This window comes from Castor canadensis, chromosome 11, assembly GCF_047511655.1.
Source record: "Castor canadensis chromosome 11, mCasCan1.hap1v2, whole genome shotgun sequence".
Taxonomy (NCBI): domain Eukaryota; kingdom Metazoa; phylum Chordata; class Mammalia; order Rodentia; family Castoridae; genus Castor; species Castor canadensis.
The window spans coordinates 95,046,588-95,118,676 of record NC_133396.1 but is presented as its reverse complement, the minus strand read 5'-3'; the positions used below and the strand labels follow the sequence as shown (position 1 = coordinate 95,118,676).

The window sequence follows — 72,089 nt, the reverse complement described above, 5'->3', positions numbered from 1 at the left end:
ACATATCCTCTCTACGAAGGTTTGTTTCATTGTGCTGGAATAATAAGCTGCTACAGACCACATATGCTGAGAGCAAATGAGAGTGACATGGCCACTCCTCCACTTCCCTGAGGATCCCCACAAATGTCCTGTGCCTCAGATCTTTTAACCCAAGGCCAATGTCAGTATAGACCCATGTATTAAATATTTTTTTAAAAGCTTAATGCAATTCTTACACTTAGAACAGAAAAATATTAGAAGTGTACTATTTTATTCTTTCCCTCAGAGGACAGTCATCATCACTGACCCCTGTTTGATGATTACCATTTGGCATATAATTAGCTTGATTAGCTAACAAAGACCACAAGACAACACACCCTGCAGAAAACCAGAGACAATACTCTATTTTGAAATACCCTAATTAATTAAAATATGCTAAAGGCACTTTTTTGGCTTTGCCTTCTTCCTCTCCCTTCCCTGGCCAACAGCAGTCACTGAAAGATGTCACTGCAGGTGCAACCCATCCCAGGTTCTTAGTATAATCTGATGGGAATGACATGCACCAAGCTGCACCCTCTTCCCATCCTATTTATACAAATACCCTACCCAATATCAATTAAATCATGTAAATTTAATTCACAACCTGGTCTTCTGCAGCATTGCTTAGCAAAATCTCTACCTATGACTCACTCCAATCTCCATCTTCCCTCTTAAGTTCTGCTAGAGTAAAACCACACCTTGGATATTGATGCATTTGTAAAGCTCTGGTCTCCATTGACAATGCTGTTTGGCAATTTATGCGTTCACTCAACAAACAGGTACCAGTGTGTACTCTGTGGCACTTTGCCTACTGGGATACATCAGAAGTTGTACAGATTCAGCTTCACATGATTTCAGCCATCTTAAGTTATAACCACCTGCTCCTGAATGATCTTGCTCTGTTTTCCCCCACTTAGTTTCTCAGCATTCTATAAATAGACAAAACCATTAGAGTTATATGTGGATCTTTACAGCCAGACCCTTATGTCAATGCCAGGATGTGCCTGAAGTCTCTGATATTAGCTTGAGATAAATCAGGTCCATTCTGACTTGGATGAAGTCACTTTGGTCCTGACCACTATACATGCCTCCTACTTCTGACCCAAGTCACTGGGATTCACTGGTCTTGCTGCCACACAGGACCAAACTTCTGTCAGTATATCCTACAGCCAGATTGTTGGGCATGATATTAATCCTAAATAAATTGCACTCTATGCAGTCTTTGATCTTTTTCCCTCTTTCTTTTATCTCACATCACCTCATACACTGTGACCAAGTCATCCCAGAACATTTGGCAAGTCAATCACAAAACTAAGGAAATAGAAAAGGGAATGGAAACTTCAGGGAGAAATCCTGGGCTGACCACCTCACTCTGTATGGGGAGGAGAAGTACGTAAATTAAATACTCACCACCAATCACATAAGTACATCCTCTGAGTTTGGAGCAGCTCTTTACTGAATGCCATTTATCCCACTGAGATAATAAGGCTAACATCTTGCCACTGCAATGGGGTGGCCATTGCCGTGGACAGTCCAGTTAACCATCAGTATCCAACTGGCTTTGAGTGAAAGAGTAAAGAAATTAGAATGAGAGATACATCCTGAAAAAGATATCCATCTCTCTACCTCTCTGGTAGCCTCTAACCTGGCTGAAAAGTGTAAGACCAGGATGCCAAGCCAGGAACCCTAACTTTCTACTTTGTGTGGATGGGGGTGTATGGGGAACTAGAACAGGAAACAGATGAAAGTTATCATCTCATAATCAGGATTGCATGCAAAGAACTGGAATCCCTTGGTAGAGGGGAGTGAGGAAGAACGTGACATTGAAGTGACAGAAGACAGACAGACAAGCACGCATGCACGCATACATCTATGAGCCTTGCTTTTTCACTTGACCGTTAATGCAACATAAGACAAAAGCAAAGAATATTCAGGGCCCTCCTATTCAAAAGACTATGACTGATCCAGAATATGTTTAGGTGCAGAATTGTTAGATACTGAAAAAACGTTTAAACTGTTGCCCGGTGAGAGACCAACTGCCTATACAGGGAGACTCTGAAACACTGTAAGGCATGGCACTTCTCTAGAAGGAAATGAAACTGAGAAAATTAGTTTTATTAGCACTTATATTCAAAAGAATGACTTTTGAATATAGCCCTTGGGGAGTGCCTCATGATGCCACCAAATCCAAATTATCTCCTTATAAATAGGACCTTTTGGAGCATGAAAGAGTGTGGCCCAATGAAGGGGATCTCCCAGGACATGCATCCCCATGGAAAAGATTTGGGGAACTCCAGGGTATTCTGCGAGAATTGAGCAAGTGACAAGCCCTTTATGCTGAGGCGTTTGAAGTACCTGATAAAATTGTTTTTACAGTTGATATGAAAACAAACTGTTACAAAATTCCCCTGGAAAACAGAATGGCCCCATTCCATTCCTCCACAGCAGGGTTATTGGACAGGATATCTATGAAGTGGGTGAAACTATTGCAAACCTAGAAAGACTGAACGTGATTGGGACAGGGTGTGCCTTCCCACAAAACCTGACAATATAAAAGAACAAATAAAACTGGGAGAAAAAAGAAAGGAGATGCTGGTTAAGATAACAAGAAGCTGATGTGGCATAATTTGCTTTATGCTGACTCCCCTAGAGAAAAGATGCACTAAAAACCTTGTGCAATCTTGGTAGCCTGTGGAATAGTTCCATCCCATCCCATCTTCCCCTCTCATAGAGGGAGAAGTAGAAGCTCAGTTCTCTGGCATTGCCCATTTTTAAAGGTGGGTTTCCCCATTCCCCATGATTTATAAGTGGGGCCAAGGCCATACCAGAATGAGAGATGCATGAGATGAACAAAAGCCTCATGCGGAAATCACTATTTACTGACCTCCAAAATCATCAGAGCAAAAGAGTTATTGTTGCATCTAAGAATTGGGACAGCACCTCCCCCTCCACATTTAATATTAATTTTCCTGGTGCCCAGAAATACTCTAGGGATGATTTTTCTATTAGGAATGGCACTGAAGACCTTTGTGTGGAAATTTAGACTCAAATTTCTGTGGTAAATTTGGCATTGAGGAGGGAAGCAAAATGGGATCTTGTTAGCCTTCCTGGCCCTAGGTGTTAGTAAATATCAAGCAGTATGAGCTGCCAAGTGTACATGCTGAGACTAGAGACACCATATAAAAATTAGACTGTGTTGTAATTTTACAACCTGCCCATGATGCCTTTAATAGCCCTGTCTGGCTGGTTAAAAATCTACATGGGACTATGAGAATGACTTTTTATTATAGGGAACTAAGTAAGGTGATACCTCCTATCCCTGCTGTAGTACTAACATCACACAGGTACTAGAAAAAAAAACAACATCTTCACATGGCTCTGTCCATGCTGCTCTAGATTCAGCTAATATCTCTTTTAGCACACCTGTACAACCAACTCAAAAAGCCAGGTCCCCTTTACACAGAAGGGAAGGAAATAGACATTCCATGTATTCCCTCAAAGATATATAAGTGGTCCTAATGTGGTGTGTCATGGCATGGTGGCTAAGACTTCATCTGTTCTCATTCCCTGCTTTTATTATCTGGTTCCAGTATATCAGTGATATTATGCAAATTGATGAGGATTATACTCTGTTACAGGACACAGAAAAATGACTATTAACTTGCCCATGCATGAGAAGTTAGGATGTCAACAGGATCCAGGAATTGGATTGTCTATGAAGTTCCTGGGAGTGTTTTGGTTGGGTTAGACCTGATTGGATACAGGTAAAATAGAAATAAAGCACAAACATTCCTCATCCTCCATATGGTAAAGAATGTCCAGACATTTGTAGAGCTTCTGGATTATTGGTAAGCTTCCATTCCTCATCTAACTCATAGTTATGCACCCTCTACCAGCTGATCAAGAAGGGAACCACTTGAAATGGGATGTTCCCCAGCAGGAAGCATTTGAAAGGCAAGAATTTTGAGAGCACAGTCATAGGCTCTTTGTACTCCTGTACCAGAAATGCCCATGCAGTTAAATGCCACCAATACATTCCATGGCATTAATCTGGCTCTCTGGTAAGAACTAAGACAAAGGACACCTTTAGGCTTTTGGTCACAGCACTGGAAGGTGACTTAAAGCTAGATATATCCCTTTAGAACAGCAGTTTTAACAGTTTAAACTGCAGTTTAAAACAGCAGTTTTAACCTATCCCCTAGCACAAGTTGGGCCACTGACTAAAACTACCAGTCACGATGCAAACAGGTCTACCTATAAGGAAGTGTGTGGATGGTCTATTTCACCAGTCTCAATTTGCTATGTGCAGACCCCAACTCTAAATAAGTGGCATACATATTTGCAAAAAATCCTAAACTTTCCATGTGTAAAACAGAATCGTCACTCTCCTTCTCCAGTCACAAAAGCTGTTATCCTCTCACACTGCAGGTCATATTGCTTTAACTTGATTATAACATATTATTTGTTGATATGTCTGTCTTTGCCATGAAAAATAAGTTCCCTGAGAATTAGAACTGTACTTTATTTGTGCTTCTACCCTAGTTCTACCAATTGCCCATGGCTGCCATATTGTGGGGTCCCAAAATAATGACCTTTGGGCTAATTGGAAAACATACCAGTAAGCATAGGTTCTGGCATATTTAGAAGTTTAAAATACTACATTCATTTTTGCAAGATGTATGTTTGACACCAAGGGGATAAAAATGACTGGAAACACCAAGCACATCTCAATACTAACACTGAATGTTGATGGCCTCAATGTCCCAATCAAAAGACATAGAATGGCAAATTGAATTAAAAAAATAAGACCCAACCACATGTTGTTTACCAGAGACACATCTCACTGGAAAAATAAGCACTGTCTTAGAGTTAAAGAGTAGAAAAAAGTTTTCCAAGCAAATGGACCCCAAAAAAGGGCAGGAGTAGGTATACTTATATCTGACAAAGTAGACTTCAGAATAAAATTAGCCAGAAGAGACAAAGCTATTTCATATTAATTAAAGGAACAATTCATCAAAAGGAAATATCAATTCTTAACATACATCCACCAAACATAGGGGCACCTAACTATATTAAAAAACACTAATGGACTTAAAAGCACTGATATACCCAACACAGTGAAAGAGGACGATGTGGATACCACAGTCACCAACAGATAAGTCTTCTAGGCAAAAGATCAACAAAGAAAGTGCAGAACTACTACACACATTACACTAAATGGACATAATAGACATCTACAGAGTATTTCACCCAACAACCATGCAATACACATTCTTTTAGGCAGCTCATGGAACTTGGATCATATTTTAGGGCCCAAAGCAAGTCTCAACAATTTCGGAAAATTAAAATAACCACCTTGTATCATATCAGACCACAACAAAATAAAATTAGAACTCAACAACAAAAGAAACCACAGAAAATATTCAAACTCATGGAAACTGAACAACAATTGCTGAATGACCAAATATGAAATCAAAAAATTCCAGAATCTAATGAAAATTGAAACACAACCAACCAGAACCTGCGGGACACAGCAAAGGCTGTGCTAAAGGAAAAGTTTATAGCAATAAGTGCCTACATTTAAAAAAAAAAAAAAGACATCTCAAATAAGCAATCTAATGACTCACCTTAAGATTCTAGAAAAGCAAGAACATACCAAACTCAAAACTAGTAGACAGAAATAATAAAGATCAGGGCCAAGATCAATGAGATTGTGACAAAAAAAAAAACTCTACAAAGAATCAATGAAACAAAAAGTTTGTTCTTTAAAATGATTGATAAGATTGACAAACCCTTAGCCAATAAATATGACAAGAAGGGAGAAAGAAAAGACCCAAATTAATAAACAAATATGAAATATGAGACATAACCACAAGTTTATATTCAAGAAAACTGGAAAATCTAGAAGAAATGGATAAATTTCTAGATGCATCTAACAAAACAAAATTGAATCAATAAGATATTAACCACTTAAATAGATCTATAATAAGCAATGACATTAAAGCAGTAATAAAGAGTCTCCCTTTAAAGAAGAGCCCAGCACCTGACAGATTCTTGGCTGAATTCCACCAGACCTTTAAAGAAGAACTAACACCAATACTCCTCAAACTTTTCCAGGAGATAGAAAAGGAAAGAACACTACCAAAATCATCCTATGAAGCCAGTATTATACTCATTCTAAAACCCAATAAAGATGTAACAAAAAAAAGAGAATTACAGACTAATATCTTTAATAAACATAGACATAAAAATTCTCAACAAAATTCTAGCAAACAGAATTCAACGACACATCAAAAAGATCATACACCAAGACTAAGATGGTTTCATTACAGGAATGCAAGGATGGTTCAACATATTCAAACCTATAAATGTAATGTAGTATATAAACAGAAACAAGGACAAAAATCACAAGATCATGTCTATAGCTGCAGAAAAGTCTTTGACAAATTTCAGCACCTTTCAAAATAAAAGCCCTGAAGAAACTAGAAATACAAGGAATGTTCCTCAAAATAATAAAAGCTATATACAACAAATCTGTAGCCAACATTATACTAAGTGGAGATCAACTGAAACTATTCCCACTAAAGTCAGGAACAAGACAGGGATGCCCATTTTCTCTACTCCTATTCAATATAGTTTTGGAATTCCTAGCCAGAGCAATAAGACAAGAGCAAGAAATAACAGGGATTCAAATAGGGAAGGAAGAAGTTAAACTGTCTCTATTTTCAGATGATATGATCCTACACCTAAAGGACCCCATAAACTCCACCACAAAACTCAGAGAAATCATAAACTGTTATGGTACAGCAGCAAGCATACAAAATTAATATGCACAAATGAGTAGCCTTTCTATATACCTACAATGAACAGACTGAAAAAGAAATCAGGGAAACAATATCATTTCCAATAGCCTCAAAAAAATTAAGTACCTAGGAATAAATTTAATGAAGGAAACCAAAGACTATAAATCAGTGAATAGAGAAATCTAAGAAAACATCAGAAGATGGAAAGATCTCTCATGCTCCTAGATTAGAAGAATCAACATCATGAAAATGGCCATACTACCAAAAGCAATCTACATGTTTAGTGCACTTCCTATCAAAATCCCAATGACAATCTTCACAGAGATAGAAAAATCAATCCTAAAATTCAAATGGAATCACAAGAGACCTTGAAAAGCCAAAGCAATTCTGAGCAAAAAGTCCAGTGCTGGAGACATCACAATTTCTGACTTCAAACTATACTTCAGGGCCATATCAATAAAAACAGCATGGTATTAGCATAAAAGCAGACACAAAGACCAATGGATTATAATAGAAGACTTAGACATAAACCCAACTTATCTTTGACCACAGAGCCCAAAACACATGATGGAGAAAAGACAGTCTCTTCAACAAATGTTTTTGGGAAAACTGGCATATCTGCATCCAGAAAACTGAAACTATATCCCTCTCTCTCACCCTGCATTAATGTCAACTCAAAGTGGATCAAAGACCTTAATCCAAGGCCTGAAACTTTGAAACAACTACAGGAAGAAGTAGGAAATACAAAGGAACATATAGGCATAGGGGACAAGTTCCTAAATAGAACTCAAATGGTTCAACATCTAAGAGAAAGAATGAATACATGGGAATGCACCACACTAGAAAGCTTCTGCATAGCAAAGGAACAGTTACTAGACTCAAGAGACTGCCCATAGAATAGGAGAAAATCTTTGCCAGCTATTCATCCAATAAGATATCCAGAATCTACAGGGAACTCAAAAAACTCAACTCCCAAAGAATCAACATCCCATTGAAGAAATGTGCACATGAACTAAGTAGGGAATTCTCAAAGGAAGAGGTACAAATGGCCAGTAAACATATGAAGTGTTCAACTGCCCTGGTGATAAAAGAAATGCAAATCAAAATTACACAAAGATTTCATCTCACCCCAGTTAGAGTGACCATTTAAACAACAAATGCTGGCGAGGATGCAGCGAAACAGGAACCCTTATACGCTGTTGGTGGGAATGCAAATTCGTACAACCATTATGGAAAACAGTATGGGGATTCCTCAAAAAACTAAAGATAAAACTACCATATGATCCAGTGATACCACTCCTGGGCATCTATCCAAAGGATCGTTAGTCAGGATACAATAGAGACACCTGCATTCTGATATTTATCACAGCATTATTCACAATACCCAAGCTATGGAAACAACCCAGATGCCCTACAACTGATGACTGGATCAAGAAAATGTTATACATACACACACACACACACACACACACACACACACAATGGAGTTTTACTCAGTCATCAGGAAGAATGACACCAGGTGTTTTGAAGGTAAATGGATACAATTGGAGGACATCACATTAAGTGAAGTAAGCCAGGTTCAGAAAGACAAAGGCCTCATGTTTTCTCTCATATGTGGAGATAGATCCAAAAGATAAACATACACAAAATCAAACATGGCCATATACAAACTTATATGTAAAACATGTTTGTAATAGTGGAACTACTCTATGGAACTAGGGGAAAGAGGAAAAGGAAAAGGAAAAGATAGAGCACCAATGATATCATAATACATAACATCAGTGAAAATAGAGAATATAATGATATGTATTGAAAGCTGTTTAAAAATGAGGGATGGGAGGGAAAGGGCAAGGGAGAGTAATGAAAGGGACTGAAGGGACCAAAATAAAGTATACTCTCAGTTCATCAAGAAACCCCTTTAAACATTGACTTAGAAATTAATAAAGAAAGATGGGACAATAAAACTGGTACAGTGTGGGGTGGGGAGGTGCTTGTTGGGGAGAGGGTGAATGAAGGAGATTAAGGTGAGAGGATATGGTTGATACCAATGACATGGGGAAATTTGAGTAGAAAGCCTAATGACTACTTTTTCTTTGGAAGCACTAAATACTCGACCACTCTTTTTAGACATCAAAGCTATCCCATGATGTCATTGTTTGCAATCCTTCCCTTCTATCCTCAATTTGTCTCCCTGTCCTTTTAACACAGAGAATGATAAGGATTCTGAACGTGTCTTTTGTCTAAAACACACAGGCAACTTAAAGTACAGGGAAATAAAATGTATCCCAGGCACAACAATAACAGAGGAGAGAGCAGAATGAGTATCTGAGACTTTCCTAAGAGGAGGGGGGATGAGGAGCACAAGTGATAATGGCAGTGACCTGACACCAGAGAGCAGAAGTCAGAATGGCACCTCAGGTGTAGTGATGATCCTCAAACAAATCTGTACTATCACATTTCATATTTCTTTGAAAACTCTCAGTGGGATTAAATTCTTAATTTCTAGCAGACTTTTTTCCCTAATAACAATCTTTCATTCCTTCTTGCTATGTGAAAATGACAATAATGACTGAGTTTTGAAAATTTTGACAGTATGCGAATTTCTAGAACCATGGGCAATTGTTGAAAATCAAGCCTACACAAAAAGAAGACAAGGAGGAGTTTTTGTATAGGAACCATCACCAAAAGGTAAGCAACACACTCACTTGCTCAGTTTCACCAATGCAGAAGTGTATTTCTCTGCTACACTAAGAACTTCAGGGTCAAATTTGACTTTTTTCTTCCTTAAGGTTAATTTTATTGTAGTTCATATATTCAAAATCAAGATCTTTGTGAATGTTTTGGGAAGAATAAATCAATTACAACTACATGACTGTCTCCTTCTATTCCATAACTGCCTGCAGAAAAGAAATGCAGATATGAAAATGATCTAAGATTTAAATAGTATCAATCTCCCCTCATAAATTGTAATGGAGATCATATACCTGTATATGAACTTAGAAAATAAGCTTAAATATGGCCTGTTAATGACAAAAAAGAAAAAAGGCAGTTTCACAGGAGCAAGAAAAACACAATTTAAAAATGTCAGCAAATTGAATAAATCTATCCCCTGCCACCTCCAGTTTTCAAAGTACAAAACAGAAATATACTAAAAGAAAACACAAAATTGGAAGTCTATAGCAACTGAGTTTTACAATACTCTGTAAATCCAGAAAGTGATATGTCAAAGAATTTCTTGTACTTCTGAATCTTTCCCTGTTTATTTTTACATTTCTAAATTTATCAATTGACTATTGCTGAAATTTTGTCATTAAAAAAGTGTCATCTGGCTGGCTATGATGGTCTGTGCCCATAATCCCATCTATTCAAGAGACAAAGGGAGGAGGATCGTAGTCTGAGGCCAGACTGGACAAAAGCAAGAGACTATGTGAAAAATAACTAAAGCAAAAAGTGTTGGGGCCTCAAATGGCACAGTGCTTACATGAGACCCTGGGTTCAAACCTCAGTATCACAAGAGTGTCATTCTGTTGCCGGTGTCACGAAGTTTGGCTAATGAAGAATTTTTTATTGCATGATGCTATTTACAAATGCTTTTATTCTACAGAGCCAGTCAGATAGGGAGGAGCTATGATATAATATTCAGGTAATTGTAAATGCCTCTTAGAGTCTGTAAATATTCTCAAGCAGAATAACCAACGTAGAACTACACTAGCAATATTTCAGCCCTTACATACTTTTTTGCTTGCTTATTTATGTATCATGGAATTTGAACGCTAGATGAGGCTAGAGGAGGTCATTTAATTCTCCCTTTATGTTACAGATGAGAACACAGAACCAAGAGACCTAAGTGGCTTGCATCTGGCCACTTGGAGGCAGCATCAGGACCAAAACCTAGGTTTCCTGGCTCTCTGGCCAATCACCACAGGATGATTTCTTTCCTTATATGTTTACACTTGACTTAGCTATAACATAAAGTTATTTTTCCCTTACCACAGACCATAGCAGGAGGAAGAATCAATGAGTTGCAAGATCCCTGAGGATGCATGTTCTTCTATAGTTTATAGAGGGCCAAGATAGAAATTTGAAGATGGAGAAGGGGGAAAATGATAATCAAATTTCTACCCATAAATTTTAAATATGTGGCATTTCAACCCTTAACATTGAGAAGTTTCAAAATCTATAGTTATATTTTTCTGCACTCCCCACAATAGAACTGGATACTTGACATTATTTACTGAAGGAGGATAAACAACCATCTAAGAAAATTACTCATTAAAGAATCCCACTTACCTCAACATGAAGCTACAAACTTTTTAATTGTAGAACAATTTGTGTGTTACATGGAAAGCACAACTGGGCAGCATTAGAGCCCATCTGTGGGCCTATGTGAGATTCAAAAGTTGATGATTTATATGTAAAATCTTGTGCATATAATACAAGTGCAGTTGTCTACTGACTTCTATAGCTTCTGTCAGCATTTTAAAGTTATCCAAGAGCAAAGAGTAAAAAGTATAAGTACTTCTGCTTTTAAGAAGGGATATTTTATCAACTCTAAAATTTTATAATCCTATCACATGCCAGGATTTTTACCTTTTTAACAAGTGTCAAAGACTCTCAACCAAGTTTCTTGATAGCTATAAATGCCTTGGGGGTATAATAATAATTTATTTTCATAACTGTCCCAAAGTTAAGTATGAACCTGTTATTTTAAAAGAATGTAATATCTATTAGATCATTCTTTTAAATTCATTAATAAGACATTATAGCAACTACATTTTATTTAATGCTTGATATATTCATCAAGTATTTACCTCCCTTAGGCTAGTGAACATTTGTGTTTTCCCTTCTCTATGAGACCCTGGACTATCAGGAATTTGTCAGAAGCCTAATACAGAGGCCCTAGTTTTTAGTTCTTAGAAACTTGTATGTCCATAAGGTAAGACAAACATACAATTTATTTAACATTATCAGCAATTCAAAACCAAATGCCAAATTAATATTTCTATAAAACATGCAAGAATTCTAAATAAATATCTTATTTAAAATTTCAAGCAAAGAAAGGCCCTTACATGCCTTTTTACCTACTTAAGCCTGATAAAGATATAAAACCTTTTTAAATTCCCTTACCTAAAATGAAAAATAGAATATTATGGGAATAACTAAGTAACCTAAGATTAAAAATTAATTTGAACAAAGTATTTGGAAATGAGTTTGTCACTTTGGAACCCCTTGAAGGGGACTGGTACCCTTCGGAGATCCTAATGTTTAGATGTGAATTTACCAAAGTTGCTTATAATACATATGAGTAACCATACTCCTATTATGACCACAAAGACACCCTTGTATGGAACCCAAGGGCACTGACAAGAAAGAAGGAAGCAGGAAACAGGGCCAGTTGGTCCTCAAGAGCTATAGCTCTTAGGAGAAGAACCAATGAGTAGTAGTGACCAGCTCTCTCTAAAAGCATTATCTAATAAAAGCTTAGTAAGTAGCACAGGACTTGATGATGCCCAACTATGGGGTATGACAAAGGTGTGGAAACACTTCATCCATCCCTGCCAAGGTGCTATAAAACAGCTATTCCAAGGAGCTTGAGGGCAGCAGGCAGAAGGAAAGAACCAAATCTAACAGATTATACCAAATAGAATAGGATATAATAGATTAAGGAAAGGGTGAGATGAGTCTTTTGATCATAGATGAGAGTAAGATAGTTCACTGTGGCATTACCACAGCCCAGAGTTAAAATAACCCACTTTCTGACAGCTCAGGCCAAACTTAGAGTATCAACAGGTGAGATTCATTCATGCCACTCTTATTCTCTAAACAATCAACTCTCAATAAGAATTTCTAAGTCTAGCGTTGGGCATGAGGGAAGGCTGAGGCAAGAGAATAACCGGTTTGAGCCAGCCTAGGCTACATAACAAGACACTGTCTTAAAAAAAAAAAAATCCTAAGAATTTCTAACTTACAAGTTTTGCTTTTGGAAAGGTAAAGTTAAAGTGTCTTCCTAAGATTGCAATCAAACTGAGCAAAACCTTTGATTCTCCTCATCGACTGAGAAATTAGGAGAAAAGTTGAAGGTAATTAAACAAAATATCCCCTAAGAAATTCTGATGCCTCCATGAAGCCACAGGACAATGGAATCTGATTGTATCCCCAAAGGAGCAATCAAGAGGGACTTTGGATCTTCTAAAATGAGAGACCATGGAACAAAGAGAACCTCAGTGAAGCTAGAACCAATGGAAGTTGTGTTATTAAGAACTGTCTGGAGTATGTAGTGGAGTCCATGGAAAATTCTGCAGAGATGTTAATTTGGACAACTTCCAAATTTCTCATCTGGAGCTGCCATGCCTGTGGTCCACCCACTCAACTCCAACAGCACCTAGCTCTCCAAAAACATTTCTGGCTCTGAAACAAAATACTGTTACTCTTCCAACAAATGTTTACTGAGCTTCTATTGTGTGCCTGATGCTAGTATATATAACAGTATATTTTCCATAACATATATATATAAAACAGTTTACCATAAACAAAATATGTAACATATATTACATGTTATAACAGTAGACAAAACAGATTAAAAACACCTGTCCTCATAAAGGAGATAGGCAATGAACAAGATAAATAATACATAAAATGTATTGCATATTAAATAATGATAGTTATTATAAAGAAACAGAGTACAGAAAAGGGCATATGAAATATGGTTCAGAGTATGGTTGAAATACTAGACAGAGTAGCCAGGAAGGGGCCAATTAGAAGATGATTTTTCCAGTAAAGAGCATTAGAGATGAAGGAATCCACAGGGAGTAAACTGAAGTAGTTTGAGCAATGTGCCTCAAGGATGCTGAGGATGTTTGAGAGACAGAAAAGAGGCTGGTGGGGCTGAAGAGGAGGAAATGGTGGAGTAGGTAATTGGTGATATCAAAGAAAGAGCAAAAAAGCCAGATGAAGGGCCAGCAGAGTGACTCAAATGGTAGAGTGCCTGCCTAGAAGCGTGAGGCCCTGAGTTCAAACTCTAGTACCACCAAAAACTAAAAATAAAAAGCTAGATGGAAAGCCAGTGGGTGATTGTGAGATGAGAGGTGATATAATTTTAGAATATCACTGTGACTGCTGTGTAGAAGACACATGGCTGTGGGGAAAGGCAAAATTTAGGGGAACAGTTAGGAAGCCATTGCAACAACTCAAGGGAAATATGATGTTGGTTACACCAAGGTAGGGAAGTAAACCCATAAGGAAGGGACAAACTCTGAATACATCTGAAGGATAGCGCCAACACAATAAAGAAGGAGAAGTTAGTTTGGTTAGGAGAAGTAGAGAAAGGAGTAAATTGAGATATTAATAGTGATTCTGTTTGTACCCCACCCATATCCTTTAACATGAACAATTACTGATATGATGTTGCTATTATGGATAGTGCAGTGATAAACATAGCTGTCCTATCCTGGCATTGATTCCTTTGTGTCTAAACCTAGAAGCATATGGTTGTTCTATTTTCAGTTTATTTAGGAACTTCCATCTGATTTCCATAGTAGCTGTACTAGTTTACATCTCCACCAGCAGTGGATAAGGGCTCTATTTTCCCCACATCCTCACCCGCATTTGTTGCTTGGATTTTTTTGGTGATAGCCATTCTTGACTAGAGTGAGATGGAATCCCAATATCATTTTGATTTGCATTTCACTGTGGGCTAAAGATGTTGAGCTTTTTTTCTTGTACTTATGGGCCTTTTGTACTTCTTTTTTTGAGCAATGTCTGGTTTGTTTCCCATTTATTAAGTTGCTTGCTCTTTTGAGGTTTAATTTTTTGAGTTCTTTCTTTATTCTGGATATTAATTGCCTCTTGAATTCATAGATAACAAAAAATTCTGTATGCTATCTGTTCCTTCTAGTAATTGTTTTCTTTCCTGTGCAGAAGATTTTCAATTTACCAAAACTGACCAAAGCCTTCCTAAGAATATCATTTTATTCTTAGTAACATTTCCAAAATGGTCTGCAACTGCAGTAACTTCATGGTATCATGGTAATTGCTTATATTTTCTGATGATTTTATCAGACTTTTGACTACATAGGAAACTGAACCTTAACAAAGTACAGGTTCATTTAAGTATCTATTTATGTCGAAGTCTTTTAAATGACCATTTCATAGCTCTAGTTAAACAAAATGATTTTAATTGTGGAATCAGCCAAGTGCCCAAAAATCAATGAATGGAGATAGATAGATAGATAGATAGATGATAGATAGACAGACCATGGAATGCTATTCAGCCATAAAGAAAAATAAGATTATGTCACTTGCTAGGAAATGGATAAAACTGAAGATCATGATGTTGAGGGAGATAAACCAAGCTCAAAAAGCCAAAGATTGCATATTATCGCTCATTTGTGGAACCTAGACCCTAAAATGCTATTGGTGGTAGTGGTAGTGGCACATGAATGTAAAAGGGGGATGATCAGAGGGGGAATCAATGGGAGGGGGAGGAGGAAAGGAAAGGATACTGAGGGAGAAAGAAGACCAGAATACACTACATGTGTATGTTTGAAGACTGCATAATGAAACCCACCAAACACTGTATTTAAAAGTGGGTAGGGAATGGGAATAGAATGGAAAGCGTAAACTTGGTCAAAGTACACTATACCCATGTATGCAATTACCATAATGAAACCCCCACATATTATTAATGTATATTAATTCAAAATATAATGAAAAGAAAATAAACATCTTAAAATTATATAATTGTTTACTTTAAAAAGATGATAAAAGATAAAATAATCCAAGATATTAGTCAATTAAACATTTTTGAGCAAACAAAATATAGATCTACAAAAGGAAATGATTGTTTCATATTCTTTTCTCTTTTCCAGGTGTTCCTCAACACAGGACAGATACATGGATCTGGAGCTGAGTTTGGGATGAAGGTTCACCAATCTTCAATTGCTTTAAAATTATACTCCATGGCTTCCTCTCCAAGTCTTTAATCAACTGTGGGTCAGAAAATAAGTTAAACAGAAATTTAACTATATTATTTATGATCTGGAACCACAGCAGAGTGGTCTAGGGCTTATTTTGTAAATTCACAATTGAAGTGAGTATGACAACAAAAACCTGGAATGTAGATTTTGAAGCACAACAGAAATCTTCCAGAGTTCTGGATTTAAGATTATTACATGAATTTACATGTGATAATCTTAAATCTTAAATTACATGGAATTGGTACTGTATGGAGAGGCATACCACTTCTTCTTCATTTATACGCCTCTAGGACATGGTACTTTGTGAGCATGTAAGAAAGAGATTATGTATATTGAGTGCATGAGGGACAGTATCTCTTTCTCATCTATAACCCCAACAACTAGCATGCATTTAGCACTTGCTAAACCTTCACTTAACTGACTCATTAAGAAAAATGTATACTGGGCACCAGGGGCTCACACCTGTAATCCTAGCTGCTCAAGAAGCAAAGATCAGGAGGATCTAGGTTCAAAGCCAGTCCAGGCAAATAGTTCTGTGAGACCCTGTCTCAAAACACCCATCACACACACACAAAAAAAAAATGCTGGTGGAGTGGCTCAAGATACAGGTCCTGAGTTCAAACTCTAGTACCACAGAAAAAGGATCCAAAAAAAGCTCATAATTTAGTGTGAATTTTTCATCTCCAGTTTACATCAAGGAAGATAATTATATACCATCATAGACACTGTTGCAACCATAAGAGCCTAAATAGCCCTATATAATAATTTTTATTTCTCATTATTATTATTCTCACTTTCACAATGCTGTAGGTCTTTATATCTGACTCTATTATAGTAACCCTTACCTTTCAATAAATTCACTTTTAATTGGTTAGACATCAAGTTTCTCAGAGAATGCAAGTGAATCCTTTAGATTTTCCCATGTCTACCACAACTTACCAAAATCATTAGAAAGGTTGGACTGATGAAAATCTGTATATTCTACTTAATTGAAATATTTTAAATTTCCTGTAGGACACAAGAACTGAGGAGTATAATTTGTTATTCTTCCCAAAGGCATTTACCTAGCTCTTCTTTCCAAATAAAATCTGCATTCATTCCCTTGAATCTCACTCTGTCTTACAGATATCTCAGTCATCAGGTTACTGTCAGCAATAATCTGCCCATCACATAATTGCTGGAAGAGTGTTGGTGAAATTGAATGTGAAGGAGTTCACCGAGACATCAGTAACCTTTGAAAATGGCAGAGAAGAGGACATTGGTGTTAACTTGCCACTTGATATACTCCTTCTTTCCTTTTCGAAAAATGACTCAACAGGTATGGATAACCATTGCTCTATTGTTAAACTTGTCTCCCCTCGTCAGCTGGGGAAGTCAAAGATGATTTTATTAGCGTGCTCAAGTCACCAGGAGTCACCATTTCTACAGCAAACTCCAAATCTGACGTACAAGTCTTCAAGAGTATGAATGGACTTGTAACCACGTGGTATAATTTGAGAGACATCTGAACAAACCATAATGCAATACATATCCTGTCTATCCATATTCACCATCTGAAATGCAAAAATTGAAGTCATATTTTCTTGCATCTTAAATACTTGTCAGTCTTCACTAGCACCTCATTAAAGTGCAATCCCCCTAGAAGAGTTCATATGATGAGTCATTTTTAAATTGTTTGAGCTTATCAGATTATTTTCTTATTGTGGCAACTAGTGAAAGTTAAAAACAATGGAAATAGATATAAAATTAGTCTCTAATAAAGAAGAAAGACTTGCACCACAAAGAAAGTTGATAGAATAATTAAAAATATGAATACTAATCATTTTTCTACTGACTGATTTCTCATTCCTCAATCTTATTCCAAGCCCACATTCAAGTACAATCTCAACTGAAGTTAAAATCTGACCATATAAAAGAATTTGGCTCTTCAATGTTCTCTTTGCCTCTATTGACTGAGCTCTTATAGCTACCTGTTGTGAAATGAGAACCACACACTGTGCGTTGACAGGGTGTCATCATAGAGAGAAAAGGAATTAACATGCACTATGGACCCCTTATGCGCAGTGCACTGTGTTAGGCCTTGGTACCAGCAGCTCTTCCTTGCCCTCAAGTCCAGAAGAAGAGATAAGTAACCAATTGCAATTTACCATGATAGCAATAGGCATAAAATAGCTGTGCGCAGTCACTATGGAAGGACCAAAGAGGCCAATTCCACTTCCCTCTGCCTTGTGGGAGAAGGAGGATGCAGGGCAAAGAGTCCTAGAAAGTTGTCTAGTGACAAGGTTGCTTGAAGGACAAGTGTACATGATTGAACAGTAAAGTTAGAGGTTGGTAGAGTCAATCAGACACTGTGGTAGGGGCTCAGTTTATGTAAGTTATCTAACTAAATTCTTACAACCTGTGAAATAAATATATCTATCAAAAGATAGAGAAGACATATTTGCAATGACCCTGCTGGTGGAACATTGCTCAGGCTACAGCTCCACCAGCTGTGTGAAATCTTCTGACTGCAGGACCAAAGGGAGGTCACCTGGACTCATCGGAAGTGGGAAATGGCACTTCATACATAGGTCTTGAGCTGGATATGTATCCGTGGCTCACCTTGAATTTATGCTAGTCCAGTGGATTTAGGCAATGTGAAAAAGGTTTCACTCAAACACATAGAAGTCCTCACATGCAAGTGAAACCCCATAGATGTAAGCAATGTGGGAAAGCTTTCACTCATTTCAGTCACCTTTGAAGACAAGAAAGAACTGACACTGGAGAGAAACCGTATGGATGCAAACAATGTGGGAAAGCATTCATATGGACCAGTACCCTTAAAAAGCATGACAGAACTCAACCTAGAAAGAAAGCCTATGGATATAAACAACTTCCAGAGACCTGAAGAAACAAGAATGAACCCACTTCAGAGAAAGTAAAGAATGAGGGACAATTTTTCACTCTATCCAGTACCCTTCATACTCATCAAATAATTCACACAGGAGAGAAACCAAATTGATACAAGGAATGTGAAAGCCTTCATTAGTTCTAGTGACCTTCAAGAATCTGAAAGAACCCATGGTGTAAATAAACACGAGGGATGTGGCAAATGTGGTGAAGCATTCACATACCCCAGTGTGCTTGAAAAATATGAATGAACTCAGGAAACCTATCAATGTAAGCAATCTGGGAATGCCTTCACCTTTCTAGTGAAGTAATCTTCTTGGACATAATAGCGCTCTCATTGGTGCAAAACCCTATGCAAGTATACAATGGGGCAAAGCCTTCACACGAACCAGTGCTCTTCAAAAACATTCAAAATTCACAATGGAAAATAATTGTATTAGGAAAGCAATGTGGAAAGTCTTCACTCATTTCCATGACCTCAAATGTGGAAGTCCTCACACTGAAGAGAAAATCTGTAGTTGTAAGCATAATGAAGCTGTCTGTATTCATTCTATTCATCTTCAAACAAATGAAAGAATATAACCTGTGATAAACCTTACAGATGTAAGATATATGGAAATGTCTTCCTCACTCCCATTGCCACAAAATACATGCAAGATATCCCACTGGACAGGAGCGCTATACATTGAAGTAATGAGGGAAAGCCTTCACTTATCCTGCTTCCTTTTAAAAAAACGAAAGAATTCCATTCTCATACTGATGAGAGTGCACAGTGTGTTGAACTCTTATTAGTGCAAGCATACCATGTCACCTGTACATAGCCTGGTTTCCTCCACAGATGATATGGAGAGAAAACGTGACTCATGGATCTGTGCTCATACAGAATACGTCTTGACCCACAGAACAAGTCCAGTTTGTTTTGTACTAGTTATTTTGGAGCCAGGGCCTGTGAACTATTTGCCAGTGCTGGCCTCTAACCATGATCCTCCTGATCTCACCCTCTCAAGTACTAAGATTACAGAAATGAGCCACTGGCACCTGGTATGTTCTTTCTTACAGATCTGTGGGATATGTTTTTCTAAATTTTAATCTGAAAATAAGCTTTATGCTTCTTATTCTGGTACCTGCCTGTAAAGACAGCTGCATGGGATCCTGCTGAATAGGCTTGCTTAAGAGCTGGGTGGAGTCGCATAAGTATGTCTTTTTGTTGTTGGTGTTTGACTGGGATTTGAACTCAGGGCCTTGTACTTCCTGCCCAGGTATTCTACCAATTTAGCTACTCTGCCAGTCCTTTGTGTATCTTTTTTATTGTGACTTTCAACATGCTCTACACTTTATATTTCCTTGAGACAACAACTTTGTACATAGCTCTTTCACTGGATACGTATCCCAGGCTGACATTGAACATAGGATGTACCAACCTCAATCTTCCAAATGCTGGGATGAAAGACATGTGACATGATATCTGTGACAGTGTTCAGATTTTGTCTTTCTTGTTTCCCAACACAATTTTAACATTGTCCAACACATAGGGGAGTATAGATAGAATGCATGTTTTCAAGTAGAGTCTGGATTTGTCATGTGTTAAAGAGATTGTGCTTTTGGCCATCTGTATATGATGCCTGTTTTGTCAAGAATTTATCTTGTTTTTACATTAAACCTGGTGGATACTTTAAAAAAAAAAGAGAAGAATATTCATTAAAATACCAAAAATTCACACAAATGCCTATCACTAATAACTTTAACAATTAATAGAGAAGACATATCTGTAAGCAAACACCTGAGACTAAACAGTTATTTTATTGCATCCAATTCATATGCATAAAGATCATCCTTAATTCAGCTAAGTTTCTCCATCTACCAAGTTCTAACTGTTGTAAGTAAGGGAAACAGAGATGAGCATGGTGGTTATACCTATAATCCAAGCTACTCAGAATGCAGAGGGAGGAGAGTTGGGACTTCCCCGCCAGCCCAGAGAAAGTTACCAAGATCCTATCACAAGAACAAGATACAAACAAAAGGGATGGGGGCATGGCTCAAGTGGAAGAGCACTTGCTTAGCATACATGAAGCCCTGAGTTCAATCCCCAATACCACAAAGAAAAAGGAGGAAGCTTCCCCACCATATTGAGTAGGAAAAAAGCACAGAGGAGGCTGAAGCCAGGCCATGAAGAGAGTTTGTAAGTAGGCAAACAGTGCATCACTAAAGGTTTTAAGTAGGGTAATGTCATAATCATAGGTTTTCTGATAAAATGATTTTCAGCAGAAAGGAAAATGGATGGTGTGACACAGAGACCACCTAGAAGGCTTTGTAGGATCCTACACTGGGAACTGGAGACTTGCGACTTCTTAGCCACTTTTTTGGAGGGGTGGTGTGGTGGGGGGGATTGAACTCATAGCCTCATGCTTGCTAGGCAGGTGCTCTACCACTTGAGCCAAGCCCCCAGCTAGTTTCCTGGATTCTAGACATAACCTTTGTCTATTGTCTATTGTCAATTTTCCAGAGGTGTCTGGAAGCATTCACACCAGTCAATACAGTAATGGCCCTCTCTGCCTGTTGGTTCAGTTGCATGAGGAGCCCAAATTGCTTGGTGTTGAATGTTCAACTATTATGGCACCATTATTGTATCTAGCTATTGCTGTGTAAGAAATCACTGCAAAACTTGGCTGCTTAAAACAGCAATGATTTCTCTTTTTTATGATAGGAATTCAGGTAGGGCTCAGCTGAGCCATTCATCCTTCAAGTATCATCAGCTAAGATCATTTGGCTGCATTCACTTAGTAGCTAGCTGGGCCAGAAAAGCCTAGACGGGTGTTCCTCCACATTCTCTCTCTCTCTCTGTCTCTCTCTCTCTCTCTCTCTCTCTCTCTCTGTCTCCCTCTCCCCGCTCCCCGTCCCGGGTGGTTTCTCATTATTTAGTAGTCTAGTTCAAATTTATGTATAATATGAGAACTGACTTCTTCCAAAGACAGAAAATGAAGCTTCTAGTAGTCTTAAACTCCAGCCTTGGAAATTCCAAAACATCATTTCTGAAATATTCTATTAGTCAAAACAAGCCATACAGCCAGCCCATATTCCAGGGTAGAGTACACAGCCACCACTTCTTGCTGTGAAGGGCAGCATGCATGCAAAGGGGAGGAAGGAAGAAATTGATGTCAGCCATATTAGAAGGCAATCTACTACAGCCCTGAGGGAAGCATTCATTCCTAAAGAATTAAGACCTCTAAACAAAGACAGCCCACTCTACACCTGTATTTTTTCAATATTCTTCAAGCAACATTACATTTGCTGACCTGAGAAGTAAGGCTTCTGTTGCTGACCCTTCTTTTGCTTCAGGCCTAACTCAAAACTCAATCACCCTTATCAACTGCATGGAAAAGAGATCACAAAAGCATATTGAATATGGTATATGTTGCCTTCTAAATCCAAAAAATAGCCCTCTCTCCTCTTTGTTAGTTGTAGGCAATATAAGATACAGCTATTAATCTTTCATTTTAGAAGGGCTATCTTGAACCCTGGACCTGGAACCCTGGTCCTCAAAATCTTCACTAATATTTCATGGGTTTAATCCCTCACTGTCTGGTACACACTAGTCTTGCTTCTTGCTTAAGCATGTAAACTACTTACTACTTCTTGTTCACCAGATCCAATCACTGGAGTGGGTCAGCATTATATTATATAGAATGTCCAGACTAAAAATTCTTTGCTGACTGTATCATGACAAGATACAGAAAGAGCAGAAGAGTGAAAAACACTCCCTTATCTCTGCAAGGCAAAAGCAAATGATTTGAATTGTCAATTGCTAAGAGGAAAAAAATGTTTCCTAGATCAATAGCAGTATAAAAGATGCCAGGAGCTGTTCTGATTTATTCGAGGAATAGACTTCTGGTGTTTGGCTACAGGATTCACATCTAACAGAGCAGCTGCAACTGGAGTCACTATTGGATAAAGGCAACAACAATTCAGTCATTCTCCAGAATTCATCCAGCTTTGTACTAACCAAAAAGGCAATTTCATTCAATCAAGTTATAGTAAGGTAACCACCTTATGATAAGGTAGTCACTGTAATAATTATAAGATCTATTATACCTTCTATTTCCAAATTATAATTTTCTCAATTTGCATATAGAACAACATTTAATTTATTCAACCATAATAAACCTCAGTTTCCTTATTTATAAAAATGGAAAAGTGATAGCTCACAAACTTGATATAATTCATTTCAAATTGCCTAATTAACCCTTCTTAACTAGTGTAATGGGGAGAGAAAAATCCCTTTTAAATTTTATCGGCTATTTTCTTTGTCAGCTCAGCTCATACTATCATTACTATAATGGTAATTTTTCAATATTATTTAAAAGTAGATCTTAATATGTGTTATCATCCAATAAAGTACTTATTTATCTCAATCCTTTGTTTCTGATCCACACTGATTGTGTCAACACAACACAACTTTCTTGGTCCAGTTTAAATTCTAGGATGCCTACATTTTTAAATGAGTTTTAGGTGAAAAATATTGTGCAAATTTGGATGAATCATGTATTCCAATTCATCTAAAGTCTGTTTTGGTATATTCAAAATATCAAAAAATGGAGAACAATATCTTATCTCTTTAAATGTGGAACTGATTATTTGCATCATAAACATGTTAATATTTTATAGCATCAAATAGCTAAAGAAAGAACAAACATTTCCCTGTTACCTAGAGTTATTACTAATCAACAGATGCAAAGACATTGACAAAGGTGGCTAGACCCTTGGAAAGGGGCCTGTGAGCTCCAATTTAGTAACACTATGCCTTGAATCCAGAGTTTCACGTTGTAGATGAAAAGTTGGCAAATTCAAGTTATGTGAAATTCTCTACAAGATGAATTTTTACAATGAAAAAAATGCTAAACTCCTCAATTTCTACCACTGCAATAATTATAACCAGTAAAAGCATTTTTGTTGATCGAGATTTCTATTAGATGAGAATAGAGGTTCATTTTTACATAAGACATCCCATCTTAGAATTTCCTTCTTCATAATCATCTAAATCCAACTTCCTGCCTTTGGGGATTTGGTAATGGATGTTCTGAGTCTATTTGGATTTTTTTTTAATTTAGAAGATTATTTCCTTTCTAGTCTTCATTTGTTTTGGTGTGTAGTGATTTGCTATTAATAATTAAACATGCTCTTAAGAGGTTATTCCTAATGAGTAACATGTTTTATAAAACAAATTACCTCTTAGCTATTTATTGCATAAAAAAAATGTAGCAATTATGTAAACTATCTGGAATGATGTAAAAAAAAAATACAAACTTTCAGCCATCTAGTAAATGGCAACATTTCTCCCTCTATTTTAAATAACATCAGTGGCTCTCAACCTCTTCTATACCCTTAAAACTATCAAAGACCACAAAAGAACTCTTCTTTATGTGTGTTATACCCATTAATATTTACTATATTACAAATTAAAAGTTACATTGTACACTTATTTATTTAAAGTACTTGTTCATTTTGAAAGAACAGGAATAAACAATACGTGTTAACATAAATAGCATATTTTATGGAAAAAGCAATTATTTACTGGAAAACAGAAATTTCTACGAAAAGTGTGGCACCACTTTACACTTTGCAAAGTTCTCAACCATCTGGCTTGATAGAATACAGCTGGATTCTAATTTCTGTTTCTGTCTTCAATCTGTTTAATTGTGTTATTTTGATTGAAGTTCACAAAGGCAAATCAGTCTCACTCAGATGTGGTTGGAAAACATTATCATATTTTAATAGTCCACACATAGATGTGGATACTCCTCTTTGATATCAAAACTTGCCAAGTGGTAGTTTCTTCTAGGTATGGAATCTGAAACTGTATGATGAATTTTTTGTGGTCTATTGATCTCTCTTGCACTTTATACACATCTTTTAGCCAGTGATAACTTTTTAATGACATGCATTGGTCATTTAGACAATATCCTGACTTGTGCAGATTTTCCAAATGTTGACAATAAACAATATTAGAGTATTACATATCTCATCAGGAAAGCTTTTAAATATTAGGAAACTACTAAGTTTAGAGTAGCAGATACAAGTTTTCCAACATTCTAACTTTTGCTTAAGTGTACTAACATTATCATTGACAACAAATACTGTCAGTTGTTTTCCTTGAATCATCAGGCTTACTCTATCCATTTTTAAGACAACGTCTGCCAAAAGCCCATGTCAGAATAACAACAATTTGTATATCAGTCATCCTTTCAAATAAAAATGATGTTCCATGGGAACATCTGTTCAGTTCACAACTTAAACAATTGCACAAATGCTTTTTTCAGAAATAACTATACTATTTCAGAATGCAACTGAAGTGCTATATGTACACTTCTCTTTCTATTGCACAAATTACAAGACTTCAATACAATTAATAATTCATCAAGGATGCTGTTAGGTGAAATTGACTCTTTAACCCACAAATCCATGGAGGATGAATGCAACGTCCGCAGGAATGATTTGGTGCCACTGCTTTGATTAGCTCTGAGCACTTTTACCCACCATGCGCAAACATCAACACGGACATTTGGAAAGGTCTCTGAAAAGGTCTCAGAGACCTGCAGACCTACAGACTAGACTCTGAGAACTGCTACTCTACACATGTTCTTCATTTCTAAGTCTCAGATGTGAAACCTGCTGAAACTTCAGCAACATGGCCCCCTGAATATAAAGAGGGGCAGCCAGAACTGAGCACATTAAAGTGGGAACAAGAAAATGCAACCCAGGCACACACCCTTTCAGCAAAGTGAATGCCAGCGTCAGGAAGAATTGTCATAATGAAACCCATTATCTTGTACAATAAAAAAAAAGTCAATACAAGATTTTATATTGGTGCTGGCCTACAAATCTAGCACTTAGGAGGCTAAGGTAGGAGGATGGTGGTTCAAAGTCAGGCTGTGTTAACTAGTAAGTTCGAGGTCAGCCTGGATTACATAGTAAGACCCTGTCTCAAAAAAAAAAAAACTTTTATTCTGGGACTGTGGAGTGGCTCAAGAGATAGAGCACTTGCCTAGCAAGTGTGAGGCCCTGAGTTCAAACCCCAGTACCACCAAAAAAAAAAAAAAAAAAGAACTTTTACTCCCAGGTAGGATACACAATTAGCAGCAGTTTTCCAGTTCCACTTCAACAACTAGGGGGAAAAATAGACAGACCATAACATCTTAGTATTAAAGACATCCAAGAGTTTAAAACCAAAAGAAACTAAACAACTAAAATTCCAGAGCTGGAAAGGTCATTTTCATGTGAAAAGGACCCATTTTCTTCCCCAGACACTTTTGCTAGCTGTCTTCTAAATTTATAGAAGTCTCAGATACAGAACCAGTTTTGCCAAGGATACAGCCATCAAGTGCTAGAGGAGTGCAGAAGGTTTGGGTAGAGGGGCTTGGACAGAATGGTATCTCATGCATTCTCATGTGACTTGAGAGACAGAGCACTGCCAGAGGAATGGTTTAGCAACAAGTGAGATAAATCTCACTCACTATCAAGACAATTAAACAAGAGTGGTCTAGCTAATTCTACAAACCAACCATGACTTAACTTCGTTCCTGATTCTGCCTAACAGAAGAAAAGATAAACCCCAGCATATATACAGATTGTTAGAAATAAGACCCCCAAAGACCACCATGGTCACAATTGATGACAGAAAAACAGAGAATTGTCACGGCAAGGCAAAATTTACTTCTGCAGAAGGCTGCACAGACACATGGACACAGCAAGCACACAAAGTAGACCATAGGTTTTCATTTTTATCCCTGACCACCATGGTGCGGCCCTGCCCCCTTTACTGGGATTGGTCAAGTTTTGGTGCACAATCTGCTATCAATTGGCTAATGTTGCACTTAGAATTTGGGGGTCGGGTAAGTAGTAATTTGGGCGCAAAAATGGAGCTCAGTGAACAAGAACCCCGAACTGCAAGCAGCTAAGATGACGACACACTTCGATAAAAAATACTGTTATCCTCACAAGGTTTGCAAGATATCTAAAAAGACAGGAAAATGTAACTAAAAATCAAGAATGAAAATAAACAACAGAAGGAGACTCGGGGATAACTTAAATGTTGGAGGCAAAGACTTTAGATAATGTATACATATTTAAGAAAATAGAGGAAAAGGCCAGGCACAGTTCCTTATGCCTGTAATCTCAGCTTCACAGGAGGCAGAGATCAGGAGAAAAGAAATTATAGGCCAGACTGGAGGGAAAAATTAGTAAGACCCAATCTCAATCATCTAGTCAGGCATGGTGGCATGTGCCTGTGATTCCACAATGCGGGAGGCCATAAGTAGGAGGATCATGGTCTGCCACAAACCCTGAGCAAAAATGTGAGACTCTGTTTGGAAAAATAACTAAAAAAGCAAGACAGGGCAGGGAACATGGCTCAAGTGGTAAAGCATCTGCCTAGCAAGCCTGAGGCCCTGATGTCAAACCTCAATATGCTCCCCGCCAAAAAAAAGCGAGAGAGAGAGAGAGAGAGAGAGAGAGAGAGAAAATGATGGAAAAACGTTGAAAAGGCAGATAATTTCAATAGAGAACTGAAAATCACTTTTTATTTTATTCATGTTTGGGTCATTTCTCCCCTTCCTCCAACCCTCTCCCTTACCCCCCACCCTGCCCCCTCCCTCTCCCACCCACCCCCTCGATACCCAGCAGAAACTATTTTGCCCTTATCTCTAATTTTGTTGAGAGAGTATAAGCAATAATAGGAAGGAACAAGGGTTTTTGCTAGTTAAGATAAGGATAGCTACACAGGGAGTTGACTCCCATTGATGTCCTGTGCATGTGTGTTACCTTCTAGGCTAATTCTTCTTGATCTAACCTTTTCTCTGGTTCCTGGTCCCCTTCTCCTATTGGCCTCAGTTGCTTTTAAGGTATCTGCTTTAGTTTCTCTGCGTTAAAGGCAACAAATGCTAGCTAATTTTTTAGGTGTCTTACCTATCCTCACCCCTCCCTTGTGTGCTCTCGCTTTTATCATGTGATCAAAGTCCAATCCCCTTGTTGTGTTTGCCCTTGATCTAATGTCCTCATATGAGGGAGAATATACAATTTCTGCTCTTTTGGGCCAGGCTAACCTCACTCAGAATGATGTTCTCCAATTCCATCCATTTACCAGCGAATGATAACATTTCGTTCTTCTTCATGGCTGCATAAAATTCCATTGTGTATAGATACCACATTTTCTTAATCCATTCGTCAGTGGTGGGGCATCTTGGCTGTTTCCATAACTTGGCTATTGTGCATAGTGCTGCAATAAACATGGGTGTGCAGGTGCCTCTAGAGTAACCTGTGTCACAGTCTTTTGGGTATATCCCCAAGAGTGGTATTACTGGATCAAATGGTAGATCCATGTCTAGCTTTTTAAGTAGCCTCCAAATTTTTTTCCAGCGTGGTTGTACTAGTTTACATTCTCACCAACAGTGTAAGAAGGTTTCTTTTTCACCACCTGTTGGTGGTGTTGCTAATGATGGCTATTCTAACAGGGGTGAGGTGGAATCTTAGTGTGGTTTTAATTTGCATTTCCTTTATTGCTAGAGATGGTGAGCATTTTTTCATGTGTTTTTTGGCCATTTGAATTTCTTCTTTTGAGAAAGTTCTGTTTAGTTCACTTGCCCATCTCTTTATTGGTTCATTAGTTTTGGGAGAATTTAGTTTTTTAAGTTCCCTATATATTCTGGTTATCAGTCCTTTGTCTGATGTATAGTTGGCAAATATTTTCTCCCACTCTGTGGGTGTTCTCTTCAGTTCATCTTTTGATGAACAAAAGCTTTTTAGTTTTATGAGGTCCCATTTATCTATGCTATCTCTTAGTTGCTGTGCTGCTGGGGTTTCATTGAGAAAGTTCTTACCTATACCTACTAACTCCAGAATATTTCCTACTCTTTCCTGTATTAACTTTAGAGTTTTTGGTCTGATATTAAGGTCCTTGATCCAAGGGAGGGGTGAGGATAGGTAAGACACTTAAAAAATTAGCTAGCATTTGTTGCCCTTAATGCAGAGAAACTAAAGCAGATACCTTAAAAGCAACTGAGGCCAATAGGAAAAGGGGACCAGGAACTAGAGAAAAGGATCAAGAAGAATTAACCTAGAAGGTAACACCCACGCACAGGAAATTAATGTGAGTCAACTCCCTCTATAGCTATCCTTATCTCAACCAGCAAAAACCCTTGTTCCTTCCTATTATTGCTTATACTCTCTCTACAACAAAATTAGAAATAAGGGCAAAATAGTTTCTGCTGGGTATTGAGGGGGTGGGGGGGAGAAGGAGGGGGCGGAGTGGGTGGTAAGGGAGTGGGTGGGGACAGGGGGGAGAAATGACCCAAGCCTTGTATGCACATATGAATAATAAAATAATAAAAAAAAGAAAAAAAAATGTCCACAAGACTCTCAGATGAGAATAAAAAAAGCTTTTAAGGAGTAGGAAAAAAAAAAGATCCTTGATCCATTTTGAGTTAATATTGGTATAGGGTGATATACATGGATCTAGTTTCAGTTTTTTGCAGACTGCTAACCAGTTTTCCCAGCAATTTTTGTTGAAGAGACTGCTATTTCTCCATCGTATATTTTTAGCTCCTTTGTCAAAGACAAGTTGGTTATAGTTGTGTGGTTTCATATCTGGGTCCTCTATTCTGTTCCACTGGTCTTCATGTCTGTTTTTGTGCCAGTACCATGCTGTTTTTATCGTTATTGCTTTGTAATATAGTTTGAAGTCAGGTATCGTGATACCTCCTGCATTGTTCTTTTGACTGAGTATTGCCTTGGCTATTCGTGGCCTCTTATGTTTCCATATAAATTTCATGGTAGATTTTTCAATCTCTTTAATGAATGTCATTGGAATTTTGATGGGAATTGCATTAAACATGTAGATTACTTTGGGGAGTATCGACATTTTTACTATGTTGATTCTACCAACCCATGAGCATGGGAGATCTCTCCACTTTTCTATAGTCTTCCTCAATCTCTTTCCTCAGAAGTTTATAGTTTTCCTTGTAGAGGTCATTCACATCTTTTGTTAGGTTTATACCTAGGTATTTGATTTTTTTTGAGACTGTTGTAAATGGAATTGTTTTCATACATTCTTTTTCAGTTTGCTCATTGTTAGTGTATAGAAATGCTAATGATTTTTCTATGTTGATTTTATATCTTGCTACCTTGCTGTAGCTATTGATGATGTCTAGAAGCTTCTGAGTAGAGTTTTTTGGGTCTTTAAGGTATAGGATCATGTCATCTGCAAATAGGGATATTTTGACAGTTTCTTTACCTATTTGTATTCCTTTTATTCCTTCTTCTTGCCTAACTGCTCTGGCTAGGAATTCCAGTACTATGTTGAATAGGAGTGAAGATAGTGGGCATCCTTGTCTAGTTCCTGATTTTAGAGGGAATGGTTTCAGTTTTTCTCCATTAAGTATAATGCTGGCTGTAGGTTTGTCCTATATAGCTTTTATAATGTTGAGGTATTTTCCTTCTATTCCTAGGTTTCTTAGAGCTTTTGTCATGAAATGGTGTTGGATCTTATCAAAGGCTTTTTCTGCATCTATTGAGATGATCAAGTGGTTTTTGTCTTTGCTTCTGTTAATGTGGTTTATTATGTTGATTGATTTTCGTATGTTGAACCACCCCTGCATTCCTGGGATGAAGCCTACTTGGTCGTGGTGAATAATCTTTTTGATGTGTTGTTGAATTCGGTTTGCCATTATTTTGTTGAGGATTTTTGCATCAATGTTCATTAAGGAGATTGGCCTATAGTTCTCCTTTTTGGAGGTGTCTTTGCCTGGTTTTGGGATAAGTGTAATACTGGCTTCCTAAAATGTGTTAGGCAGTTTTCCTACCCTTTCTATTTCATAGAACAGTTTAAGGAGGGCTGGTATCAGTTCTTCTTTAAAGGTCTGATAGATTCAGCAGAGAATCCATCAGGTCCTGGACTTTTCTTTTTGGGGAGACTCTTGATTGCTGCTTCAATTTCATTTTGTGTTATAGATCTATTCAGGTGATTGATTTCCTCTTGGTTTTGTTTTGGATGATCGTATGTATCTAGAAATCTGTCCATTTCTTTAAGATTTTCAATTTTTTTTGAATATAGGTTCTCAAAGTAGTCTCTGATGATTTCCTGGACTTTGGTGGTGTTTGTTGTTATCTCCCCTTTTGCATTCCTGATTTTACTGATTTGGGTTTTTTCTCTCCTCATTTTAGTCAGGTTTGCCAGGGGTCTGTTGATCTTGTTTATTTTTTCCAAGAACCAACTTTTTGTTTCATTAATTCTTTGTATGGTTTTTTTTATTTCTATTTCGTTGATTTCAGCTCTTGTTTTTATTATTTCTCTCCTATTTGTTTTGGGATTTGCTTGTTTTTGTTTTTCTAGGAGTTTGAGATGTATCATTAGGTCATTGATTTGGGATCTTTCAGTCTTTTTAATATATGCATTCATGGCTATAAGCTTTCCTCTCAGGACTGCTTTTGCTGTGTCCCATAGGTTCCAGTAGGTTGTGTTTTCATTTTCATTGACTTTCAGGAACTTTTTAATTTCCTGTTTTATTTCATCAATGACCCATTGTTCATTAAGTAATGAGTTATTCAGTTTCCAGCTGTTTGCATGTTTTTTGTCTTTACTTTTGTTGTTGAGTTCTAGTTTTATTGCATTGTGATCAGATAGTATGCATGGTATAATTTCTATTTTCTTATATTTGCTGAGGCTTGCTTTGTGCCCTAGGATATGATCTATTTTGGAGAAGGTTCCATGGGCTGCTGAGAAGAATGTATATTGTGTAGAAGTTGGATGAAATGTTCTATAGACATCAAGTAGGTCCATTTATCTATTATATATTTTAGATCTTGTGAAAATCACTTTAAAAGTCAAATGGGCATTCTGTAATTGAAATATTCAACACCCTATAATAAGAGCTCATTGAATAGACTTTTTAGCAGACTTGATGCATCAGTAGACATTGGAAACCTCACAGATCACTGGAAAATGTCTGAACTGAATCACAGAAATAAAACAGAATGTAAAGAGCAGTACCAAGCATAAGAAACATGTTGAACACAGCCAAATAATACAACATATTACAGTTAGAATCTCACACAAAGAAGAGGTAAAGCATAAGGTATAAACCACATTTTTAAAGATAATGATCTATTTAACTTATTACAGCAAACCACAGATTCAGAAACTCAACTAAACCATAAGCAGGATAAATACAAAGAAAACCATGATTAGCTGCATCATACTCAACCTGATAACCCAAGAGAAAGTCTTTTCTGAAGCCAAGAAAAGGACACATTATCCTCAAGGGATCTATGAGATTAATGGTTGACTTCTCAATAGACTCTCAATAAAATTGGGAGCCAAAAGTAAATGAAATGATAGATTCTCCAGGTGACAAGTGAAGTTGCCAACTTAAAATTCCATATTCAACAAAAAGCTTGTTCATAAACAAAAGAAAAAAGGGTATTTTCAAAACAATTAAATTTTGAACTAATTTTCATCATTCAGATCCACACTGCACAAAATACTTTTTAATTTTTTAGATGGAAGGAAATGATCTTAGATTAAGCCACAGAACTTCAGGTAGAATAAAGATAATATATGGATAAAATATTTTTAATGTTGGCTGTGAAAAGCAGCTATAATAACTGTCATGGGGCATTAATAACATAGGTTGAAGTAAGATCTATAACAATAGCAGAAAATGTAGGAGGGAAATAAATGGATTAAACTAGTGTCAGATTATTGCATTATTTGGAATGTGAGAAATGACTAATTTAAGGTAGACTGTAAAAGTCAAGAATATAAATTATAATCCCTATTATATCATCAAAATACCATCACAGAACTGTTTAACCACAACATGATAGAGGAGATAAAATGGAATATTTTTAAAAACTTGTTTAATAGATAAAGACAGAAAAAGAGGGAAAGAAAAATAACTATAGGTGGGACAAAAAGAAAATAAATCACGAAATGATAAAAATGTGTTATCTGAAGGAAAAGACAAATATATGTTATAATAACACCACTAGTAAAAGAAAAATATATTATAATAATACCACTGGTAATTACTAACAGAGGCCCTCTGCTTAATATTTCCATGAATATTTCATTTACTCCTCATAATAATCCAATAAATAGGTATTGATATCTCCATTTTATTATTCATAAGAAAACAGAGGATTTTAATAAGGAGCAGAGTTAACACTGGAGTCAGAACTGTCTGACAACGAAGTCCTAATTATTCCACTGTTAGGCCTTTCTTTGGGTTAAATAGCAAAACTAAAGCTATAGATAACCAAATCTAAAAAGTATTGAATTTATCTGCACTATGGGAAAGTATCAGCAATATGCTTGGCTTACTAGTTGTAATAAAATGGAAGACTAAAGAGTATTATATACATACTGTCTTAGTCTATCTGTGCTGCTACAACAGAGTACCATAGACTGAGTAATTTACAACAGAATTTTATTTCTTACAATTCTGGAGGCTGGGCAGTCCAAGATCAAGGTGCAAACAGGTGTACTGTCTAAAGAGTGCCTCTCCCTACTTCCAAGATGGCACTTTAATCTACATCCTTCAGAGGGGAGAAGTGTTCTGTTCTCACATGGTGGAAGACAGAAGGGAAAGTTAGCCAAATGGTGAGTGAAGCTTCTTTTCTCTCTTTTTTTTTCACTCATTTTAATAGCACATATTGATTGTACAATATAACGGGTTTCATTATAACATTTTTATACAAGTTATGCTGTACTTTGTTCATATTCACCCCCATTATCCTCTCTTGTCCATCCTCCCTGCCCTCAATGGTCCCTTTCCATTTCCCAAATAGTCCCTCTTCTATTTTCTTATTTTCTAATCTAGAGTCCACATATGTTAAAACTTCTTTTTAAGGGCCTTAATCTCATTCATAAGAGAAGAGTACTTGTGCCTTAAACACTTCTAAAAGACTCATTTCTTAATGTTATTACATTAGCAAAACTTGAATTTGGAGGGGATACATTCAAACTCTAGTGTTGTGAGCATGCATACATGCATACACACACACACGTGTGTGTAGAAATTGTAAACAATAAAAATAAACCAGTTAGAAATACAATAAAAACTATTATCTGTGTTTATACAGATGTATGTATATGTGGAGAAACAGAGAAAGATATACAGATTGATATGAATAGACACAGATCCATATCTGTCTCTGTCTACCTATCTGTTATACCAAGGTCTGACATTTGAAAGAAACTAGTTTGAAACAGTTACATAGATATAAGTAATATTAATATATTTGAATGGCAATGCTTTATATTTAAAATTAGAAAGGGTTTTGAAATCTAGTGACAGAAAACAATAAACTTTGTTCAATTTAAATCAGTATTTATTCAAACTTAAAATTTCTTGTACTATAGAAACTTTTAGGAAAAATTTGGAAGAGGAACATCTTTTAAAAATTAAGAGAAAAAAAGGAATATAATGTTACTATTAATGTATTGTTATTCTTTAAGTTTTGAAATTTACAATGAATTATGTATAGCTTAATATTTTTATCACATTTTTTTTTCATTTACCTGGATGTTATTCAGGACAGAGGACAGAATTTGCATGATCACTGCTCTTTTCTCTGAAAGTGAGCAAGAACTTACTTTCATTACTGGAGAAGATACGAACACTTCTCATGGTGAGATGCTTAGAAAGTCAAGTGATGCATTAAGTGAATATTGGAATATCCAGGGGTCATTCAAATCTTCTTGATTATAGGATCCTGAAGCTATATGTCAAAATATTTCATCATTAGGAACAAAAATCTGTTCAGTGCAAAGCTAATGAAATGGGGAAGGACATTACTGTCAGTGACACAAATACAAACAGTAAATAACCCCAAACCTGTTTGGATTTTGATATCTTAATATTTTCTCTAGCAGCTCTAATTTATTTAAATGCTTAGCTTTGACCAATAAGAGAAATGACTTGTATTAATTCTAAATATATATATCCACAGACACAATGACAATCGTGGCTGAAAGAGGGAAGACAAATGGGAATTAAAGTTCAGTCAAGTATGATATATTTGATGTAAGAAGCTTTGTAAATGCCACATTGCACCCCTACCCAACACAGCAATAAATTGTTTTAAAAGTTCAGTCAAAATGGACCACCTCAAGAAAGCATAATAAAGAGCTGCTTGAGTGCCTTCTAATATCTATAACCAACCAAATTCTTTAAACATTTTGCAGAAGAAAGAAAATTTTTCTGGCAGTATCTAAATTATCCCATGCATTTTTAAGTGACACTTTATTCTTTACAGACTATCAATATATGTTCCAATGCATAAATGTTTCTAGAGACTAAAAAAATTCACCAAATCCTGGGTAAAGAATAATTGAAAATCAGAGTGAACTGAACTTTTAGTATGACCTTCTAAACCTCAAATCACTGGCAAATGACCCTTCTATGCATTACTTTTAACAGTCAGTAGCTCTTGTCTTCACATCGCTAGCACTGTGGTACATTCCTTCAGGTATTCAGCTGAAGACCTTGGCATAGTCCAGGGTTCTAAGGAATTTATCCTCTCCCTAGGAAATCAAAATATCCTTACCTAAAATAGAGAAATTCAAAATAAGACAAAAAATGTTAAGACATAAAATTATGATAAAGAGAAAGCTATGTTTTAGGTGAATCTCAAAGAAAGGATAGAATGCTAACAAGTGAATATAAGGGCACTCATCTTTCTTATTGTGTTCCTATTTCATCCCCCATCTGAAGGTGTAAATGAGAAAACCATATTTGAGGTCATGAAAATTGGCCTGTTTAGGGAAGTGATTAATACAAGAAGTAAAGAGGTTAGAAGTACATTAATAATTGTTGGGCACCCATAATTATAAGATAGTGTCATAGATTTTCCTTTAGGCCATGCAACAGCCCTTTGTTGTAAAATGGGTATTGCCCCCATTTTGCAAGTAGGCAACTGTAATTTGCTTGAAATCATGCAGGTAGAAAGTGTATGATTCAAAACCAAGTCTTTCTGACTGTAAAAGTATCTGTGTTACATAAAGCCTGGATAGGATGCAGAAAGTAAGGCAAGACTGAGCCTTAGAAATTATAGTTTTATCTCTGTCACTTCCAGGTCAGTGGGCAAGTTAAACAGAACTGAGAGCTCTAGTATGATCCTTGATGCTCTAAGAGACCTCTTCATCCTCTGCGGGAACTTGTGTACCTGCTGTGGTCAGAGGTACCCAGAGCAGTTCAGGTGCTACTGACCTTGGTTATCTTCACCAAAACAGAAACCAGCCACAGATCACATTACAAGATGGCATAATAAAAGGGTTAGGTTCTAATAACTATATGAACAACCTAGATTCTTGCATTAATGCACTTTACAAAATAAAAGGGAAAAGCCCATAGCAACTGGTGGCTGAAAACATTTGGCTTAATCTCCTCATGGACTCATATTCATTGCTTAACAGGTGTTGGTAATAACTGACTAGAATTTTTGGCAAATGAAAAATAAGAGTACATTATGTCTAACTACACCATTATATTACCACCTAGTGGCCAAATATGAACTAACTTTTCTATACCAATGCTAGGAAAAAATAAAATAATATTTCCCTGATATCCTTCCCACCGTGTCATTGTTTTTTATGGAGATCATATCATGGAGTCTTTTCTATCTGGTGATCAGAAAACACCTCAGGGTTTGTATAAGCTCTGTGAAAGAGGAATATATCTAGTAGAGGCATTCACAAATATTTGTTGAGTGAGTTAATGAGACTTCTTTTTCTTCTCTGAACTTGCTGTTCTCTGAACCAGCATTAAAAGAGGTAGCTCCTCATATATGTAAAAACAATGGAAAATATCTCCTACATATATCTTCAGGGATCATAGATACAAAGAAAATTGATGTGACCTATTATCGTATAAATGTTATCAATCCTTTATTTAATTATATTATTATAACTCAGCCCTGTGCTAAAAATTTAAGGGAAATATAACTCCTATATCCTATTTTCAGGCTTACCAGAAAGATAAAAATAGACCTAGACCAAAGGATAACTTTAAAAGTTTATAACTAAGCAGAATAAGTGATATAAATAGATATTACACAAAGAGATCATGATAGGGAGAACTGGTCAAAGAAAGCTTTGGGAATGTGGCAGATTGTAATATTGTTCCTACTTTCTACTGTTTCCCTCATAAGAACATTACACAGCCCCTCTTTCATCTTGCCTCCTCATGGATAAGGTATTCTTCCATGCCCATTTTCAGGCTTGGTTAGGTGCCTTGAATGCATAATAGAATATGAGTGGAGACTATACACCATGATCAACCACAAATGCTAAATACACATGCGTGATTCTTCTGGTCCCTTGCATTCCCGCCCTCTGCCATGAAACAAGATACCTAGCCATACCACAGAAACTACCCTAATAAGCTAAGAATTATCAAATCTACTGAGTCATAATGTCACCAGCACAGAAGCAACTCGCTGTACAAAAGAGTCATAACCTGGCCTAAGTGCATCAAAAGAGCACAAATAAGTTGCATGGCCCAGATTCCAGTGTCACCTATTTCTGATGTATTGACCTCTTTCCTTCAATTTACTTCATTGGTGTAGTGGGGTTGGAGGACTACAACCAGCTGATGGAGAGAGACAATCTCAGGCCTGGTTCACAGATGGGAGTGGCTTATTGTGTTGGCACAAGCTGAAGGTGAATGATCAGGAAAATGAGAAGATGAAATCCTCCCAATGAGCAAAATTGTGAGCTATTTACCTTGTATGGAGGGAGAACTGGGACTTCCAATGAGCTCCTATACAATAATGGGCATAGATTAACTGGCTGACCACAGTCCTAGAAAAAAAACAAGATTGGAAGGCTGAAAACAAACAAAGTATAGGGAAGAGACAAGTTTATGGACCTGTTGGAGTTCACTAAAAGTGTATAGAGCTACATGCCTCACATTGATGCCCAAGGGAGGAGTTCCCTCAATGTCCCAACCAGGCTCTCTCCTCTGCCACCTTTTGCTTGAGCAATGTGTCTGCCTAGCCAAGGGGTCAGAGATAGGTGCTAGCATAAACCCAGCAACATGGGTGCCCTGTTTATTGAAGCTTATCCAGCTCCCACCACTGCTGAATGTTCAATGTGCTGGTAGCAGAGGCCAACTCTGAGCTTTGATATAGAACCACCCCTGTGAAGGGTAGCCAACCTTGTTGTTGATTACAACAAACTTCCTCTGCCCAAAGGAGAGAGCAACATGCCCTTACTAAATTGAAACCTATTCTGGATGTGATTTTCTTTCCTTGCCCACAATGTCTCTTCAAGGGCTTACAAAATACCCGACTAACCAGGATGGGATCCTACACTGCATCACTGCAGAGCAAGGGAACCTACTTTACTGCTAATCCACTGTGTGACTTCAGACAGGTTACCTACTCTAAGCCTCAATTGCTTCATCTATAAAATGAGGACTCTCATAGAGGTTTTATTGATTTCAATGTACTGAAGAGATTAATATATAAGTTCATAGTGAATTTCAGCTCCACATGGTTTATTTGGCCTCCCTGCCACATGCTGGCAGAAAGAAAAATTGTGGAAGACAGTACTTGAAACCCAATAAATGATAATTATTATATTAGGGGAATGACATCAGGCACTTCAAGTACCAAACACAGCTTCACCTGCTGACCTGACATTCTTCTATCAGGGTTTCTTTCCATTCAACTTAGGTCTAATCAACTTGAGGAAACCACTTTGCTGCAAACATTAAATTGTCCTGAAAAGGATAATTAAAAGATTATGGAATATGGTCAGATAGTTTTTACCTTTAAAACAAGGAATCAACATAGTTCTTGGATTCATTTTTCTCCCTGAGAAGAGAAAAAGAGAGATGTTTCAGAAGGAGGTAGTTAAAGGGGCTATGCAAAACCCTTTGTATACACAAAGTGGGTGATTTTATGGTATATAAATTATATCTTAACAAATTAACTTTTTAAAAACTTTATTCAGAGGGTTGGGAAGAACCTATGAAGACAATGACAGATCTTAAGAAATACCTCTAGATTGCCACTAACCTAACAAGTTTCATGGAATTAAATTGTATAATTTTCTTTCTTCAGTTTGGAGCTACTAAATAAAAGTCATGTTTTCTTGCCTCACAAATCTATTCACATTGGATAAATTGTAATAAACACAAAGGTGATAAATATCCCAAATATATCCATTCATAATTATTTTATAACTTTTGTTTTCTGTGTTTTTAAGTTTATTTATAGATGCTGAACACAAAAGGTAGTCAGTCAGTCCTGTGAAAGAGTAAGAAGATATGGCAGGAGAAATGGGAAGTAGGAAAGAGACTGTCTGCTGCCGTCAGCTACCGGTATCGCTATCATCATTGCTGTTGTTGCTAATGAACACGTAACCTCACACAGTGCACCCCACAGGCTCCTGGATGACAGCTCTCCAGGAGTTCATGACAAAGATCTTGCGTACCTCCTGACTCTAGAAAGCCCAGTGGCCAACAGGCGCAGAATTCCCAAAAGCCTTTGTATCTGCTCTATAGTTTGGGCCTTATTTTTTTTTAATTTCTCCTTTCTAGCTTCTTCTTCAGATTCTTGAGAATTTTCAGGACTTATCCATATTTTCCCATGCTTGAATTTTTTATTTGTTTTATGTCTCTGAATTGTCCATGTCAAGCTGTCATGATTTTATCCTTAAAGGCAAAAATCAAAATCAATATAGCTTTTCTTTTAGTAGGAAAATGGCAGTTCTTCCACTAAATAAATTACTGCATTGGATTTACCCATATGGATAGCGAGCATTTTCCTACCAGTTTCTCTTCACTGTACTGAGAGCAGTTGAGCTCCAATAGAATGTATCCAACCTCTTTTTTTTAATATTGCAATCAATAATTCTAATGGGTCACAGACTTTTCGTGTCATTCCTAGGCCATTTTAGTTAATGATAAGTGTCTTTAAGTTTTCATCAGATTGAAAATGATTCCATAAGTCATAAATGTAATTTTTACACCAAATGGCCTCTTTCTCTGGGCTTCTCTTGAACATCTTTCTGATCTCGCCTGTATTACTTTCCCCCTTAGGATCCCCTAAACATCCATCACAAACACCTAGGCCTCTGAAGAATAGCTAAGGTATATTCATTAACTTCTCTTATCTGTACTTGTTTCATCTTGTCACCCAAGTTCCCTAAACTCCTAAGCACCCCAACTCTGCTTGAGCCACCTGTAGGAAGAGAGCGTTAAGTGATAAAAAGAAATGTTTTGTTCTTTGGTTTGATTTACATTTCCTTTATTGCTAAGCATCTTATTTCTTCATGTATTTATTAGCCATTTGTATTTCTTCTTTTGAGAACTGTCTGTTGAATTTGTTTCTTCTTTTGAGAACTATCATTTCAATTCATTTGTCTATTTATTAATTAGATTTTTGGTGCTTTCCTATTTAGTTTCTGAGTACTTCATAAATTCTGGATATTAATCCCTTATCTGTTGAATAGCTGGCAGAGTTTTTTTTTTTTTCCTATTGTCTCTTGATTCTGGTAACTGTTTCTTTTGATGTGCAGAAACTTTTTAATTTGATGTAGTCCCATTTGTCAGTTCTTGCTATTAATTCCTGGACAATTGGAGTCCTATACAGAAAATAACTACCTATTCCAGAGTTTTCCTGTGGTAGTTTCAGAGTTTCAGGTCTATCTTTAAGATCGTTGATCCATTTGAAGTTGATTTTTGAACAGGGAGAGAGGGAGGGATTTAATTTCAGTCTTTTGCATGTTGATAACCAGTTTTCCCAGCACCATTTCTTGAAAAGGCTGTCTTTTCCACAGAATATGTTTTTGGCTTCTTTTTCAAAAATCAGGTGGCCGTAAGTGTGTGGTTTTATTTCTAGGTCTTCTATTCTGTTCCACCAGTCTTCATGTCTGTTTTTTGTGCCTTCCAGTACTGTGGTACCTCCAACATTTCTCTTTTTTGCTCAGAATTACTTTTACCATTCATGCTTCCATATGAATTTTGTGATTGTTTTTTTCTGTTTCTGTGAAGAATTTCATTGGCATTGCATTGAATCTATAGATTGCTTTCAATAGCTTAGCCATTTTCACAATATTAATTCTACCAATTTATGAGCATGGGAGGTCTTTCCATCTTTTGGTGTCTTCTTCGATTTTTTTCTTCAAGGTTTTATAGTTTTAATTGTAGCAGTCTTTCCCTTCCTTGGTTAAGTTTATAGTTAGTGTTTTGTTTGGTTTGGTTTTTAGACTATTGTGAATGTGATTGTTTTCCTTATTTCTTTCTCAGCTGGTTCATTATTATGAATTGCCAAAAATGTTTCTTGGATCTCAGAGTTTTTGGTAGAATCCTTGAGGTCTTTTAAGAACTTTTACAATTAGCTAGCATTTGTTGCCCTTAAGGCAGAGGAAACTAAAGCAAATACCTTAAAAGCAACTGAGGCCAATAGGAAAAGGGGACCAGGAACTAGAGAAAAGGGTAGATCAAAAAGAATTAACCTAGAAGGCAACACACACGTACAGAAAATTAATGTGAGTCAACTCCCTGTATAGCTATCCTTATCTCAACCAGCAAAAACCCTTGTTCCTTCCTATTATTGCTTATACTCTCTCTACAACAAAATTAGAGATAAGAGCAAAATAGTTTCTGCTGGGTATTGGGGGGAAGAGGGAGAGGGCAGAGTGGGTGGTAAGGGAGAGGGTGGGGGCAGGGGGGAGAAATGACCCAAGCCTTGTATGCACATATGAATAATAAAATAAAAATAAAAAAAATTAAAAACAAAAAAAGAACTTTTACATTTGTAAATAGGGATGAGTTGACATTTTCCTTCCCTGTTTGAATTCCTTTTATTTCTTCCTCTTATCTTATTTGTCTGATTAGGAATTCCAGTACTATATCAGGTAAGAGTAGAGAGAGTGGACGCCCTTGTTTTCATTTCTGACTTTAGAGGAAATGATTTCAGTTTTTCCCCATTTAGTATGATTGTGGTTATAGGTTTGTCATATATAGCCTTCATTATGTTGAGGTATATTCCTTCTATAACTAGTTTCTATGGAACTTTTATCATGAAAGGATGTTGAATTTTGCGAAAGGCTTTTTCTATATCAATTGAGAGGATCATTTTTTTGTCCTTGCTTCTGTTTATATGTTTTATTACATTTATTGATTTACATATGTTGAACCATCCTTGGATCACTAGAATAAAACAACTTGATCATGGTGTATGATCTTTTTAATGTCTGTTGAATTCAGTTTGCAAGTATTTTATTAAGAATTTTTACATCTATGTTTTCCTAAAGAGATTGGTCTATAATTCTCTTTTTTGTGTGTCCTTGTCTAGACTTAGAATGAGTATAATACTAGCTTCGTAGAATGTGTTTGGTAGTGTTCCTTCCCTTTCTATTTCATGGAAAAGTTTGATGAGCACTGATGTTAGTTCTTTAAAAATCTGGTAGAATTTAGCAGAGAATCCATCAGGTCCTGGGCTTTTCTTTGTTGGGAGACTCATTATTACTGCTCCAGTTGCATTTCTTGTTATAGATGTATTTACGTAGTTTATACCTTCTCGGTTCTATTTTGGTAGGTCAAATGTATCCAGAAATTCATCCATTTCTTCTATATTTTCCAGGGTGTTTTTAATATAAGTTTTCAAAGTCTTCCCTCATGATCCCTTAGCTTTCATTGGTATTTGTTGTGACATCCCCTTTTTCATCTCTAATTTTATTCATTTGGGTCCTTTCCCTCCTCCCTTTAGTCAGATAAGCTAAGGGTTTATCAAACTTTTTATCTTTTCAAAGAACTAACTTGTGCCTCAAATATTCTTTACATAGTTTTTTGGTCTCCATTTCATTAATTTTTTGCCCTAATTCTTATCTTTGTCCACTGCTAATTTGGGGTTCGACTTGTTCTTATTTTTCTAGAAGTCTACTTGGTCTATAGTATGTTTAATTCTAAGGTTTCTTTGTTGGATGACCTATCTATTTGTGAGAATGGGTTACTGAGGAGTCCCACTATCATTGTGTTGGGATCTGTCTGTGTTTTTAAGTTCATCAATGTTTCTTTAATGAAGTTAGGCACACCAGCATTTGGCACATATATGTTAACACTTGTTTCCTCTTGAAAGATTGTTCCTTTTATCAATATGAAGTGAACTTCTTTGTCTCTTCTAAATAATTTTAGTTTGAAAACTATTTTATAAGATATGAGTATAGCTACTCCAGCCTGATTTTGATGCCTATTTGCTTGGAAGATTTTTTTCACCCTTTCACTCTAAGCCAATAGTTGTTTTTGTCAGTGAGATATGGTTCTTAGAGGCAACAAATAGTTGGGCCCTGCTTTTTAATGTAACCTGCCATTCTATGTCTTTTGATTGGACAACTGAGAGCATTGACAGGTATTGAAAGGTATGTAGTAATTCCTGCCATTATGTTGGTTTTTTTAGTGTTTGATTCTTTTCTATTCTTCATTTGCTTATGGACTCATCTAACGGGATATATTTTTTCTCATATTATCATGGTTACATGTATCTTCCTCTTCTGAATGTAGGATTCCTTTGAGTATCTTTTGCTGTGCTGGCTTACTGGTCATAAATTGTTTTAGTTTTTATTTATCATGGAAGATTTTTATTTCTCCTTCAATTATGAATATTTTTGCTATAATCTAGATTAGCAGTCATTTCCTTTCAGTGCTTGAAATACATTATTCCATGCCCTTCTTGGTTTTAAGATTTTTTTTGAGAAATCTGCTGTTATTCTGATGGGTTTGCCTTTATATGTGACTTGTCACTTCTCTCTCATAGCTTTCAATATTTTCTCCTTGTCTGAACAATTAATGTTTTAACTGTGATATGTCTTGCTACAATTTGTTTCTGTTCTTGTCTGTTGGATGTCCTAAAAGTTCCTATACCTGAGTGGCTGTCTCTTTCCCAAAATTTGGGAGTTTTTCTCCTATTATTTTATTGGATTTTTTTATCCCTTTTTTTGGCTTATACTTCTCCTATGCCCATGAATCATAGATTTTTGCCTATGCATATAAAAGTGTTCCAGAGATCTTCCATGCTCCATTTGTACTTCTTTTTACCCCTTTTTCTTCATTTCTCTGTTCTAGTACAAACCTTTCTTCAAGCCTTGATTTTCTGTCTTTAATTTCCACTGGATTTTTATTTTACTTATTGAGATTTTGGTTCCCAGATTTCAGTTTGATTCTTTTTCAGAATTTCTGTTATCTTTATTAAATTCCTCTCTCATATCCTGCACCATTTCCCTAATTTTGTTCAGCTGTTTACTTGTATTTACTTTGAATTCCTTCCACCATTTATTTGTATCCTCTTAATTCATTCAGCTTTTTGTACATGTCCTCTTTTATGCTTTTGAGTTGTTTGCTGGGCTCTTTTTCTCTTCATTATCCTTAGTGTTTATTACTGTGGGGTAGTTGAGCTTTTTGGGGTGTTGAGTTGCCTTCTTTTTTCATATTTCTTATGTTTCTCATTGAAATATAAGGCAAAATTCATTGTTTGGAAGTTTTAATCATTGGCGGTATTATAGTTGAAGTATTCTCTGTGTTCAGGCTGTATTGTGTAGTGAGAGGGTTGCAGTGTAGTTTCTCATCACTGGACTGGGGGACCAAGCCTGTGCCCATTTCCAACATACCAAGTCTTGTCCCCAGCACCACTAAGATAGAGGAGAAGTAACTGGGTGAAAGCCCTCAGCTCACCTTGTCAAAATTTCTCCCTCTCTACATCTGTCTCTAGTGGCAGTTTCCCAGCTAGACACTGTGGTCAGGAATTACAGAACACCCTGATCTGTAATTTCTCCTTAATTTTCAGAGTACTCAGGCTGGCTCAGACTCAAAGCCTTCCTGGTCACAGGCAGCTTAGAGAGTTCCTGTAACCTGAGCTCTATGCCAGAGAAACTAGGTGCCTTGTTTTTTATATTGTTCTCAGGCAATGGGGCTGCACTCACCAGGTAGGGTGGGGCTGTCAACCTCTGTACCTTTCTCCTCCAGAGCCCCTGTTAAATTCTCAGCTCACCCTGGGCTAAAGCCTCTCCCTTTCTATGAGCATCTTATGACTGTCTGCTCTCATAAAACAGGAGCCCTCTTTCAAGATGGCAACTTGTCACAGCTCTCTGAGGCATGGAGAAGGAAAGGTGTCTTGTGTGATGCTGGTCTGTCACCCTGGGAAAGCTATTGTTCCATTAAATCCTTGCACTGGAGTTAAGGTTTTGTCCCACAGTTAGGTCTGCCAGTCTGTTGTAGAAGTTGCCTGGCTTACTTTGAGGTGGAAGCTTCAGCTTGCCCTCTCCCTGGGAAGCTAAGACTAGAAATGCAAACTGTTTCTTAATTTACTATGTCACCTTCCTGTTTTGTCATATTTTTCAGCTGTCCTGTCCCTCAGTGTTCTTCCTCTTCTTTGCTTTTATTGAATGCAGTTTCTCCTTTGTTATCCAGACTCTTCTTATTCATGGAGTCCAACAAAGGAAGCTTCTACTCCTCTGCCATCTTGCTCTCTCTTTGTTACTTCATATTTCTAAGTCCCCCTTTCCTTTCAGCAAATGAGAATAATAATATCCATTATTAAGTATATATTATTTGAGAAAATGTAGTCCCCTCTTTATTTTTTCCATCTTCTTTTTGCTCTGGTAGTTTGTTAGTCATTGATAAAAGAAGAACACAGTTCTAAATCTTTGGTGATGGAGTTTCAGGCTCCTAACAAAAGCCACAAGGCCCTAGAGGGTCTAACAGTTAGAAGTAGTGTTGGCAGTAATGGCACCGATAGGTTTCAGTTCTTACTGCACCCTTAAGCTTCTGTTTTCCAGAGTCACGGCCCTGCCTCCCAGGGTCACAGTCCTGCCTTAAGTCTAGCTTGAACCCTCCTTCTGCCCCAACCTCCAATCAGCATGAACCATAAGATCCTAACCAACCAGATCATGCTGAGTCCCACTGAGGGGTATTTAAGCCCTTGCCCCTCCTGTTTCTCTCTCTTGGCTCTCCCTGCTCTCTCCCTCTCTGGCAATAAAGAATCTCTTGGCCAGATCACCCTCTCCACATGGTCATTTTGGGGCCCATATTTCCAACATTTTGGTGCCATGACTCGGGGCGGGGCTCCCCACTAATCTTGGTGGGATCCCGATTCCGACTCACCCCATGACCACCCTGAGGACGTGACTGGCCAGGACTCATCCTCCCGATCGCCCTCACTCGCATCCAACACCGGACATCTTCTTGGTGAGTCTACACACCCCTATTGGGCTCCCATTGCAGTCTCTCCCTTTGGTATCTCTAGGGTTTCAACATTTCCCCTTTCTGATCATCCCTGGCACTCAGACGGTGGGGTAAGATCTCCCTATCTGCCACGGGCTTGGGTCTATTCTTGTCATCCTTGGCCCTCACAGGCCGCCCTCCAAGAAAAGCCCAGCACCAGGTGGCCCATAGCCTCCACAGACCTTTTTGGCCTGCAAACCACCTGAACTCAGCGACGGCTGGGTCACGTGTGCTTTGCGTTTTCTCGAATATTTGTGCTGTGCAAGGACGCTTCACAGTCCATAATATCCTCCTCTCCCATTCCAGGACCAGGTCCCTCACAATGGGTGCCTCTCTGTCTTCTCTGCTGTCTGACTCCCCACTGAGATACCTCCTCAATAATTTAGACACCTTGGGTTTGACCCCGGACATAAAACCAAAAAACTTGATCCGCTTTTATACCAAAATCTGGCCCACTTATCCTTTAGACAACCAAAGCCACTGGCCCCTTTTCAGGTCTTTAGATCCCAATCTCCTGTGGGACCTACATAACTACTGTGAGCAATCGGGACGATGGGGAGAGATTCCATATGTCCAGGCCTTTTCCTACCTCCATCTAAATCCAGCTCTCTGCACCACTTGCAAACCTAAACATGTACTTCTTGCTCTAAAGCCTTCAGCCTCAACCTCTGCTCTCTCTTCAGATTTTGACCCAGCTGATGAGCCCCCTCCATACCGGCAGGCTCCATATGATCCTCCTCCTCCTCCCCAACCTACCCCGCTATCTTTCAACCTACCTCCACTTCCTGCTCTTCATCCCCTTCCATGCCGCCATCCCCTGCCCCCACTTCCCCTTCCGCTCTGATTCCTCCCTCTTCTCCCAACTTCAGTCCTCCCACCACTAGGTTGTGCACTCTCGCTGCCCAGCCTCCCCCTCCTTCCCTCCTAGCACCCCTTCAGGAGGTAGCTGGATCTGAGGGCATTGTTAGGGTTCATGTCCCCTTCTCTATGCTTGATCTCTCCCAAATTGAAGCCCGCCTGGGCTCCTACATGACTAACCCCTCTGCCTATGTCAAACAATTTCAATATTTACTCCAGTCTTACAGCCTAACCTACCATGACATCTATCTCATTCTCTCTAACACCCTCTTACCTGAGGAACATAGAAGGGTTTGGGAACAGGCTCACATGTATGCGGATGAGGTCCATCAAACAAGTCCTGCTCACCCTACTGGTGCCCTGGTGGTGCCTGATCATGATCCCAATTGGGACTACAACACCCAGGCTGGGCTCACTCTCCAAGACCAATTTGCCACCTGTCTCCTGGCAGGACTAAAACGGGCATCACAGAAGGCCATTAATTTTGAAAAACTCCAGGAGGTCATCCAGGATAGAACAGAAAACCCCTCTACCTTCCTAGACAGATTAACTAGGGCTCTCCAACAATACACCAACATTGACCCAGAATCTGCAGATGGTAGACAGCTCCTTATGACTTATTTTTTCTCCCAAAGCTACCCTGACATTAGGGCAAAGCTAAAAAAACTTGATAGAGGCCCCCTCACTCCTCAGACCGAGGTACTGGCAACTGCCTTCAAGGTGTTCCACTCCCGAGATGACAAGGCAAGGTGCAAAAATACCAGACATTGGCCCAGGCTATGAGAGGCCCGAACCCTCAACCTGAATGGGATAATCAACACCCACCACACAGGAGCCCACCAGGCCCCTATTTCAAATGTGGAAAGGAGGGACACTGGGCCAAATACTGCCATAATCCCAAGATACTACCTCGGCCTTGCCCCAGATGTCATACACATGGGCATTGGGCGACTGATTGCCCTGGCTCCCGGCGGGGGGCCAAATCAAACTCTCGCTCCAGTCCTGACCTCATAGGGCTAGCAACTGATGATTGAAGGGGCCTTGGGACTCCCCTCCTGGGGACTACCATCTCGTTTCTGGAGCCCAAGGTAAGCCTTCTGGTTGATGGGTGCCCCATCTGCCTCCTCCTGGACACTGGTGCCACTTTTTTGGTTCTGACAGAACCAAATGTGGGGGGCCACGAGCCCATCACAAACCCCTATTGTCGGGGTAGGGGGACAAACTATTTTTCCCAGAAAGACCCCCATACTTTCCTGCTCCTTTTTGGGTCATCCTTTCGCCCACCAGTTTCTAGTCATGCCCCAATGTCCCACCCCTTTACTGGGAAGAGATATTTTGACCAAATTTCAGGCCTCCATCTCATTTAACTTCTATCCCATTCCTCTTCTTGCCCTTATGGCTATGGCCGGCCCTTATGGCTATGGCCGGCCCTTCTGATTTCACCAGCCAGACTCTTCCCTCAGGGGTGGACCCCAAGGTATGGGACACTAATACTCCCTCCCTGGCCACTTGTCCTCCCATTAAGATTCTCTTACAGGATCCCCATCACTTTCCGTGCCAGCCTCAGTACCCCCTCCCTACTTCCAGCCTGTTGGGACTACAACCAATCATTAACGATTTACTCCAAAAGGGGCTCCTCAGACCTACCCACTCCCCATACAACTCCCCCATCCTACCTGTAAAAAAATCAAATGGTACCTACCGCCTTGTCCAGGATCAATAATGCTGTTAAACCTATACACCCCCTCATCCCTAACCCTTACACCAGTCTCTCCTCTATTCCTGCCTCCTCCACCCACTTCTCTGTCCTTGACCTCAAAGATGCCTTTTTTACCATTCCCCTCTCCCCTGACTCACAGGACATCTTTGCTTTCACTTGGATGGACCCCCACACACATCACTCTCAACAACTCACCTGGACAGTCCTCCCTCAGGGTTTTAGGGATAGCCCCCATCTATTCGGCCAGATGCTTGCTAGTGATCTCAAAAACCTCCATCTCCCTAGGTCCACCTTTCTCCAATGCATGGACGATTTGCTCTTGTGTATCCCCTCTCTAAACATCTCTCAAACTGACACCACTTTACTCTTAAACTTTCTGGCAGACAAGGGATACCGGGCCTCTCTCCACAAAGCCCAGCTTTCTCAATTGACAGTCACATACCTGGGAGTTTAATTGTCCCATGACTCTAAGGCAATTACTCTGGACAGAAAACAGCTCATTCAGGAAATGCCGTCTCCCAAAACGAAGGAAGAAATTCTTTCCTTTTTGGGACTGGCTGGATACTTCCAAGTCTGGATCCCCAACTACTCCCTCCTGGCAGCTCCCTTATATGATGCCACTAAGGGGGACCCATCTGAACTTTTACTTACCTCTATTGGCACCCCTTTCTGACACCTTCAACAGGCACTCCTCCAGGCCCCAGCCCTCCACCTGCCAGATATCCAACAACCATTCACCCTCTATGTCCATGAAAATAAGGGCTTAGCCCTGGGAGTTCTGGGTCAAGACAAGGGTCCAACATTTGCTCCACTAGAATATTTATCCAAAAACCTAGACCCCACAGTCTGGGGATGGGACCCCTGTCTACGGGCCTTGTCAGCAGCCTATGTTCTAGTTCAGGAAGCAAAAAAACTTACTTTCAGGGGGTCAATCACAATCATCTCCCCCCATCACTTGGCAGAACTCCTGACATATAAGGGCTTAAGAACCCTTCCCCCTTGCTGGATCCTGTCGCTTCTTGTCTCCTTCCTCCATGACTCCTCCACTACCCTCCGTGCTTGTTCTTCCTTAAATCCTGCCACCCTCCTGCCCACCTCTACTGCCATGCCTGCCCACTACTGCATCGAGACCCTGGAGGCCCTTCTCCCCTGCCCTTCACACATCCAGGAGGGGCCCCTGCAGGGCTCCACCTACACTTGGTTCACTGATGGCAGCTCATATGTGGAGTGGGTATACGGAGAGCAGGTTATGCTATAGTGTCCTTAACCCAAACCATCAAGGCACAGCCCCTCCCTCCCAGTACCACCAATCAACAGGCTGAACTGTTTGCAGTCACAAGGGCTTTTGAGCTGGCAGCCGACCATTCTCTTACTCTATACACTGACTCTAAATATGTCTTCCACATCCTCCTCTCCCACTCAGCTATCTGGAAGGAAAGGGGACTATTAACCACAAGAGGGACCTCTGTCACCAACTCCACCTTCATTACCAACCTTCTCCAGGCCTCTCTCCTCCCCTCTAAGATTGGGATCGCCCACTGATGGTCCCACCAAACAGATTCATCATGGGCAATTCTAAGGCAGACCAGGCTGCCCGACAGGTGGCAAGGGAGAATTACTCCACTCTGGCCCTTGCAAAGCCTCAGGACCAGACTCCTGAACCAGACCATGAGTCACTCCCTAGACATACTCTCCTTTCATATCTACACTCTATCTTCCACACTAGCACTCAGAATCTCAAGCTTTTCTTAAATTCATTCTTCCCCCTTACCCTGGAGGATTCCCAATATCTACACCATCTCACCTCCATATGTCCCACTTGTCAAAGGACCAACCCACACACCCCTCTAAGGCCTGGCCCATGCCCTACTCACCAGGCCAGGGGACACATCCCAGGGCAGATTGGCAGATAGACTTTACTAACATGCCCAAGGTAAAGAAACACCAATACCTTTTGTTTTTGGTGGACACTTTCTCAGGGTGGGTAGAGGCCTTCCCAACCTCTAATAAGAGGGGTTCAACTGTTGCATCTATTATTGTAACCCACATCATTCTTAGGTTTGGGACGCCTACTTCCTTCCAATCAGATAATGGCCCAGAGTTCACATCCCAGGTGACCCAAACACTTATCAAGGCCCTTAATATCCCATGGCAGTTCCATATCCCTTACCACCCCCCCTCATCAGGGAAGGTAGAATGCTCCAACTGTACACTAAAGGAGATTCTCACCAAACTTACCTTAGAACTACACCTAGACTGGGTTCAACTCCTTCCAATAGCCCTCTTCCGCCTACGGGTGCTCCCCCAGAAGCCCACGCAAATATCCCCTTTTGAGTTAATGTTTGGTCACCCAGCTTTGCCTCCAGGGATCACCTCTACCACGGGCCCCCTCCCGGGACACCTTGCCTTTCTCCTGCTCTCCTTCCTTCAAACCCAACTGTGGAGACACCATGATACCTTATCTCTGGATCCTTCATGCACTCATCTCTCTTTCCTTTTGAACCCAGGGGACTGGGTCTATTTCTCTCCCCCATTCCCTGAAAAGAAACCCTTCACCCCAAAATGGAAAGGGCCCCTTAAAATCATCCTCTGCACTCCTACTGCAGCCCAATTAGAAGAGACTCCAGAAAAACTAACATCTTGGATTCATATTTCCAGGCTAAAGCCAGCCCGGCCCCCCAGAGACAACTGGCAGAGCGATCCCAGCGACCCTTTACCTTCACCCCCTGCCTTCATTTGCACCCCTTCCTCTGGAGACCCCTTGAAACTTCACATCTCTCAGGTTCATGTTCCCTCCCCAGCCCCCAAGGATGTGCCTTGACTCTCTCTTTCTATTTGCTGTTCTCACCCTCCTCTCCATGAGTGGGCAGGCTGATGCCAGAGGGTACTTTTGGAGGTTTAAGATATGGGAGATTTACACTGTCTCACAAACCTCTCTCACCAGTCTGGTGGGCACCGGAGACTGCCCTCCTAAGGGGTGCCAGACCCCTCTCTCAGTCACTCCTTCAAACCCAGGAGTGATAGCAACTTTGGATGCCATTGCCCTTTCTTCTCCCAAACTAAGAACTACTGCAAGAAGGGGGCACCATATACCCAGGAATATAGGAGATGTCCCTATTGGTCCTATAACATCTACCAGGTACTGAATTTAAGGGGCCCAGACAATGAATTCTCCCTTTATAGGGGACAAAATGGGACCATCGTGGCCCACATCCCCAACCCATGGGACAGCAGATGGGTTCAGGGTGAAATGATAGCCCTCTATGCTGGGTGCACTGCCTCCAAGCCCTCAGCTCACATTATGATTTCCAGGGAGCTCACCCTTCCAATCCCTACTCAAAAGGAGGTAACTTCAGAGGTCCTCCAGTCAGAACAAAGCCTACAACAGGCCCTTCAATTGTGGAACAAAATGTCAAAAGGTTAACAGACTTGGCCGAGGACCTCCTAGAAGATCCAGTAAAAACACCTTAACCGACCTGCTGAGCTCTCCTCTCATCATCTAGCTCCTGCCTTTCTTGGGTCCTTTGCTTATGCTCATTACTCTCTGCACCCTCCTACCCTGCTTACTACGGTTTCTCAGATCTCAGGTGAACAGAATCTCTAACCAGACTTTCAACCAGCTTCTCCTTCAGGGACATCACCCCTCATAGCTCAGCCGGAGGACACCCGTGATGAACCCTACCGGGACACTGGACTATGAGCCACTTCAATCTCTTACAAGGTGCCTACTGCAGTTCCTTGATTCCCTACATGAGGACAGCTGGCTAATACCTGCCATATGAGACCCAGAGGAAGGGCTGGAGACCATTTACGATCTATGGCTACAGGGAACCTTTATCGAATTCAGGGAAGAGGAAATTTTAACCTTTGGAGCCTGGGTGTATACTGTTATGAGACTCACTACTCTGATGCCATCTGCCAACTAACCCTCCCTTCCCTACGCCTCCCCTTGTCAGCTCGAAGAAGCCAGAGTGAACACAACGCCCCCCTTCCTTAACAAACAAAAAAGGGAGGAATGTTGGCAGTAATGGTGCCGATAGGTTTCAGTTCTTACTGCACCCTTAAGCTTCTGTTTTCCAGAGTCACGGCCCTGCCTCCCAGGGTCACAGTCCTGCCTTAAGTCTAGCTTGAACCCTCCTTCTGCCTCAACCTCCAATCAGCATGAAGCATAAGATCCTAACCAACCAGATCATGCTGAGTCCCACTGAGGGGTATTTAAGCCCTTGCCCATCCTGCTTCTCTCTCTTGGCTCTCCCTGCTCTCTCCCTCTCCCATCCAGCAATAAAGAATCTCTTGGCCAGATCACCCTCTCCACATGGTCATTTTGGGGCCCATATTTCCAACAAATAGTGTCACTGGAGGACAGATGAGGGGGTTCCCACAACTTCCCAGTTTCCACGCAAAATCACAGGTACTTGAGATCTGCAAACATGAAAAGAATTTCAAGGTGCCTCACAACAAGGAGTCTCACAAAGTGGAAGTTTTAGCAAAGATTTATTTTAGTAAAACAGGAAAAAGTATGGTGGTGGGGAGAGAAAGAGAGAGAAACATTTCCTGTTCCCCACACAGGAACTGGGAGCAAAGACTCAAATTGGTGGTTCAGTATCTATAGTTTTATATTTTCCTGAGATAGAGGAATCCACATCACCACAAGTCTAGCAACCCTCTGTTAGATAATTGTTCTGAGTGCCCAAGATGAGTGTTGTTTATTATTGTAAAACATGGAGATGTTATTTAGGCCTACCCAAAACATAGGAACAATAGGTGAGTTTTAGCATTTCCCTTTGCCAGACAAGCCTTTTCCTCTACTCTTTTAAGGATCCTTGCCAGCTCATTAACATCTTGAAGAGAAAAGCAGAAGCCAAGTAGCTCCTTTCTGTTTCCTTGTTCCTATTACTTAGCATCAAAAAGCAGTTGAGAGGGGCCTAGCTACTCTGGTTTTTCATCTTTTACTGAAATAAATATTTATTAAAATAATATAATTTTCCTTGTTTCTTCACCTATCTATCCTGCCTCAGAAGTTGGCAGCATGCTCATTTCCCTGCTTACATGAATTTCTAAGCATGATAGTACATTGCAGACACCGCAAAACAAAAACTCCTTAACCAAGAAAGAGTTTTAAAGGAAAAATGAATGATTAAGTGACGAGGCAATAAAACTAGATATCTATGACAAGAAAAACTTTATAAACTATACAAATACATGGAAATTAAATTACATATTTCTGAACAACCAATGAATCAATGAAGAAACTAAGAAGGAAACATTAAATTTTCTTGAGACAAATGATAGTAGAAACACAACATACCAAAAGCTAGCAGGCATAATAAAAATAGTACTAAGAGAGAAGTTTATAGCAATCAACACATCAAAAAAGCAGAAAAATCTCAAACAGCCTATCACTGCACCTTAAAAAATTAGAACACAAAAGAACAAAACAAACCCAAAATTAGTAGAAGAAAAGAAATAGTAAAAATCAGAGCAGAAGTGAGAGACAAAAATACAAAAAAGGAACAAAATGTTGATTAAAAAGAAAAAAGGAACCCAAATTGACAAGCCCTTCATGAGACTCAGAGAAAAATACAGAAGATTCAAATAAAATCAGAGATGAAAACAGAGACATTTCAAACAGACATCACAGAAATACAAAAGATCATTGGAGACTATTATGAATAACTATACACCAACAGATTTGATAATCTAGAAGAAATGGACAAATTCCTAGACACATGCATCTTATCAAGATTGATTCACAAAAAAATAGAAAGACTGAATAAATCAATAACAAGTAATAGTATTGAATCAGTAAAAGTCTCATATGAAGGACCAGATAGCTTCACTGCTGAATTGTACCAAAGATTTAAAGAAATAATACCAATTCTTCTCAAATTATTCCAAAAAATTGAAGAGGAGGGAATTCTTCCAAACTCATTTATAAGGACAATATCCTGATAGCAAAAACAATTAAAGATACAACAAAAAGAAAGCAACAGACCAATCTCCTTGCTAAATTTAGAAGTGAAAATCTTCAACAAACTAGTCCAATGGTATATTAAAAATATTATTCACCATGATCAAATGGGATTCATTCCAGGGATGCAATAATTGTTTAATATACATGAATCAATAATTATGATTCATCACAGAAACAGAATGAAGGACAAAAACCACATAATCATCTCAATAGATGCTCAAAAGGCATTTCATAAAACTTGACATCCCTTTATAACCAAAACTCTGAACAAACTAAGTACAGAAGAACATACCTTAATATTAAAAAGCCATATATAAGCAGCCCACAGCTAACATCTGTTAGAATAAAAGAGACACAGGATGGGTAGGTGGGAAGACAGCTCAATGCCAGCACAGAGCTCATTGTTCGGAAGAAGCCCTGTGGAAGGGGTCCCCAACAAGAGAGCTAGAGCCCCCAGCCACTTACAGACTGGGGGTAGATATAGGAGGTGGGTGGAGAAGTCCCAGGAAGGTCACTGGGCAGGATAATCCTCAATGGCCCTCTGGCCCTCCCAAGATAATGACTTAAGGGCAGGTCACTTCTTTCTAGGCCAGGTGGGGAGTTTCTAGTAAATGGCTAAAAGTGGATGTTTGTTTCTCTTTAGGGCCAGGTGGAGAGTTTCCAGTAAGTCACCTTCAAGGGAAAGGAGGTCTAGTTCTAGCACGGCTTCCTTTTGTTCACCCTAACATTCCTGCCTTTTGATATTTATATATAAAAGGGAATGGGGCACTGATGTTCACCTATCTACTTCCTGCTGAATGTGGGTGTGAAGGTCTCTTAAGGGAAGGAAATATCAGCAGGGTCTTCTTGGTTTAGGTGACTATAGCAGACCTGTTGGAGGAACAGAACTGAAATGATCTTATGGGTAGTGCCCTGGATGAATGTCTGGAGCCTCTGGGAAACAAACCAAGAAGGGATTTTAAAGAGACAAGGTCAGATAGTCAACAAAATGAGGGAAAAATAAGGAGTCACAGCATTGGGGTTAACCGATTACCCCAGAAAGACCACTGTTCCAAGCTGCCCATTGTTGTTGGAAATTGGCATGCTTTTTGAAGTCTCTTAATGATCCTGGACCAGTTGATATAAAAACAGGATTCTTTTCACAAGATTTTGAGTCATGACCTGTGTAAAGGAATGTAGGCTTTGGGAGATAAAGTGAGACATGCACTTAAATACACATGGGCCAATGGTTATCAGCATAAGGAAACCAAGGGACCTTGGGGTTCAGACATTGGCTATAGGTTTAAGTAGACAAAAGAACTGGTGGCAGGGGACTATTGGGTCTGGATACCTAAGGCAAATGAGTGAATATCCCATCCCACCTCCCCAGAGAGCAATATCATTCCTACATCCTGAGGAGATGGAGGCCTGCATTCCTGAATCCTAAAGAAGAGATACAGAGATATAGATCTGCCACAAGGCTGATGAGTAAAATCCTCTCAAGATTGTTCCCTTCCCCCAATAAAGGTGCTAACTATACCAATTCACCTAAAAAAGCCCTTGAAATGCATGGCTAGTGAGAATCCTCCCTAACCCAGTTAAAATGTCCATAAAAACCCCAGCCTTTACCTGAGCAGGAAGTTACTGGCTTCCGGGCCCAGCTGCACTTCTCTAGCTGTAGCCTTTCCTTTCTCTCTAATAAATTCTACTTTATATACCAGCTTTGGCTCATCATTCAGCTGCCTCATGAGCCAGTTCTCTGGCCTGTGAAGGCAAGGACCCTTGACCCCAGCCTGCAACACTTCACACTGGCAAGTAACATTTGGCTACACATGACAAGACCTTTTCCTGGAACCAGGGTCAGTATAGGTTGTGCCAAACTGGGGAACAGCTGCCTAGGAAGTGACTGATTGTCTGGCACTCCAGTGGAGTCTATTTTTCAAGACAGCACCCCCCACCATGGCCTAGCTAAAGTGGACCTCTCAGGCCGACTTTCTCTGTCTTTCTCTCTATTTCTCTCTCTCATTAAGGAGAGTTTCTCCCTTGGGAATCTGAGGAAAAGCTCTGAGCCCATTACAGCTGTAAAGCAGGCAACCTGAAAGAACTCAGGTGCCAGCCAGGGGCTTATACTGGACTGCCAATGCTACATGGGCAGAGCCAGACTTCAGTGCAGTAAGGCTTTTTTTCCTCTCCTTAAACTATCTTTCTCTTTCAAGATCTGACCTGCTTAAGAGTTGGTCTAAAAACAGCCAGTGGAAAAGAAAGTTCCTCTTCAAGCCACAAAGGTGTTCTTGCCAGGGCACTTTCTGGTGTCACCTGAAGGCTGGAGATGCAATTTCCTGACCCACCCTGAAGCCCCAAAGGTGGCTAAGTCTCGGACCCCTCCAGCCATGCCTGAGGCAAATAGACAATCAGATCTCTTATGCTTCCTTCATGGTTCCCATGTCCCAGGAGTGGAGGTCACCCTTCACTTCTAGTGCTCCAGTTCTGCCCTTGGGCAGGATAGACATGGACAGTAGTGATGACCAATAATCCCTCAAGTGTTGAGCCTGAAAACTCTCTTTTCCCCCAATTCTCAGCCTCTCCTTCCTCTTTCCCAAGCAGTTCAGAATGAATGTCCTCCTTCTTTTGTTCTAAACAGCAGTGGACTTCTTTCTTCAGCAAGTTAAAAAAAAAAAAACCTTATACCCATTCTGCTCCCTCCCTGGCCCCACCTTGTCCTTTATCTCTGTCTGCCTTTCCCTCCCTGGGCTTACTGGGACCCTGGCCTCCCATGAAAAACTTGTAGCATGGTACCTTATGACTTTCCTAAGTTACTCCCACAACTAGTTTGTCAGGCTCCTCAGTCCAAGGCAACTTTAAATCAGCTGCTAGGCACTGGTAGAGGCAGAAGTGCTTGTGAAAAGCTGGAGCTGCTACACTCATGCCCTAACTCTGTCCCCACAAGGGGAGGAGGGAAAACAAACAGGTGAGCTCATGCACAGGGATGCCGGCCCCTGGGCACAGCAGGAACACCTGCCATAGTTAAGAAAATCCATAAAGAGGGCCTGACATACATCCAAAGCCACCAGCCACACAAGGCAGGGACTGTGACCTGCTGCCACTCCTCCTAAAAAGGATGAGAGAAAAATAAACACACACAGGCATGCATACACAGGAAGGGGGGAAGGGCGACGGGCTGCAGGATGGGGTTGCTCATCCTGGGCATGGGAGGGGGCAGCAGTGCTTTGCTCAAGCCCAGTTCCCAGCCCCACCTTAAGCCTTGGGCCTGACCGACCCAGCCCGTGTAAGCTAATGGTTATCTCAAGGTTATAGTACCAGAAACAGCAAAATGGGCATTACTGTGGTCTCTAAACTTCTCATTTAAAATTTCCTGTACTTTTGGCCTCAGTATAAAAACTTTTTTCCCTCCAAATATTAGCACTAGTCATCCCTTATGGTACTGTTATTGCCCTGGGATGCCCTCTAAATGCCCTTTTCTAACTTTACAGATGATGTACTTATTTGTTTAAAAGGTAGGCTTTATTAAAGAGGCTGCCTACTGTTAACTAAAAGGCAGGATCCTAGAGCTTTTCTCTCTGCATCAGTCAGGTGACCTAACCCAACCAGTTCACTTTCCTCAATCCTGGTCAAGGATGTGGGGAAAGTCATGAAACAGGGATGCCTGGTTTCATTTGTAAGGTCATTCCCAGTCAGGATGCTGACAAAAAGGGAACTGACCCAGTTTGTTGTTGTTGTCTTTCTAGATGGGACCTGCCCCTTCCAGTCTTCTGGCCCCAGTATCCAAGCAGTCCCCACTGGCCTGTCTTCTGAAACATTGGAAGCACCTTGACCCTAACCTCAAAAAAAAAAAAAAAAAAAAAAAAAACCTCATTTTTCTTTGTACCAAGGCTTGGCCTCAGTATCCCTTAGAAGACCAAGAGAAGTGGCCTTCACAGGGTTCCTTAAATTACAATACCATACTCCAATTAGACCTTTTCTGTAAAAGGGAAAAGAAGTAGATTGAGGTACCCTACATACAACTTTTCCTTCATCTCTGAGACCACCCAAAATGGCTCCATAATTATTATTTAGATACTCAAACACTGGCCATTCTTTGTAAGCCACAGGATAAACTGAGGAAGGAGGACCAGAAAAGCCCCTTATCAATGACAAGTCCCCCACCCCCTACTGCTCCACCCTCTGCCCTACCTTCTAAGCCACCCCAATATTCAGAACTTCCTAATGGGTGCTTCCCCCTACAACAGGCAATGATAGGAAGAGGGCAAGTCTATGTGCCCCTCCAGTTATCAGATCTAAGGGAGATTTTAAAAGATCCGGGCAGCTATATTGATGCCCCAGACCAATACATCCAAGCCTTTATCTCTGTGATCCAAACCTTTGAATTGACATTGAAAGATATTATGCTTCTACTAGAACAAACTCTTTCCTCATTAGAAAAGCAACAGGTTCTGGCCCAGGCCACTCAGGTTGGAAATGATTATCATTTACAATGGGCCCCCATACCCATGGTGCCTGGAAATGAGGAAATAAATATGCTCATACCCAAGGGGCATAGGCAGTCCCCTTGGCAGATCCACACTGGAATCAAAATAGTGAGGAAGATGAATGGCATTGACGCCACTTCATCCATCTTATAGTGGAAGAGCTAAAAAGGGCCAAAGTCAAAATGCTAAAGCATTCCCAGGTGACTGTAGTACAACAGGGTTCTGAAGAAAACCCCCTTACCTTTCTGCAGCATCTTAAGGACACTATCAGAAAGCATATCACAGTGGACCCAAAGACACAGGTGTGAGAGGTTCTCCTCAAAGATAAATTTCTAACCCAGTCAGCCCCAGATGTTCATGAAAAACTCCAAAAATCTGTGGCTGAAGGGGAAAAGTCATTGGACCAACTAATCAGCTACCCATGTCTGTATACTATAACTGGGACATTACTAAAAGGAGAGAAAAAGACAAGAAGACCTCATTGCAGCTCTCAGAGAGGGCCCCACCTGACTGGGGCCTACATCCTGAGCTTGCTACCATTGTGGACAGGAGGGGCATTTCCTCAGAGAATGCACAAAAGGGGGACAGCCAGGGAGACAGCCCCAACCCCCTCTGGAACCCTGCCCTCTCATCAAGGGTAACCACTGGAGGTTTAAGTGCCCTATCTCCAGATGGAAGGCAGGGTGCCATCTCCTATGGATTGATGGGTCCCAGGGTCTCCTGTGCAGGCTCCACTTCTTAACACTGATGTTGAGGAGTCTTGGGTAGCCATAATGATAGAGAAATGAAAGGTCATTTTCCTGCTAGACAGTGGAGCCCGTTTCTCTGTCTTACCTTTCTCTCCCAGTCCCCAATCCAATGACAAGGTTATCATTTGGGGCATATCTGGCAAACCCCTAGAACGCTATTTTACCAGGCCTCTGGCCTGCTCTTGGGGAGACCTCCTCTCCTGTCATTCTTTCCTCATTGTTTTTGAAACTCCAGTACCCCTGCTGGGATGGGATTTACTATCTCAACTAAAAGCTCATATTCTCCTCTCCCCAGATGACTATCTCTGCTGCCCCTTCCTTCAGGAACAAATAGATCCCACAGTGTGGACTGATGGGATGACTGTAGGGAAAGCCAAATCAGCCCTTTCTACTCAAATAAAACTCAAAAATCCCTCGCACTTTCCACACCAAAAACAATTATCTCCTCAAGTCTGAGGGAAAATGAGCCCTCTTATCTATCATAAGTTCCTTTAAAAAAACAAGGGCTGCTAATTAGTTGCTCCAGCCCCAATAATACTCCTATTCTTACTGTCTGCAAGGGGCCAAACAAGTGGAGATTGGTCCAAGTCCTCTGGCAGTCATTCCCCTCCACCCAATGGTTCCCAATCCCTATACTCTCTATTGGCTCAAATACCCTCAAAAGCCCAATATTACTCTGTACTAGATTTAAAGGAGGCTTTCTTTTGCATTCCTCTGCATCCTGACATTCAGCCTCTTTTTGTCCTTGAAGATCCCACAAACACTTCACAACTAACTTGGACAGTTTTGCCACAAGAGTTGAGACAGCCCTCATCTTTTTGGACAGCACTAACCAGAGACTTACTTGATTGACACTAACCAGAGGCCACCCTTCTTCAATATGTTGATGACTTACTTCTGTGTGGAGCCACAGAGCCCCTCATCTGCAGGGCAACTGAGTCTCTTTTAAACTTTCTGGCCTCCGGGGATACAAAGTCTCTAAAGAAAGTCTCAATTATGCCTCCCACAGGCCACCTACCTAGTTGTAGTCTTAAAGGGACAGACTCACTCCCTGAGTCATGAGTGAATCAACCCAATCCTCTGTTTTCCACTCCCCCAAACCATAAAGCAGCTTAGAGCTTTCTTGGAAGTTATAGGATTTTGCAGGATCTGGATCCCTAGATATGCAGCCCTTGACAGGCCCCTATACCAGCTCCTAAAAGATGCTCAGTGAGGCTCTTGATCCCTTTTAGAATGGGACCCTGAAAACACAAAAGCTTTTTAGGCCCTCAAACTGTCACTCCAAACTGTCCTGGCATTGAGCTTGCCTACCCAAGACCATTTTCAACTGTATGTCTATTGAAAAGGGGTTACAGACCTAGAAGTACTGACCCATCTCCGAGGGCCAACTCCACAGCCAGTGGGATATCTAAGCAAAGAACTAGAGAATGTGTCTAAATGGTGGCCTGGATACTAAGGGCCCTGGCAGCAACCTGCCTCTTGGTCCCAGAGGCCCAAAAATTAATTCTTGGATAGCCTTTAACCATATATACTCCACATGATCTAGGGGGGCTTCTAGCAGCTAAAGGAGGGCTATGGTTATTGGACAACAGGCTACCTAAGTATCAGGCCCAATTATTAGAATGTCCCAATGTGTGCCTTCAGGTGTGCTCTGCCATAAATCTGGCATCTCTCCTCCCAACTGAGGGAAAGCCATTCATGCATTCCTGTGAAGAAGTGCTAGCCAAATGTTATTCAGCTAGGTCTGACCTCCTTGACCAGCCACTCCTGGACCCAGACCTCACTCTCTTCATGGACAGAAGTTCATCTATCTGGGAGGGAATTAGATGAGCAGGGGTGGCTGTGGTCTCTCCTACTGAGACCCTATAGGCTGAACCTCTGCCTCCTTCCATAGTGCCCAATTGGCTGAGCTGATAGCTCACACCAAGGCATTACAACTATCTGAGGGAAACACTGCCAACATCTATACAGACTCTAAGTATACTTTCCTGGTCCTATATGCCCATGTTGCTCATTGGAAAGAGTGAGGATTGTTAACTACTGAAGGATCCCCTATCAAACATTCCAGGGAAATCTTAAAACTCTTAAAAGCAGCTTTACTTCCAAAACAAATAGCAGTAATTCACTGCCCTGGGCATCAGGTTGCTAAGGGAAATCAGAAAGCTGACATGGCAGCAAAGGAGGCCACTAGAAGACCTTATGTTCAGGCCCCTGTCTAATGGGAACAATCCCTCCTTCCTTGTGAATGCCCCCTATATTCACCTACCAAACACTCACAGGCTTCAGAGAGAGGTTATTGCTTAGATCATAGAGGATGGTGGATAACTCCTGAGGGCAAAGTATTTCTCCCACAGATTAGCCAATGGAAGGTCCTAAAAACCCTACATCAGACCTATCACTTAGGGGTCCATAAGACACTCTCTTTGGTAGGGTGAATATTTGAGGGGATAAAACTTGGAGATACTCTCCAGGATATTATTAGAGGATGTGAAATCTGTCAGCGTAATAACCCCTGCAACACTGCCCTGCCTATCCCTGGAACTCAGAGGTGGGGTACACATCCAGGGGAGGACTGGCAGCTTGACTTCACCCACTTACCAGGGGGCCCAGCCTCCAGATTGCTCCTGGTTCTGGTGGATAACTTTACTGGGTGGGTTAAAGCATTCCCCTGATCCTCAGAAAAGGCCCAGGAGGTAATTAAGGTGCTAATTAGCAAGATTATCCCTAGATTCGGACTCCCTTGGACTCTCCAAAGTGACAATGGGCTGGCCTTCCAAGCCGAAGTCACTCAAGGAATCTCTAAGACTTTGGGAATCAAATATCATCTCCACTGTGCTTGGAGACCCCAATCCTCAGGCAAGGTTGAGAAAGCCAATGGATTACTCAAGAGACACCTAAGTTGGCTCAGGAAACTCACCTCCCCTGGCAAAAATTACTACCTCTAGCCATAACCAGACTTAGAAATGCCCCAAATGAAATGGGTCTTACTCCCTTTGAAGCCTTGTATGGGAGACCCTTTCTCCAAAAAAGATTTAATTTTAGACCCTGAAGTAATAAACCTGGTCCCTCTCTTATATCACACAACTAGCCAAGTTTCAACAGGTCCTCTCTAAAGTAAGGAGGGAGGAGCCTCAAGGCCTCTCCACAGCTGCCTTTTGTCCTGGAGGTTTAGCCCTTATCAAACTTCCCCATAACTCCCAAGGTCTCTATGAACCCCTTTGGGAAGGGCCATACCTGGTCTTGTCCACAGGAATTAACGTTGCTGGGCTAGACACCTGGATTCACATCTCCCAAGCCAAACACTGGACACCAGAGCCTGACACACTCACCCTGGACCCACACCCTGCTCCACCAGCCTACTTCTGTGAACCAGTAGAAGGCCTCAAATATCTTTTCAAAAGAAACACTTCAAACACGTAACCTATGCCTTCACTTCTTCCCTTTTTGTAGGCTTCCCTTATTGTGGCCAACTTCTCCACCTTAGTGTGTATGGCCCCAACGAGTAGCCTTGAGTGGTGGGTATCTCGTCCTGTGTACCCTGCTCTTTGTGCTCTCCTCCCTCTTATAGTGTGTGCCTTGACTACAGGTACCCCTCCCTGCCCTCATGATTGCAGTTACTACAACGCTGCACCTGGTTGTTCCAACATCAATCTTTGCTGTTTAAAAGATGGACAACTATATGGCAAGGCATTAGACACAGATTTTGTTGGTATGTATAGTCCTACTCAATGCCTAGGAAGAGCACCAGTGGATCTGTTGGCCACAGGAGGGGACAGAGGGAGAAAATAAAAAATCAAAAGAGACTATAAAAGCAGAAGTCAGAATACTTACTGGCATGTCACAGGAGGATCATGTAAACTATGTATGGCAGAGACTCCCACTTCCCACTCTCCCCCTAGAAAAAAATTACAATCCCTGCAGCCTCAGTCACCAATAGACCTAAATCCCCAGCTGTTCAGGTTACTAAACTCTGCCTATCATCTTGTGAACTCTACAAACCCCACTTTAGCTGAGGATTGCTGGCTTTGTCTCTCTCCAACCCTTCCGCAGGTATTGGCAACCCCCATGGATTCACTTGAGGTCTCACCAGGTAATAAATTAAGCCCCCCCTTAATAAAATCTAATACTACCAGTATAGAACTAACCCATCCTGCTCCCCAGTGCCTCCAAAGTTTACAGGGGTCAATTCCACTGGGGGAAATTTCCAAAAACCTTTGCATCAATATCACACAGTCAACAAAAAACACTCAGTGCTAATTTTCTCCTGGAACTTATTTTGTTTGTGGAACTGCCACCTACACTTGCTTGCCTCCTGGCTGGAAGGTAACCTGTATTAAGGCTCTCCTAATCCCACAAATTGATGTTGTCCCTGGTAACCAATCCTTTCCCATTCCTCTAGAGGCATACACTCAGTCAAAAAGAACGATCCAAATCATTTCCTTACTGACAGTTATGGGGCTCACAGCTGGAATAGGTACTGGCATTGGGGGAATTTCTTCATCAATCTATACCTACCAAAAGCTGTCAGCAGAATTTAATAATAACATAGAACAGGTCACTCAGTCCATAGAGGCTTTGCAAGACCAGATAGATTCACTTGTGTCAGTAGTGCTCCAAAACAGGCATGCACTTGACCTATTAACTGCTGAAAAGGGAGGAACATGCCTTTTCCTAAACAAGGAATGTTGCTTTTATGCTAACAAATCTGGGGTGGTCAGAGACATGGCCCAACAGTTAAAAGAACATGTTACAAAAAGGAGAAAAGACCTAGCCAACTTGTGGTGCTTCTGGAAGAACATATTGAGCTGGGTTCCTTGGCCACCACCTCTGCTGGTCCCCTTTTTATGGTCCTTCTAATATTCCTATTAGGGCCTTGTATAATAAACACTCTCTCCAGACTCATATCTCAACAGGTCCAGCAGATCAAACTCCAGCTTTTAGTCAAGGAATACTCACCTCTGCCTATGCATGAGCCCTCCATTCTGTTCTGTTGGGAGCCCCTAGAGAATACACAGGTCAACCCATGAGACAAGTACCACCTCTCCTCCCCCACACCCCCCTCTCCTGTTGCCCAATTGTCAGCATGAAGCAGCTAGATGAGTCATCGCTCCTCTCCCCAACAGCAGTTGGATACTTGTCTCAGAGGGGGGACTTGTTGGGTCTGGAGACCTAAGGCAAATGAGTGAGTATCCCACCCCACCTTCCCAGAGAGCAATATCAAGAGGAGATGGAGGCCTGCATTCCTGCATCCTAAAGAAGAGATACAGAGATATGAATCTGCCACAAGGCTGATGAGCAAAATGCTCTCAAGATTGTTCCCTTCCCCCAATAAAGGTGCTAACTATACCAATTCACCTAAAAAAGCCCTTGAAATGCATGGCCAGTGAGAAGCCCCCCAACCCAGAGTTAAAACATCCATAAAAACCCCAGCCTTTACCTGAGCAGGGAGTTACCAGCTTCTGGACTCTGCTGCGCTTCTCTAGCTGTAGCCTTTCCTTTCTCTCTAATAAATCCTACGTTATATACCGGCTTTGGCTCATCATTCAGCTGCCTCACGAGCCAGTTCTCTGGCCTGTAAAGGCAAGGACCCTCAATCCCCGCCTGCAACACTTCAACACCAGCATGTAACAGGACAAAAGTATGTAAACAGTCCCAACTACAGGTGTGGCTTGGTTGGTCATTATCTCAGTTTTTGTTTTGGGAGAGTTTCCAGAGTTGTTATCTGGAGAGTTATCCATCCTTCAGCAAAAGCAGTTTAAGTACCTCTTATAAACACCTTTATAAAGTAGAATACAGAGTAAGTAAAAGTCAGAATACTCCAAGTTAAATAGACTGCATAGGGGAAAATAACTCCATGAGCATGGACTACATGAGCCAGCAAAGATTTGTCTTTACTTTAATAGAAGGCCTTGGCCAAAAGTATGAGTTTGCCTTCTGTCAGAAGTGCCTGCAAGAGCTTAGGTATCTAGTAGCCCTGAGTAAGATCACTTCTTCAAAACCTCTTGGGTTTAGTAACTTTTGTGAGGTCTGGCACAGGTGACTCAATCTAGATTGTGAGAGCTTTCCCCCTCTTGTCTCAAAACTGTTTGTCTCTGAACAGTCTCCTCTGAAGATTTTGCCAAATAACCATTCTGGTTAATCAAAGTCCCTTGTCAACGGGAATAGCTTTTCCTGTTTGCTCCAATCAGACCCTACATTGGAGGGGAAGCTTCAGGCAGGTCAGGTGGGAATCAGTGCCAATTAAGACCCATTTGGCCAAATTATAAGCAACAAAAGAGGTTCAGAAGAAGTGGACTTACCTGGCTTCCATTTTTAGTTCTGTCTGGACTATAAATGACATCCTAACAACTTTAAAATGCTGCAGAATATCAACAGACAATAGTAAGAAGTTTTACAAGGAGAATACAAAAAGCCAACAAAAGCAAATATCTAAAAGGCTGACTCAAAATAAATAATTGTTAGAGTCATTTTGGGGGGGTTGATTGCAAATGTTCCAGAGAAGGACCGAGCATGCAAATGACAAAACTTAGAATAGCCATGGTTAAAATATGGGAAAGTAGTTTAGGAATGGTCAGGAAATCTAGTTATTTCCATTGTCAACAGCATTTTAGGAAAATAATTATGACTGACAGTATTAAAACATCAACACTAAGTGCTCCTTGTCACAATTAGGAACACATGGACACAGCGCTGCAAAAGTCTAGCATCATTAACTTTTGATCTCCTACAAGTTGTGCGGACAATACCTGTGATCCCAAATAGCCTTATTTCATAATGCACAAGCACATTTCACATGTATTGTAACGTTCATTTGACTAAGACAAATAGCATCAAACTGAGTACAGGAAGGCTGAAACTTTGTTTATGAGATCTGGAATAAGACAAGGATGTAGATGGGCATAGTGGCTCATGGCTGTAATCCCAGGTACTTGGAAGGAAAAGATTGGGAGGATCACAGTTTGAGGTTAGCTATGCAAAAAGTTAGTAAGATCCCATTACAACAAAAGATCTGGAAGTGGTGGCACACACCTACATCCCAGCTACAGGGGAGGTGTAAAGTAGGAGAATCATAGTATACTCCAACACTGGAAAAAACATAAGACCTTACCTGAAGGGAAACTAAAGTAAAAAGGGCTGCTAGTGTGGCTCAAGTTGTAGAGCATCTCTCTAACAAGTATGAGGCCCTGAATTAAAACCCCAGTATTGCAGAAAAAAAAAAAGATAAGAATATCCACTTTTAACACTATTAATCAACATTGTACTTCAAGTCTTAACCAGAGCAATCAAGCAAGACAAAGAAATAAAGGGCCTCCAAGTTGTCAGTGTTTGCATGTGACATGAGTTAATATAGAGAAAATGCCAAAGACTCCATCCAAAAACCATTAGAATTAATAAATGAATTTAGTAATGTTACAGGATAGAGAAATTGGCATACAAAAATAAGTAGTGTTTCTGTATACCAATAGTGAATTAGCTGAAAAAGAAATCAAGAAAGCAATCTCATTTACAACAGCTACAAAAATAAGTGAATAAACAAAATAAATATATAAGAACAAATTTAATCAAAGAAAGTGACAATCTCTACAATAAAAACTATAAAACATTTATTAAAAGAAATTGAAGAAGATACAAAAAACTGGAAAGGCATCCCATGGTCATGAATTTTCAAAATGTCCTCACTACCCAAACTGATCTACAGAGTCAATGAAATCTCTATCAAAATATTAATAGCTTTCTTCACGGAACTACAAAAATAATCCTAAAATTTATATGAACTACAAGAAACCTCAACTAGACAAAGAAATTTGAGAATAAAACAATCAGGAGATGCAACACTACTTGATTTCACCATATATTACAAAGATGTAGTAACTAAAACAGCATGGGCCAAACATGGTGGCACACTTTTATAATCCCAGCACTTGGGAGACTAAAGTAGGAAGATCATGAGTTTGAGACTAGCCTGGGCTACATAGCAAGACCCTGTCTCAAAAAACAAAACAAACACCAGCATGGAATTGGCATAAAAACAGATGATACATAGGCCAGTGGGATATTTTGGATAAACCCCCAAAAGCACAGGAAGAACAAAACTAGACAAATGGAATTTCATCAAATTAAAAATCTTCTGCAGAGTAAAGAAAACACACAGAATAAGAGAAAAAAAAATTTAATTTATAAGAAACAAAAAACCCAAAAGCAAATAATAATAATAATAGCAATAATAATCCAGTTTAAAATGAGCAACAGTGGAGTGGCTCAAGTGTAGAGCACCTGCTTAGCAAGTGTGAGGCCCTGAGTTCAAACCCCAGTACCACCAAAAAAAAAGGGTGGGGTAAATAGACCTAAATAGATACCTCTTGAAACAAGACACATGAATGGCGAACAGGTGTTTGAAAAATGCTCTATGCTCACAGAAATGCAAAACAAAACCACTCCAGTCAGAATTCTCAAAAAGACAAAAGATATCAAGTGCTGGTGAGGATGTGGAGAAAAGGGAACACTTGCACACTGTTGATGAGAATGCAAATTAGTGCAGTCATAATGGAAAACAGTACAGAGGTTCTTCACAAAAGTGAAAATAGAACTACCATATGATCCCAAATTATCCCATTACTGTGGATATATCCAAAGGACATGAACTTAGTATGCTGAAGACACTGCATTCCCGTGTTTATTGCAGTACTATTCACAAGAGCCAAGAAATGGAATCAACTTAAGTTGAATAGGTAAAGAAAATGTGGTATATATAACATAATGGGACGCTATTCAGCCATTAAAAAAGAAGGAAATAGTGTCATTTGCAACAACGTGAATGAAACTGGAGGGCATAATGTTAATTGAAGTGAGTCAGGCACAGAAAAACAAATACCAGATACCTCACTCATACGTGGGCCTAAAAATGTTGATCTCAGAATCCTGGTTACCAGAAGCTATGGAAAGTAGGGGAAAGCAGGGAAAGGCTGATCAATGGGTATTAAGTTACAGTTAGATGACAGAAGTAACTTCTGGTATTCTAATACACAGTAGGGTGACTATAGATAACCATAATGACTACATATTTTAAAAAAAAAAAACCTAAAAGAATAATTTTGAGTGTTTTACCCTTAAAGAAGAATGACAAATGTTTGAGAAGATAAAAATGCATACTCTGATTTGAATATTATACAATGCATACATGCTTAGAAACAACATATAGTACCCCATGAGTACATCCAGTTTTATGTGCCAATTAAAAATACTTTTTAAAAAATAGAAACAAAAAGAAAAAAGCCACTTGAAGATTAATTGGATCTATGTTGCTGTTGAGAAAGTAATCTATAGCTGGGTGTGGTAGCATACATCTGTAATCCCAGTTATTCATGAAGCAGAGCTAGAATAAGCACAGTTCAAGGCCAGATCAGGTAGAAAAAAGTTAGTGAAATCCTATCTTAAAAAATAAGCATGATGGTTCATACCTTCAATCCCAGCTACACAGAAAACTGAAATAGGATTTGCAGTCAAGGGTGGCCCCCTGGCAAAAATTTGACACCCTATCCAAAAAATAACCAAAGCAAAAAAGGGCAGAGGGTGCATGTCAAGTGTTGGAACACCTGCCTACAAGCTCAAGGCCCTGAGTACAACCCCTGAACCACACACACACACACACACACACACACAACTGTGGAAATTAGACAAAAGCAGGACTGCATGCCCTTCCAGTGTCATATTGGAACTTTGACTAACAGACCCACTCAAAAACTATTTAATTCCCTAGCAGATGTACCATTATTTGATTCACTGTATAAGCAGTGAAGTTGGAGTTACAGTTTGGAGGTTTTGTTGTTGCTGGTGCTGATTTGGGGTGCTATGGATCAAACACAGGGCCTTGTTCGTGCGAAGCAACTGCTCTGTCACTGAGCTATATTCCCAGCCCCAGAGTTACAGTTTTATTGGCCAATATGATACTAACCAAGTTTATATCTAACCTGCTATTCAACATTCTCTCACTAGTGGTTAAAAGTTCTTCAAATGATCTTGACATTGGCTTTACCATGTTTTTTATTCTCTTGGTAACAAATTTAATAAATCTTCCATGTGCTCATTCCACATTTGTATGAGGAAATTTTTAATTTTATGAAAAGTATTCTTTGACATCTCTCTTCCTCTCTTATTCTCAACCACTGCACCAGTGAACAGTAGGGTAATAAAATTCCTGATTGTATATCACAGACCAGAAGTGACCACAATAAACAAATGGTCTCATTCTGTAACCACTGCCAAGAAAATACCTGAATATTCTGTACTAATATTCAGTTTCCTCAGTCTAGTACATGTATATCACATAATTAAAGGCCAGCTTATCCTGTAACCTGAAGGTATATTTCGCAGATCTACATTATACTCTACACATGAAGAGGCAGAGTTGCTCGTGACTTCTTAATCCATTCAGCTCTAATTTGTTGAGGGCATACTATTTCCCAGGACTATTCTGACTGCCAGGGATGAAGCAATTATCACAACAGACCAACTCCCTGCATCCACATACACTGAAGATTCAGTGTGCTTGAAGATATATTGATCAAAACTTCCCCAATTATAAAGCAAAATGAAAAAAACAGAACAGTGGAAAAGTTACAAAAGTATACCATATATAATACATACATAATAGAAATATCAGAGAGAGAAAAGAAAGAAGCAGAAGAAATATCGGAGTAGTACTACTGAGTACTTTCCAAAATTTATGACCAAGGTCAGATCATAGATCCAGGGTGCTTAGAGAATACCAAGCAAGATAAATACTAAAAATTCTACATCTAGGAAGATCATATCTGTGGTTGTTAATTCTATGTGTCAACTTCACTGACTTAAGGAATTTTCAGTTGTTAAGAGATTATTTCTGGGTATATCTGTAAGGAAGTTTCTAGATGAGATTAAGATTTGAATCTGCCCTTACCCATGTGGACAGGCATCATCTACTCAACAGAGAGCTTGAATAGAACAAAAAAAATGGAGGACAGGTAGACTCTGTTCCTGAATAGGACATCCATTTTTTTCTTGCCCTAGACATCAAAACTTCTGATTCTCAGGCTTTTAGACTTTGAGATTTCTACAAGGGGGTGAGTGGGCACGTGTGCACACACATGCAAACATGCACACTCTGACTTTCAGGCCTTCAGCCTCAGACTGAATTATATCACCAGCTTTTCTGGTTATCTAGCTTGCAATATCTGCAGTATCTGGTTATCTAGCCTGCAAACAGGACATTGTGAAGCATCCTTGCCTCCACAATGGTGAAAGTCAATTTCCATAATAAATATGTACTTATATACCATACATGCATACATATGTACACATCTCCTTTTATGTTAATTTTTGTTTATTATTATATAATAAACGGGGATTCATTATGACATTTACATATGTGCTTATGATATATCTTAATTAGATTTATCTCCTCCATCATTCTCCCACTTCCCCCCTCCCTGCTTCTTAGAACAATTTCAACAGGTTTCATTGTTCTATTTTCATACACATATGCAAAGTACACCCTCCATATTCGCCCCTTTTTACCTCTCCATTTATCCTTTTCCTCCCACTGGTACCCACTCACAGACAGAACCTGTTTTACCTTCGTGTCCTTCAATTTTAAGTATATATTGATTGCTCAAGGGGATTTCACCTTAGTATTTCACACATGTATATATCATACTTTGATTAGATTAACTCCTTCTATTACTTTTTCTCTATCACACTGCTCCCCTATTATTCAACAGCTTTCAATGCATTTTGTTATACCATCTTCATACACAGATGCAATGTATTTCAATATTATTCACTCTCTATCATTCTCTTTTCCTCTCCCATCTCCCCATAGTCTCCTCATACAGATCCATGATTACAATCATGTTTTCTTGATAGACAGATAGATAGATGATGGATAGATAGATAGATAGATAGATGTGTATTATATAAGATCATATGCATTTTTTTTGCAATACTGGGTTTTGAACTCAGGACCTACACCTTGAGCCACTCCACCAGCCCATTTTTGTGATAAGTTTTTTTCGAGATAAGGTCTCATGAACTATTCGCTTCAAACCACAATCCTCCTGATCTCTACTTCTTAAGTAGCTAGGATTATGGGTGCTCCCAATGATTATATACATACTTATGTATATTTATCCTATAGGTTTAGCTTCCATATATGAGTTAAAACATGTGACCTTTGTCCTTTTGAGCCTGGCTTACTTTACTTAACATAATGACCTCCAGTTTCATCCATTTGCCTACAAACAACGTAATTTCATTCTTCTTTATAGCTGAATAATACTCCATTGTGCATATATATCACATTTTCTTAATCCATTTACCAGTTGTAG

General features: G+C 39.6%; 1 non-coding gene across 1 annotated transcript; it reads right to left on the bottom strand.

Moving 5' to 3' along the window:
- Positions 1–39,361: 39,361 nt before the first annotated feature.
- On the bottom strand, positions 39,362–39,486 carry LOC141414418 (small nucleolar RNA SNORA69). Its single transcript, XR_012439448.1, has one exon. It is a non-coding gene; the product is annotated as a small nucleolar RNA SNORA69 (small nucleolar RNA).
- Positions 39,487–72,089: the final 32,603 nt, after the last annotated feature.